At 39.4% G+C, this 72,089-nt stretch overlaps 4 protein-coding genes across 4 annotated transcripts; 3 read left to right on the plus strand and 1 right to left on the minus strand.

Moving 5' to 3' along the window:
• Positions 1–7,324: 7,324 nt before the first annotated feature.
• LOC307264329 (beta-1,3-galactosyl-O-glycosyl-glycoprotein beta-1,6-N-acetylglucosaminyltransferase-like) lies at positions 7,325–9,219 on the plus strand (the record flags this gene model as incomplete). Its single annotated transcript, XM_080045713.1, has 4 exons — positions 7,325–7,808; positions 7,948–8,041; positions 8,195–8,596; positions 8,734–9,219. Exons 1-4 carry the CDS (start codon positions 7,507–7,509, stop codon positions 9,217–9,219), a joined length of 1,284 nt encoding a protein of 427 aa, XP_079901839.1. The 5' UTR covers positions 7,325–7,506.
• A 14,561-nt stretch (positions 9,220–23,780) lies between these two features.
• On the plus strand, positions 23,781–25,451 carry LOC307257204 (natterin-3-like; the record flags this gene model as incomplete). Its single annotated transcript, XM_080036361.1, has 3 exons — positions 23,781–23,847; positions 24,142–24,231; positions 24,367–25,451. 3 exons carry the CDS (start codon positions 23,781–23,783, stop codon positions 25,449–25,451), a joined length of 1,242 nt encoding a protein of 413 aa, XP_079892487.1.
• Positions 25,452–39,656: 14,205 nt separating this feature from the next.
• Positions 39,657–43,566, minus strand: LOC307268461 (beta-1,3-galactosyl-O-glycosyl-glycoprotein beta-1,6-N-acetylglucosaminyltransferase-like; the record flags this gene model as incomplete). Its single annotated transcript, XM_080051099.1, has 4 exons — positions 43,225–43,566; positions 40,838–40,931; positions 40,280–40,684; positions 39,657–40,142 (listed from the first exon to the last, which is right to left on the minus strand). Exons 1-4 carry the CDS (start codon positions 43,524–43,526, stop codon positions 39,657–39,659), a joined length of 1,287 nt encoding a protein of 428 aa, XP_079907225.1. The 5' UTR covers positions 43,527–43,566.
• A 20,938-nt stretch (positions 43,567–64,504) lies between these two features.
• LOC307257210 (natterin-3-like) lies at positions 64,505–66,310 on the plus strand (the record flags this gene model as incomplete). Its single annotated transcript, XM_080036371.1, has 3 exons — positions 64,505–64,598; positions 64,807–65,793; positions 66,249–66,310. 3 exons carry the CDS (start codon positions 64,505–64,507, stop codon positions 66,308–66,310), a joined length of 1,143 nt encoding a protein of 380 aa, XP_079892497.1.
• Positions 66,311–72,089: the final 5,779 nt, after the last annotated feature.

The raw sequence follows: 72,089 nt of genomic DNA on the forward strand, positions 1-72,089 counted from the left end.
CCCCTGCACTTTTTCAAAAGGCCGTTTTGGTCCCCTGCACTTTTTACCGTCCAAAAATAATGTTGCGCTATAGTAAACAGAGACATGTCAAGCACTAGGACCAAGAGGAAAACCGCTCAAGCTGAAGCCTGTTTCCCTGAGTTTAGACCGCCCACAAGCTCCTCGATTGGCTCTGCCGTTTCTTGTGTGATTGGCCGTCCCCGCTGTCACTCCATCTTGCGCGCACACTCAGTACACCCAATACATCCATGATGAGTACACCAGTCTGCTAGTTGTCCAGAGGGGTATACTACGAAGCGAGATTAAGGGCTGAGCGAGGTCTGTTGAGTGAGTCTAAAGCCAGCATTTTCAGTATCACGAAAGGTTTATCAGTATTTTCCGCTGCTCTCAGTGTATAGCTCTTACCCCATGATATGAATATCAGGTTTCATTTACATTAATGTTTGAATCGTGTCCATGTGCGTGCGTGTGTGCGCGCGTGCGTGCGTTTGTGTGTATGTGTTTGGTAATTAGGCGCCGACATGTCTAAAAGAAGAAAAGTGGATATAAGAGACTTCTTTAGAAGTCAAAGTGTAAGTTACTCAAATAAATGCATTACACCCATAGATAGTAATTACACCCATCCTGCAACACCTTCACTGGCTCCCAATAAAGCAGCATATCCACTTCAAGATCCTCCTCATCAATTAGCTACAAAGATCTCAATAACCTTGTCAAGTGTCTTTGAGTTTTATTGAAAGTGCTGATAAATAAAATGCATTATTATCATCATTATTATTATTATTTTAACTGTAGAGCCCCAACAATGCAAATATTTTAAAAAGCTTATATTTAATGCCAAAGAGATACACTTATGTTCATGTACTATTTTATGTTGAAAGGCAGCAAAAATGAAAAAACACCAACAATGAAAGATTAGGGAAATTACAATGAAATAGATTACAAATGTGATTTTATATATCAAAACTCATGATAATTGTGAAATTAGAAGTTTTTTCCTCTATAACCATATCATCAAAATTGATGATTGTTGCACCCCAAATTGTCGCACTGTTCATGTTATGCATCAACATATTTTTGTCAGGTGACAGAAGGAGATACAGGAGGAGAGGCTAGAGGAGGGAGAGCAGGAGAGGCTGGAGGAGATGGAAGACAAGAGGGTGGAGGAGGTAGAGGAGGAGAAGCTGGAGGAGGTAGAGGAGGAGAAGCTGGAGGAGAAGAGGCAGGAGGAGGTAGAGGAGGAGAAGCTGGAGGAGATGGAGGAGAAGAGGCAGGAGGAGGAGAAGAGGCAGGAGGAGGTAGAGGAGGAGAAGCTGGAGGCTCACAGGTGAGGTTGAAAGAATAAACATATGTAAATCATGAGATTAAGCATTGTGACAAATGTTAGGGTGACGATAATCTGTATCAGAGCTTTCAAAGTTCAAACACGTGCATCTATATATTTTGTCAGATGAAAGAAGCAAACTGGACAGGTACAGTTTTATATTGAGGCCAGCGTACTAAAAAGTTGTCTAAATGTATTATGTTATTGGTAAGAAATAGTAGCGACTCAGTAGTGAGTTCATGAGCTGGGTCAGCAACTCACAGTAGGGAGGGAGTGACATAAACTAGTTTATTTGGCAATAATTTTCTACAGTATTGTAATTAATTAAATTATAAGTTGCTCATAGATATTCCACCTTTTGTTATGTTTATCTTAGCTGGATCAGCAGCAGCCAGGGGTCAGTGGATTTTTTCAGGGGTCAGTGAGTTTTATTAAAAATGTGTGTCCCCCCCACTTCTGAAATCAAAATTTCGTCCTTGGCTTCAGCATATAACTAGTGCAAACTTGTAAGTGAATACGGTGCTTAAACAGGCAGATTGCAGATCAGCAAATCATAGAGCTATTAGCACACATAATAATAACATAAATATACATTAGATCAGGTTGAAGTAAATAAAAGATACATAAAATAAAAGAGACTGTGTAGGCCTACTGCCCTGGCAGTGCGTAGTATGGAGCATGACAGCCAGCTAACATTTAAAAGCCCAATAAAGAATAAAAGACACAATGCTTGACTTCTCTTGTTTCTTTGTGAACCTTGTATTGGTAGGTTTTTCTTTGTAAAACTGTAACATAGACATGAAAAAATAAATCAATATACACACAGTACCAGACCTATACAGACATCGCAGCCGAATCGCAGCCGTTAATAACATGCAAACTATATTATAACAGCGATCGGGACTGCATGTACATACTCACACACGGGTGATTCATTTAAACTCAGATAAACACGTTTCCATGTGGAATGATCGCTTACTGTGACTTGCTCACACATCTGACCGAGGGAGAAGAGAAAGGAAACTTACTAAACAGGCTCTCTGGCCGACTGACGTCACGGCCCTAACTGACTGCTATCCACACTGAACAAAACACATCTTAACACACTGTAAGAAATAACAACACTGTAACTTATGAACGTTGGGGCCTTTTCTACAATGGTCGCTACTCGCTACTGTCTGCCGTGGAATCAAAACAAACCCTCTAGTTGCGAATGCGCCATACAGAAGCAGCCGGCAAACAGACAGGTCTGTCGGCCAATCAAATCGTTCGGTCCGAATAATATCATTGGTTGAAGTTTTCACAAAATATTATGAGATTGAAATCATTGTTTGTTTTTACTCCTGGTGGGTCTGTCTTGCATTTTAGAGTGTAATTACCTTATTAATACCATTTTAACCTAATCCAAAAAAAATGCAACAAAGGTAAGGGTAGCTTTAAAGTGGTGTTTTTTTATTATTATTATAGGCCAATAGGCCTTCTGTGATGCGATAACCAATAATTCATTAAAGTGCGTATTGGAAGTTAGATGCTGCAGTGAAGAATCATATAGGACAAACATTCTAGTATACTATTTTAATATTTGGTTTTATAAATCTATACTAGAAGTGGCCTCTGGAGCCGTTTTTGTGATACAATTTTACTACCGCACCTCAAAAACAGTTTTCGAATGTGACGTAGCAAGGGGTCGACGAACATACTAATCCATAGACTAGCTTGGTGCGAAACAATGGTAATAGGAGGGAGATTGAGTTATGGTGAGAGGAAAATCAGTGGAGTTTCGGTCTGGAGAGTGACTGGCATTAGCTAGAGTTAATGTTAGCTTATGACAGAATGCTGTCCATATTTCAACACTTAACAGTCAATCACTTTACAAGTATAAGGTTATGAAGCTGCATGACGTAACTCCACATTACCTCTTGCATCACTACTGGAACGAGCGAGCGAGAGAGAGAGAGAGAGCGAGCGAGCTAAAACAGAAATTACGACATTTACCTCATACACCTTTTGTTTGATAGGTGCCTGTGTGGGAAAGCCAATGAGCTCAGCTGAGCAGAGCATGTGCTGCAGGGACGTGGATACCTTCTGGGCTCTGGTGGAGACGCTAAACCCCAGACCAGACATAACATACTTGACTCAGTATCAGGTTTACTTTTGAGCCCCTTAGTGTTCCAGATAGCATACCTGAGCTTCAGACAGGAGCATGGCCCTCTGCAGGCCAGCATACACGAGTATTTCAATCAGTATAACCCATAACAGAAACTACTTTCTCCAATTAATTATTCCACACCTTGCAGCTAATGTGTCCACAGGAATTGTCCGATTTTTTTCTACAATTAGAATAAAAGCCTGAGGGCCAAAGTGAAGTAAATGAAGTACATCTTGATGCAGAGTATTGATAAATCCGACCAACTTAACATTTAGAAGTCTTCTAAATATTATGTTGGTTGGATTGATCAATTTAAACTTGTGAGCAAGTATTTTAGTAGACCAACATGTGTATGATTGAAAATCAATATTTCTAGATGCAGAACAGCAGAAATGATACATTACAATTGAATTGGAATACTTCTGTTTTTCCATTTTCCATGTGATCACTACTTGTAAATGATATATAGATTATCAGTGGATATTGTGTGCCTGTCCCCAGGCACTTCTGCTATACAGCTTACCTTATATTGTGTCCAGAAGAACCGGGTATATACAAAGCTTCATATTAATCATTTCATTGATAAATTAATCACAACCACAAAGTGTCACACCATATAACATTTTATGCAGTTTAAAACGTATATATTTTGAACACATGCTTTATAAATTATAAGGGTCTTCATGCTGCAAAAGCAAGACTAATAAATGTCATGTACCTATACAAATGTTTAATGTATTTTATATTTATGAATTACAGTTATTACATCAAAGCACGATAAGTAAACATGTAAAGTAAGAGCTTACCAATAAATCACAAATGTATACAGCTTTTTAAAATATATGTTTGGTTTAACGTATATATGGTCAAAATGGAAGATTAACCAATTTAAAATGAGAATGCACTCATAATAGCATACCTCCCAGTATAGCTGTTTAATCCTCATATTTTATTAAGAGAAAATGTTAAATTTTGTATCTGGCTCTAGATAAAACTACCCCCAATCCTCAGGTGTTTCCAGAACAAGACTTTATTACAAAACACAAAACTAAACAAGTAACCGTATCCTTGGTCTGTGGCTCAATTCTTTACCAAATTTAGTCAAAATCTATCTTAGCTTTTTGAGATGTCTAACAAACAAACATGACTGAGTACGTCACCTATTTGACTGTAATCAACAAGATTATGAATTGAGTACTGATCTGACTTTGTCTAGACTTATAATAATCACTATCTGAAAACGGGAAACCAAATTGTGTGCTTGAGTTGTGTGAAGCTGTGACTGCCAGGCGAGTCCCAGGCTGCTCCATCTTCAGAGATCTTCTCACAGGTTCTGGAAAGGCAGCAGGTGCACGGTGCAGTGAAGAACCAGCTCTGCTCTCTCCTAGAGTCTTTAGTTATGTGGAGTCTGTCCCTCTCAGAGAGTCCCCCAGGGCCAAGGTGCTAGGGGACGGACATTATGTAAGAATCCGTTTAGTGATATTATAGTATAAACATGATGGATAATATTTAGGGACTGACTGAAGCTGCTCACTGTAGCTGCGATGGCTTGACAGGGTGGCATTGTCACATTATAGCTTCCTCTCATCTGCCATAATGTTTGAAATGCAGGACAGCCAAGTTGAGTCTGTGGAAAAGCAAATTGTGTAGATCAGAAGTTGAACATATAAGTTATCCCAGACAAGTACATACAGCATGTAAACATTTTAAACCCTAATTTACTGTGTGAAGTGCTGAGACAACGCTGCCATAATGTGGAAGAAAATTAACATTAGCTAATAAAATGCCAGAGTATGAACATACAATACATGTAGGTTTGGGTTGATTCAGATCACAAAGTTAAACACGAATGCAGTATTATAACAGCCATGTATTTAATTCTCTTCATGGGGGTTATCCTCTTGTTAGTCATTTGAAAACGCTTTGTAGATGTTTTTTCGGGCTCAACGAGCAGATATAAATGATTATTAGGCCTACATGATGGAGCTGCTGCACAATTTAACACATGTTTATAACATAGTTTTCTCATCTGCATCATGGGCAGCTTATCTACGGGTCTGTCTTCAGAAACATGTCAACATGTATGTTGCGTGCAGGGGGAATACGTGCTCACATTTATTTATTTGGATCTTGATTAGCCACTATAAAGGCAGCAAATGCTCTATAGGGTCAACACATGCTAACATTACATCCTGATGTAAAACTAGTATGATATGAAGGTGCTAATGTCCCAGCAAAGTAGACATACAGCCACAGCGTGTCTGATTTTTATTTTAGCATCACGAGTAGCCTATATCAATATATTTTGCTGACTCAATGTCCCCGGCTAGCGCCAGTATTGTTTAAACTGATTAACGGAAGGAGTCATTGGTCAGCCTTCGTATTTGAGGTTAACAGTTAATTATAATCATGTAAAATATTGCATTATGCCTTATAAAATGGCCCATCTTACAAAAAAGGATGCCAACCAACATTAGCCGTTTTGACCTGTTAGCTAGTGGGTTAGCTAGTATGCTGCCTAACAATAAATGACCACACGTTGCTTTTCATCATTGAAATTATTATGCCGACTACATGGGAGTTTAAAAACATTCGCTAACAAGACTTACAGTTCATAGTTTCCGTGGGTTTAAATATTTGACGGCCCCGTGTCCTAGTAGGTCCGTGTCCGTGTCCGTGACCATCGGTCCAGCGTCGGCCGCAGCTCCGGACGATGAAGCAGCTCAGCTGTTTATTAAACCACCGCAGGCCCTGGTGTTGTTATCCTGAACTTTACCGTGTCACCCACACATAAGCCTCCTGTCTAAAATGATCGGGAAACCACCGTGTGTTTCGTGAGGGAGGCGGCGGCGCCAGAGATGTAGTTCCGTCTCTTCACGTGTAAACATACCAAGGCTCAAAGCTAGCTAGCTAGCACCGCTTATTTTCTGTCACAGAAACCGTGGACTACATTTATTCTAAGGCTGGAGTACACTATACTTCTCCTTTACTGTAATGTAAAATACAATGCAATGTAAAACTACAGAAAAAATACGAGCACACTAAGTGACACATCTTCAATTCACTACGACCTACTACTGCCTGCACGTAGATGCATTCCCGTTAGGTCAGCGTCCCCTTGCTACGTAATATGACGCGTTTGACGTAGGGGGTTAAAAAAAAGAACTTTGTAGGAGCTTAGCTCAAAACAGCCACTTTGATCTCGGAATCAACATTCTTATGTTTTGAAAAACAAAAAAAATCCTGCATATTATTTTTCAATGGGGATATCCATAATAGATTATGTATACATCTAGGAATATTTTTAACTTCCAATACGCACTTTAATGTTATTATTAGTCTACTTGCTTGATTTCTTTTACAATAGCCTACAGAGACACTTGGAGACACATGTGGACATTTATTTACTGCAAATTGCGGCTTTTCGCGCGGATATGACCATACACAAGCACACATCGTGCTTGCTAGCTCAACGATAATTCTGTTTAAGCTATAAGGTATCTTTAGTCTCTCTTCACTTCACTGCATTGCTTGAGATCAGACCCTGGTCTTCTTGAAGTGTGAAAGTGGGCAATCGCCTATTTTTAGTAGTTGGACCCGGGATGTCATATTTGTGACTATACCATCTTCATCACTTTTTGAACTGAAGGTCACCATTGAATTGTATATCTGGGAATTGTATGTTTCTTTTAACAATTGCAGTGCCCATTATCACTTCTCTTATCTTGTTTTCAGGGGCAATGATCAGTGGAGTGACGTATCTAACTGGATCCATGATAAGAAGAATTGATCTAAACATCAAACAATTGCCGCTCATTTATTGCCATGCCTGTATGCAGTGAAACCAAATGTTGAAGTTACTGGGCCATCAGACGTCATCAGAACTAATTAATAAACAGCTCAGTAGTGTATACCAAGTTGGCTATATCTATTTCTGACACTTAATGTTTCCTAGAGAGAAACAATAATTGAGTGACTCTTTGAAAGAACTCCCACTGTAAGAGCATTTTAGTTGAGGTGCTCCTATCAAATCATGAGGCCAAGAAGCCCACTGCTCCTGGCACTGAAGCTCAGTGTGGTACTTGGATCACTATGGACACTTTTCCTGCTAAGTGGGCCCACAATAGACTTCAATCCCACATACATTCTCAGGTACAGGTGGTTGGAGTATACAGGTGATGATGGTAGCCCGGAGTCAGTGTGCAACTGCACAGCAATCCAGCAGGGAGACGAGGAGACACTGGAGCAGACCAAAATACTGACTATCACTAAAGACTTCCGAAAAAGTATTCAGATCCCAGACGAATATTATATTAATGCAACCCAAGACTGCAGGTGTGTTGCTTTAAACTATAGTAATTGTACAACTATAAGCCATTGTTTTTAAATGAACCTAATTGAATCATTCTGAGGAAAACAAAAATTAAGCAGCATACATTCCCTGTGGTATTTTCTAAATGTTGTGTATTTACAGGAACTTCAAGTTAAGCAGGAAGTACTTAACTTTCCCGTTAAGCCAAGAAGAAGAGGACTTCCCTCTTGCATACTCTATAGTTGTGCATCAAAAGGTATGAAAATTAGAATTAATTAAATTACCTTTTAAAAAACATACTAGGTCTAAACAATTAACTTAATATTTCCTATATGCAGTATCAATATTCTGGTATGATATAAATATCTTATACAAACGGTATTACATTTTTTCTTTTCATATTTTATAGGTGCAGAACTTTGAACGACTGCTACGAGCCATCTATGCACCCCAAAATATTTATTGCATCCATGTGGACAATAAATCAGAGGGCTCAGTCATCTCTGCCATTGAAGCCATTACTTCCTGTTTCCCAAATGTCTTCTTAGTCAGCAAACGTGTGACAGTGGTCTATGCTGCCTGGTCACGTGTTCAGGCTGACCTTAACTGTATGGCTGATCTCTACAATGCCAGCACAAAATGGAAATACTTCATCAACCTTTGTGGCCAGGATTTTCCTCTTAAAACCAACTTGGAGATTGTAAGGGCGTTGCGTTACCTGAGGGGCGGCAACAGCATGGAGTCTAAAAGAATGCCTGAACATAATTATAGGTTTACAAATTCTTTCGAGGTGGTTAATGGGAATCTTAAGGTAAGGTTAAGAGATAGGTATTATGTATTAAATGGTGATATTTATTATTTGTACAGTTAGTTTGACATGGCAAAACCTTCTATTCAGATTGACCGTGGTCAACATTAATCACTAATTCCATATCTCAACTGTCTTAGGTAACGGGAAAACAAAAGACGCCACCTCCTTTTAACCTGCCGATTTTGTCAGGAGGTGCCTACATTGTGGTTAACCGAGGCTACGTCCGCAGCGTTTTGGAGGACCACAGAATACTGACACTGATCGAATGGTCCAAAGACACCTATAGTCCTGATGAGTTTCTCTGGGCAACCATTCAACGGCTCCCTGGTGTTCCTGGCTCAAATTGGCTCGGCGCCAAGCACGACATGTCAGACATTAATGCAATTGCACGGCTGGTGAAGTGGCATTGGCATGAGGGGTCACGGGGTTCACTGGAGGCGGTGTACCCAAAATGCGAAGGCAACCATGTCAGGGCAATATGTGTGTATGGGGTTGGAGACTTGCAGTGGATGCTTGCACAGCATCACCTCTTTGCAAATAAGTTTGACATATACACAGATCCCGTCGCTATCTACTGCTTGGAGAAGTACCTGAGACAAAAGGCACTGGCTGATTTGCATTAGATTTTTCATAGAATTTAGGTTGTTCTTAGTTTTGACTCCAGTACATTTCCAGGGAGCTTGTGAGTACTTGTTACTTTCAGGCTAAGGCTTACTGTCACCTGGTGATTTTTTTTATTTTGTTAAATGCAATTGGCCACACCCGTAGGAGTACCAATACCCGCACTCAGCTGGTTATCAAGTGAATAGCGATATATCATATTACGCTATTCACTGAAATTAATGAATGAAAGATCATTCTTTGTTGACATATTACAAATACACCCATGGTCATATCTCTAGTTAATGTTCCATAGGTCGGAAATGTGAAATTACAGTTTACGTTTCAAATGCATAGACTAGGTTGCTATGTTGAACGCGAACAAACGACATCTCTGCTTTCAAGAACTCTCAGTCCAACCTGAGAATGCACATTGATGTGTATAAACGTTATTTCCTCTCCAGATATATATATTTTTTTAAAGTTGTCATGACATTCATGAAAGGTTATTAAGATGGCATTTTATAACATTATAATACAAGCTCAAAAGTGGCCGCCCTATTCTACTACCTTTGTCATTGGGAGGCAGGATTAATACAATCAAAATGAATGTGCTACCCAAATTTTTGTATGCATTTCAGTGTATTCCTATATTTATATCTAAATCATATTTTTTGTCAATTGACAAATTGATATCTGCATTTATTTGGAACAAGAAAAACCCTCGAATAAGGAAAAGCATGTTACAACGGCATCGTCAGCAAGGGGGATTATCTCTTCCTAATTTTCAGTTTTATTATTGGGCTGCCAACATTAGGACATTGTTATATTGGAAGCTATCCCCATCTAATGATAATGCCCCTGCGTGGTTACAATTGGAGAACTTATCTTGTTCAACTTCCTTGTACTCCCTGCTCTGTTCAAGACTCCCCCTACCAGATCCTATATCCAGATTTTCCTCAAACCCAATTGTGAAACACTCTTTAAAGATCTGGAAACAGTTTAGGAGATTCTTTTCTCTCAAACACTTCTCGATTTGTGCCCCTATTGCGAGAAATCACCTTTTTGTGCCATCAGTTATAGACGGAGCTTTCCATGAATGGGAGAGAAGAGGAGTAAATACAATAGAGGATCTTTTTGTAGATAATACTTTCATATCCTTTGGTCAGTTAATGCTAAAATATAATATTCCCCGCTCACATTTTTTTAGATTTTTACAGCTCCGTAGCTTCATATCGGCATCATACTCTCTTTTTCCATCACAACCACCCAACTCTCTTTTAGAATCCATTCTGAAACTTGACCCATGTTCCAAAGGGACCATTGGGACAGTTTACTCTTTATTAAACTCACAAAATCTGGAACCCTTGACATCAGTAAGGAATCGGTGGGAGGGAGATTTGGGGACAGTGCTTTCTGATGAAGTTTGGAAGAAGGCCATAGATAGGATACATTCTTCTTCTATTTGTTTACGTCACACAGTCATCCAGTTCAAGGTCTTACATCGCCTTCACTGGTCAAAAGTAAAGCTGGCAAAGTTCACACCTATCGATCCCATATGTGACCGATGCAAGCAAGTGCCGGCTACGCTTTCACACATGTTCTGGTCCTGTCCGAAACTTAATAATTTTTGGCAATTGATATTTAAAACCCTCTCAGATGTTTTAGAAGTACATATAGAACCCTCTGCTATCATCGCAGTATTTGGAGTTACTCCACAGGATATACATCTTACGTCCCAAGCAAGAAAAGTTATAGCTTTTGCATCTCTCTTGGCCAGACGACTTATACTCCTCAAGTGGAAAGAGAAGTTCTCCCCAACCTTTAAAATGTGGATTAAAGATATGATGCATCACTTAGTGTTAGAGAAGATTCGTTACTCCACTAGAGGGTGTGCTCAGAAATTTTATGCTATATGGAAACCTTTTTTGACCTATGTGGAGAGGATAGATTATGCTAGTATGGGAGTTTAGTGCTGCTGACCACATTTCCTTCTCTATTGTAGCTGATTTACTGAGGTGTGATTTTAATTTCAATCTGTATTTATTTTTTGTATTTTCCCCTTAGACTGTTATTTAACCGTTTGCATATTTCTGGTTTTGTTTTGATTTTGTCTTTTTACTTATGTGCATTTCAAATGTGATCCCTGAATGCTATTGTTATAGAATGGTACAGTGTTACTGTTAAAGGGGTGGGGCTCTGTTGGAGCAAGTTGGGGTGGGGGTGGGGGGGGAGGGTTATAATTGTATGAATCTAATTGTATCTGCATTGCATTCTGTAAAACGTCAAAAATACCAATAAATAAACCTTGAGAAAAAAAAAAAAAAAAAAAAAAAAAAAAAAAGTGGCCGCCCTACTTGCCATATGTTTCACTGGCTTTATGACACATGGACTGTTGCCAGACTCTATGTTGGCCGTAACTCTTGTGCCTGTCATTAAGAACAAAGTAGGCAATATTGGGAGCATGGACAATTATAGGCCCATTGCACTGGCAAGTGTGATTTCCAAAGTTCTGGAGAGTATTCTTTTCGATTGGGTGATTATATTAATACCAGAGAGAGACAATCAGTTTGGTTTAAAACCGAAGCATGGCACTTATTTTTTTTGTATTTATATAAAAAGAAATAGCAGAAATGTGTAGAGGCATTTGATAGAGTCAATCACCAGAAGCTATTTACAAAATTAAGTTATAGTGCAGTACGCTACCAGTCATACCTTTGGAGACATTCGTATAGGTGCCTTTTATAAGTGGTCGGAATGTTTTTATTCTAAATGATGTGTGTTGTCTATTTTTTGTATTGTATGTCTTTTAAACCTGCAGTGTGTAGAATTTTGGGTTTTATTTCCTGGCAGATTTTGTAGAAAGTAATTATAATATCCATAAGTACATTTAATTTAGTGCATAATAGCTGAAAAAAAAAATTTGAATTTTTTTTCCCCCTTAGAAAGGGTCTCATATATGTCCATATTTCTGCATATTTTGGACCAAGACCTAGTGCCGCCATCTTGAAAGTGTCATAGTTGGAATGTCATCAGGAGCATTGTTTAAAATTTAGAATTGTTCTTGTCCTTGAAGGCCACTGTAGCTTCTGTTATTATTCTAAAGGGTTGGGGTTACCCAGGGAGCGTTGCATTCTAGAACTTTGTAGAACTTTCTTGATGATGTCATATTACACACTGCACCTTTAAATGGACCTTGAGTCTAATAATAAAACTTGATGATGATGATGATCCCCTTATCTTGTGGAACCCTATGTTAATCATTTTCTTATATCTAGAAAAAAATTACACTTTGCACTTTTGAATACTTAAGTTTTTTTCAAAAGAAAATACTGGTTCTTTGACCCTGACCAAAATTTTGATTGGGCCTTCTAGTTGAGTAATATTTGACCAGGATTATCTAAACTTTGAGTTAAGAACAGGGTTTGAATACTCTGTCCACCACTGCCTTTCATACAAGAAATGCAGCTCAAAGCTTCACATGTAAATAGACATAAAATGAATATAGACATGACAATAACAGTAAAAATAAAACAAAATGGGGGAGAAATAGGAAGTGCTTAGCGCTGCAAAGAACACACGGCATTTTTTAAGATACCAACTAAATAGAAAAGCATATGTGGATTCATACAGGTACCTGGGCTTTCACATTAGTAATACAATTGACTCTAGTGGGATGATTAGCGCTTTATATAAAAAAAAGGCCAGAGCAGACTTTATCTGCTTAATAGACTCAGGTCTTGAGGACTTTTTATGACTCTGTTGTAGCATCGGCCATATTCTTTGGTGTAGTGTGCTGGAGTAGCAGCATCTCGGCAATTAAAAAATATACTTTGCTTAAAAACAAGCTTATTAAAAAAGCCAGCGCTGTCCTGGGGGAGACAGGGGGGCCATAGCCAAGCAACCTCCATGTTGGACAGCACATCCCAACCCCTTCATGAGTTAGTTTCATCACTGAGTATGACCTTCAGTGACAGACTGACACATCCGCGGTGTGAGAAAAAGACATACCGCAGATCTTTTCTTCCTGCAGCAGTCAGACTGGACAATCAAAAATGTTTAACTGTCTGTCTACTAAGTGTCTTACTGTCACTTGCTTTTTAAATGTTAACTTGGTTATTATTATATTTTGCATCCATGCTGATGCTTTTGATATTATTATTTGCACTATTCGGTTGCTGCTGCAGTCAATAAAAGAAAGATCCATAAAATAATAAATCAGTGAAAAAAATAGTCATTTAAAAACAGCATTTCTGACTGCATGTTCAGCATGCACATTTGACATGGTGCTGCTGTGAAAGGCACGGTTTTCAAGTGGCGTTTAAAAATGCAAACAGAGCCTGCCTCTCTTACAGTATATCTTTGGGAAGACTGTGTTGTTTTATCCTCATTTACTTTAAGAAAGTTGTTATTCATTCAATTATTCATTGCAGAAAGGCAGGCGATGAGGGAGCTCAAAGTATCTACAACATTCAGCTCAATATGTACGCAACAGACTGTCCTGTACATACAGGATTCATTGGTATTAAATTTGACATTATTAGGTGACCATGAGTGAGTTTTTATTTTTTATAAACTTATCTGGGTCAAAACAACTGTGTTGGCGTTGTTCTTTTGATTACAAGTATCCCATGTGAAACATGTGCGTTGTGGTGTATGAAATAGCATACTTTTTGAAAATATTGTTGAGGAGGAACATATCTTTAATGAAGTAAAACTTTTATTTAACAGCAAATGAAAACATTGCAAGCCACAAACAGATGTATACAAATATAAGAAAAAGCAAATAAAAGTGGATATTCCCCAACATGAACAGTAGGCCTGCTCCATACAGTACCTTCCTAACCATTACTCAACATACATAATTTCTTCCTCACTCCCCAATAATATGTCACACACACACACACACACACACACACACACACACACACACACACACACACACAGATCAGAGCAATCTCAAACTGTATCAACTAAAGGCATGCAGGACTTCTTGCAGCTTCTTGGCTGCCTTACTATGATATGATGTTACACATATGTTCACAGTGATGTGCTGTGTTTATAGAACAGCCCACTTCCAGCTTTTTTTACAATGAGGTGTTGAGTGAGATGTGACTTATAGTGTATAAACTCGCTATTACAAGCCAAACAAGCTTGTGCAGTATGATGCTGCTTTGCATGTGGAGGCCAGGGATCACAGATTTGTGAACAGACAGGATATAATACAGTCTTTGTTTGAATTTATTTGGTTATTAGATGAAAGAGTCATGAGCCTTCAGAGAATCCACACTCATTATCATTGGTTAAAAAAGGTAGACATGGCAACTGACAGCATATTAATACATTGATACATGATACAGCAAGATAGTAATTCTTCCAAAGTGAAGTCAAAGAAAACAAAATCCAATAGGGAACACAATCAAGTGCTGTTTAATGTACAGTAGTTCAGGATCAAACATCTTCCCTTCAGCACAATGAAAGTCTCTGCACTGTAAATACAGTATTACAATCAGCGCCCTCAAGTTGGTACTTTCCGCAATGAACAAACTGCCTGATATGAAGTACCACACCTTCCTCTTTGCCAACCCACTGCTAGTTGTTGGTGTAACAACTAAGCACCGCACACATTATGCTTCAGGCTGGCCTATACTCCGGAATGCTGCTGCATAGTGCAAGGAGAAGCAGTCAGGCATCTTGTAATTGTCTCAAACTATAAGAAGAAAATGGATGAAATGAAGATGGACTACGAAGAGGAGGCCAGAGAAAAAGCCGAAGAATTCAATGACTTCGCAAATACATACAACAAGGACTTCGAAGCGTTGATAGAGAAGCACATGGAGGAAATACATAACTTACAAAGTCTCTCCGAGCAAAATGAAAAAAAAATTTAAAGAAGAAATTGAGAAGATGAAGAAGAAGCACGAACAAGATACAAAGGAACTGGCGGAACTGGAGCACTCGAGGGAAAAGGACAAACAACACACAAAGGAGCTGAAAAAAAAGCATGAAGAACATGTAATGGAATTACAAAAGCTATACAAAGAGAAATGCATCATCCTCTAAATTTCGATCATAATGATGTTAGCAGATGGAACATGATTGGTCTGCTTTGCCTATAATTATATCGCTAGACCATGGAGGTGATGCAGTCAGGAGACTCGATGTTAGTCTCTGACAACTGATATACGATTAAACTGTACATGAGCATGTTCAACAGTGTCTATTGACACCATTAAGAACCATTTAAGATATCTGATCAAATGAATGTCAAAGTCCTTGCCTCACTATATGTCAAGAACAATTTGGAAATTAAGTTAGAAGCTACTTTAAAAACAAACATACTTTCCAATGTTTTAATTTCACTATACAGTATGTATTAATTTATCATACACATTAAGGTTTCATTGTTTGCAATGTGTCAATCGAAACAGGTTACCTCTTTGAGCTGTTTTTATTGATTTAAAGGCCTACTTCACCGGTTTGAATATGAAGGTGTATTGAATTCTGAGATCCTATGTAGTATAAATGTGCGAAAAAAATTTAAATCGGTCCATCCCAGCCTGAGAAAAGGCAGAAAGAGTGTTTATTTTAACCCTACATTTCTCTTTCTCGTGACATCACAGAAAGAGAAATATAGGGTTAAAAAAAACTTACTTTGTAAATATTACTGTGATGTCATAGGATCTCAGAATTCAATACACCTTCATATTCAAACCGGTGAAGTAGGCCTTTAAGGTTCATGTAAAATGACGTAATGATGTATCTTTGTTACCTGATGTGTGTTCATTTAGTAAATTCCAGCTAATCCAGATACTGTTATTGTGTCCATTTCTCTGATAAATTCATGTGTTATTTGTTGTTGGAATTGCCAATTAGAAACTGTCCTGTGTTGAATAACAGATATATTCTTAGAATTACAATATTCAACCACTTTCATAACAGGGCCAGAATGTTGTGTCATTCAGTTGTGTAAAGTGCATAGAGACTTACCCAAGGAGAGACCAAGGTGAAATGTTTCCATAAAGCTTCTACAAAGTTTCTAAATGAGGGTATTAATATGTAAATAAGACTTTTCTGTATATCTTCATTTTTAGAATTTAGCAAATGTTTTTGAAAAATAAATCTATTCTATTCTATTGCTTATTGAAAGTTGATTTATAGGCAAACAAGGCAATTGTATCCATCTTAAATAAGTATGAGTACAACACAATCAAGTGTACAAAAAGTGAAGGGGCCTTCACAGTTGATCTTGGTGTATTTCTTCCTACATGGGAATCCTAATGAAATGCCAGTTATGATAATTGTTTTTTAATAGCACCAGAATTTTGTGTCATCATATTAGATTCCTATTTCTCTAATCATAATTTGTAATTTTTTTTTACTATTATGAGTTAGTATATTGATCAGTGTTTTGAGATTAGTGATTTTCTTTTATTTGTTAGTTATATTAGTGCCCTGCATATTAAAGCTCATGCAGAGATTTTGTACAATATTGTTAATATGCAATGAAACATTTGTTTAACTGTCCACACTCATACACTTCACCTAGAAATACCAAAATACTGGATTGTAAAACTGTGTAACATGTCTATCACCTACAACTTTCGTGAATAAATATTTTGAATATTATACATCAAATATTTGTGCTGACTGACAGCTAACATAACCACACACGGGCACATAGCTGAGATTAATTCATGACCTTGAAAACCTGAGTTGAAAATAATAATAAAAAAAAATGAAGCAAATAAATATTGAAAGGAGCCTTGCCTTCGTAATAAGATAGACCTACAGTCCCCTCCATAAGTATCGGAACAGTGAGGCCAATTCCCTTATTTTTGCTGTAGACTGGAAACATTTGGGTTTGACACCAAAAGATGAATATGAGACAATAGCTCAACATTTCAGCTTTCATTTCCAGGTATCCACATCTGGATCCGATACACAACTGAGAAGATATAATTATTTGTAAAGGAACACCACATTTTTAGGCGAGCAGAAATATTGGAACAGATAGACTTTAAATAAATTAAAGTGAATAAAACTTACTATTTTGTCGCAAAACCTTTGCTTGCAATAACCGCATCAAGCCTGTGACCCATTGACATCACCAAACTTTTGCATTCTTCTTTTGTGATGCTTTTACAGGCTTTCACCGCAGCCTCATTCAGTTGCTGTTTGTGTTAGGGGGTTACTCTCTTAAGTCTCCTCTTTAGCAGGTAAAATGCATGCTCTATAGCGTTTAAGTCTGGAGATTGACTTGGCCAGTCTAAAACCTTCCACTTCTTGCCCCTGATTTGATTTGATTTGATTCAATTTATTTCAGACATATCAAACATACAAAACAAAATGAAAAGCATGGAAATACAATAAACAAATTATGTTTTCACAAAGAAAAAGAAAACAAATTATCTGTATTGCTGAGATATGCCTGAAAAGGAGCAGGAAGAAGTATACACTTATTTAATCCTACCCCTTTTCCATAGTAAAAAAAATTAAAAATAAAATAAAAATATTTATTAAATATTTTTTTTTTAAATATAAAATATTCATTATATTCGCTTCTCTTAATCCATATATTCTCTGTACAATTGGCGATACTATATTATATTTGTCATTTACTAACTATACATACATACATACTACTTAATATACTATGAATGTTTTATATCTTATATATTTATTCATATCATGCATCTATATTTATAAACAATATATCCATATCTATATACATATCAATACAATCAGTAAATATATCCATATAATTATAATTTCCTTCTTACTTCACACCCTCATCCCTGTACCTTTTGAAAATCATTGCTTTGAATCTTATTTTGAACTGGATCATGTTTGGACATTGCTTTAGCTCCATGCTCATCCCATTCCACAGTTTCACACCCCCAATTGAGATGCAATGACATTTTAAAGTCATGCGTACAGCCAGTGTCTTAAAGTTTAACTGTTGCCTCAAATTGTAACCCCCCTCTCGATCAAAAAAAAGTTTTTGTATGTAACCTGGTAGCAGTTTATTTCTAGCTTTGAACATGATTTGTGCAACTTGATATTCAACCAGGTCATTGAACTTTATGATACGGGAATGTAAAAAGAGGAGGTTGGTGTGATCATAATATCCAGCTTCATTGATTAATCTTATGGCTCGTTTTTGTATTGTGACTAAAGGTAGCAGTGAGCTTTTGTAAGTGGTCCCCCAGACCTCCACACAGTAATTTAAATAAGGTAAGATCATTGAGCAGTAACGAATATGCAATGATTTTTGATCCAATATATGCTTTGCTTTACACAGGACTAAGATGCTTCGTGACAATTTAGATTTAACATGTTTAATGTGAGGTTTCCAGCTGAGCTTATGATCTATTGTCACACCAAGGAATTTAGTAACATACACTCTTTCAATATTAACACCGTCAATCTTAACATTTACGTCATTATTTAAATTACAATTTCCAAACCACATGATTTTTGTTTTACTTAGATTCAATGACAATTTATTATTGTCAAACCACTTTTTTAATTTGCTCATTTCAGTTGTAATTAACTCCACAAGCTGCTGCAAGTCCTTTCCCGTACAAAAAATATTGTGTCATCTGCAAATAACACAAATTGTAAAATATTTGATGTTTTACATATGTCATTTATGTAGAGAATAAAAAGAATTGGCCCTAACACTGACCCCTGGGGGACCCCACAAGCAATGTCCAAACAAGCTGACACGTATTCACCCATCTTCACAAACTGTTGCCTGTTCTGTAGATAGCTCCTCAGCCAGTTTAATACAACCCCCCTGATACCATACCGTTCTAATTTATTAATTAGTATATCATGATTTATGGTATCAAATGCTTTTTTGAGATCAATAAAGACACCAGCTGCATATTTCTTTTGGTCCAGGGAATTTGTTATCTTTTTAATTAGCTCAATGACTGCTAATGAAGTGGATCGGTTGGGTCTGAAGCCGTATTGGCTATCAGTTAGTATATTGTGTTTATTGATGAATTTGTTAAGTCTAGCAGCAAATACTTTTTCTAAGATTTTTGAGAATTGAGGAAGCAGTGAAATAGGCCTGTAGTTTGTGAAGTGGTGTTTGTCTCCAGTTTTGTACAGCGGTATGACTTTTGCAATTTTCATTTTTCTTGGGAACTTACCAGTTTTAAATGATAAATTACAGGTGTGCGTTAATGGTTTTGAAATTCCGTGAATTACCTCTTTGACTATTCTCATATCAATGTCACTATAGTCAGTAGAAGTTTTATTTTTGCATTTATGGACAATCTCTATAATTTCACTCTCTTCCACTGCTGTTAGAAACATTGATTTTGGATTAATGTCTATGAAATCATTAATCCTGTCATCAGTGATATCTATGAGAAATTAATGGCTCCATGTTTGACCTCTTATAAACAAACACTTATGACAAATACTCACAGTCTCTATTCAGTTCAGACAGAGGGCACCGCATTAACAATACTGTAAATTTCCCGAAACACAAGAAAGTTTTTAAAGAGATGCTAAATCACACATAAAAAAAAATAGTAAGTAATCAACTGGCAAAGTTTCACGAGTAAAAAATTCACCTTAAATGTTATTTATTATATGTTATTTAGTTTTTATTTATTTAATGTCACTAATCAAGTGGCAAAGTTCCATGATGATATCTATGAGAAATGAATAGCTCTATGTTTGATCTCTTATAAACAAACACTTCTGATAAACACGGAGGTCTCTATTCAGTTCAGACAACAATACAGTCAATGTCAATATTCAGGTGCAAGACTCCAGACGTACTTGAAACTGTTCAATTGTTTACACAATGTCCCATGTTTGAGTTATGACGAAAGGCCTGATTGTCTAATGTAACTGGTATTTATCTGGTGAGGGTGTTTGCCCAACTGAGCTTAATAATACACACTGTTACAAGCTGTTAAACACACTTACAAAGTGCTGAACAAATAAAAGCAAACAGCATAAAACACATGTAATGTACGGACAATAATGAGCCATATGAAAACAAAACAAACAGTATGCTAGTTTAGGCCAAGAAGATTTATTTTCTGAATTTTCAATGCTGCTTTATTTTTATGTTTTAAATTGGGAAATACATTTTCCAAAACGACCAATAACCTCTGTATTTAAAAAGAAATCAAGCAAATAGGCTCAAAATAACCATTAATGAATTATAGGCTATCGCATCACAGTAGGCCTATTGTCCACAATAATCGCACAACAGCCCCCCATCCAAAAAGGAACTTTAAAAAGTTGAATTTGCACTTTGATGTGCATACACATGTTGAGTGTATGGTCCATTATATGTATTTATTGTGTCTGCATGGTATTGCACCAAAACAGTAGAAGTTTTCTTTAATTGTGCTTTGTACTGTCTGCATGTTTGCACAAAATTTGTACCTGCACATAGCAAACAAAATTGCACAACTGTAAGGTCAGTGTCTGTTGTATTTTTGTATTCAAATAAGCAGTTGTTTATTTCTTTACTGTGCATTGGCATCTTTGAGCAAAATACCGCCCAAATTTTCGTCTGCGCGCCTCCCATGACCCTGGGCAGTGACCACCTTGACTAAGACATTTTCTGGGGGAAACACTGCCCTGATTACAAATTGTACCAAGTCAAGTCGAGTGCTGTACAGTACAAAGGGTAAAACTATAGACACAAAGAAGCTGGATTGTCTCTAATGCATTGGGCCTGAAAAAAATCCCATTTGGGTTTCAGAGAGCAAAGTTAATGTGTTATGACACAAGTACTTTTAACCCAATCTTATTCTGCAGTGAGAATGAACTGTTCATTGTTGAGGAGGATTGGAACCAAACACAGCCACACGAGGCAGCATAGGGGTGCACTAAGAAATAAGATTACAGGGCATTGAAAGTCAAGACCATAGCTGTGTCTCAATTAAGGGGCCGCAGCCTCCGAAGGCTGCATTTGAAGACAGATTGCGTCATAGCGGCGCGTCAAGGCTTGTCCCATTTCGAAGGCTCCTTCATATGCGGCCGAGAAATGCAGCCTTCGTTTCACGGTGTTGAAGGGTCCAACAGATGGATCCTTCGCGGCCCAGCATATCCCAAGATTCATTGCGTTTTTTTCAGAGATGGCATAAAATAAAATAAAAATAACAAAACAGCAACGTGTTGCTCCATCTTCTTAAGTTTTATCTTCCTTGCTTCCTTTCTTGTCTTTTCTTTTGTTTTTCTTGTGCTTCTTTCTTCTTGCACTTTTTTTCCTTTCTTTTTTTCCTCCGTTGATGAGGCTGTCTCCGTTGGCTGCAATCAGGGTTGCTAGGCAGCACAGGAGCGGCGAGTCGTCACGCAAGGTAACGGCTTGTTACGTAAACCGGAAATGCTCGTATACGGAGACCTGCGGAGACCGTCTCATTTAACAACGCTCGGTCGGCCTTCGGTTCAGCCTTAACGGGCTATGGCCTTCATAGACCGCGTCGACCGCGTCCTTAGAAGGATGCAGCCCCTTAATTGAGACACAGCTATTGTCTTTCTGCATTTAAAACAAGGTCGATGAAAGTTACAGCTTCAGGCTATAAATCCAGCTATAGTTCCAGGGGTAACGGACCCACGACAAAGGCATTAAGAAAAACTATTATAAAAATAGCATTATTGGAAGTGATGGTCTCGTTTGCTGTTACATGTCATTTATGATCATCAGAGGAATAATTAGACCGTTTCAGAATGATGTGTTTGTATCGGGCTGCTGTCCGATAAGCCTTGGACAAAGTTGATTGGATCAGGGTGTTGTTGTGCAAACACCATCACTAGATAAATACCTAAGAATTATGTCTATAGAATTAGAATTATGCTAGCTCACTGTGGGTCTGACGTAGTTACACTATCAATGAGAATCTCCCGTCCCCCCGCCACATGTCGAAGTGTCCCTGATCAAGACACTGAACCCTAAATTGCTCCCGATAGTTAGCCTGCTGCTATCGGTGTATGAATGTGTGTGTGAATGGTAACGTGGGAATGGGAACAGGTCTCCCTTGAAAAAGAGTCTCCCGACTCAATGGGATGTACCTGTATAAATAAAAAGGTTACCCCATTGGCTCTGCTGATTAACCTGTTTATTGACTCATGATCAAAAACCTCAATATTTACTTTGAATTTTGTTCAGTATGAGCTTCTCCAACTATCATAATAAACCCAGTTCTTTTTGTCCTTGGTGTGGCAACAGCTGCTCAGTGTGTCCACAGAGAAGGATTCAATCATTCATATGCAATAAAACCTATTAAAAATTTACTTTAATGATTAAAAATAGCTTTTTTCATCAGAAGCAATACTATATAATCTCTCATATCAATACAAACTGCTTTTCTACAATATATACATGTTTTATAAGGTTTCTAACTGGTGGGACACTTTGTGTCACCACCGTCAGACAATCCATTAAAATGTAATAAAAACAGGTAAATAAGGGGCAGCTGTCACTATGAAGTCACATTCTACCTCTGCAAAGTACATTAGAGTCAGACAGGCTCTGATAAGTGTTGTAGTTTTAGAATATTTTACATTCCAAATCTTGAAAGTCCTGCGTCACAACCATGATATGTCAACACGACTTACAATTTCTGGATAAGTTATTTGAAATGGTTCGATTATTTTATTTTCCTGAAGCAGTTCGTACTAGCACCTAACATCAACAGAAAGACCAAATGTAAAGGCAAGCTAAAAAGCCCATTTTGATAAGGAATGGCAAGCTAAAAAGCCCATTTTGATAAGGAATGGCAAGGTAAAAAGCCCATCTTGCTAAAAAGGACAAAAGCTGGGAGCTTGTGTCAAAGCATAGCTCAGTAGCTTAGTATATGTTGGATACATACATGTAATTTAATCTGCCAAACATAGGGTTTGTATTTTTTCAACATTGCACCCTGTGTTGTCCCACTTCTCAAGAATCACGGATGTATGTATTGTCAGTAGGATGTGTGTGTTTGTGCTTTGTCAGTGTGTGCGTGGCATCAGTTCCTGCTCCTGTTAAACTATATAAGAGCTGATCTTTGTCTCCACACACATTCTGAAGCTTTTTGGCTTCATAGGACAGAGAGAAGATCCTTCGGCTGCAGGTTTGCTACTCTTTGATCATCCTCTTTTTAAGACACTGCAGGGGAATAGGGGAATATATTTATAGATATGATATCATCATGCAACCTCGCATTATATTTTGTATTACAATTTGTTCAGACCTTTTTTAATCAATTTTGGCAATATCTAACTAATTATGCGTACAATTGAATCTCTTTATAAACCAAAAATGTAGAGTTAAAATCTTTGTTTAATTCTTTCAACATATTAGTGTCCAAAGTTTTGTATTACAAAAAATTAAGTTTAGTTTATGTCCAATAACGATGGTTGTATAGGAAGAATATAAACAGATACAAACAAACAAGGTTTATAATTGTGATATTCTTAAAATTGACCAGTACTTGGAAAAAAACAGAGTTTTGCTGTATGGACTGAATTATTGCCTAATAAAAAAATGTATGAAAATAAATAATTAAAAAGAACTTAACACTTCTGTCTCTCCTAGTGAAAGGTTTTCAGCATCTCCAACATGAAGATACTGGCTGTGTCTCTCTTTGTGGTCGCCATGGCGGCTCTGACCACAGCTGATGATGGGGGTGAGTATTTATTTGCTATACGTCTAAACTAATGCTCCCCATAACACATTTGAGTGTTAACCACTTCATTTCCTGCATTCTGTTGAGGTTTTATGCACCAATTTGTGTCTTTTCTGTATTAATTTATGGTGGAAATGTCTTTATGTAAAAGTAAGACAACATTATTACCCCTCTTAATTATTCACATTTTTGTGCTGTTTATTCATGTTGTGTCTGATGTGCAAAGGCCTTTAGAGCAGAAGTTAACATCCAGCTGACACCAACTCATTGCTTCTGTGCTTTTCTTTTGTTCAGACTCCATGGAGGACCCAGCTCCAGAGGACATGGTTCCTGAAATCCCCTTGAATGAGACGACCGAACGAGATGGATTCCCTCAGTCTAATGGTGAGAAGGAAGACATGACTCATAGCCTCTTCTGTGCTTGTATTTGTGTTGTGTCTTATGTGCAGAGTCTTTTAGAGCAGAAGTTAACATCCAGCTGCCACCAACTCAATTCTTCTGTTCTTTTCTTTTGTTCAGTGTCCATACTGAACCCAGCTCTAGAGGACAGGGTCCCTGAAATCCCCTTGAATGAGACGACCGAACCAGATGGATTCCTTCAGTCTCCTGTGAGACAGAAGAGACAGACCCAAGACGACACCAACCTGAAATGGGTGACATGGGGGGGCAGTCTCCCTGGTGGAGCTGTGGCGATTTACAACAGTGATGTTAAACGCTACGACTACGTCTGCAAATATGGCTGTCACGCTGGTTTTTACACCCCCGGTAAGGGTTCCTACTGCCACATCCCCTATGGAGACAAAGAGCTCAAACGTAACCAGTTTGAGATCCTAGTTAATGAAGGCAACTTAGAGAACCTAGTGTGGAAAGATGGATCACATGGTTCAGTGCCCCAAAACTCAGTCAGAACCTGTTCCGGGTCTGATATATATGTTGGGAAGAACAAGTATGGTCTTGGAAAGGTACATGTTAGGCATAAGGCCTTCTTCCTTCTCAAGGACGGTAAAGAGTATACTTACAAGTCATACCAGGTCTTGACCTACGACACAGTTATATCCAGCGAGCAAATCTCAAATGTCAGGTACAACACTAAGCAGGCGAAAACCTTAGAATATCCTCCTGAGACCTTGAGCAACTCCTCCACCACCAACCTTGCGTGCAAAACAGTTACGAAAACAGTTATGTTCAAAAGAATGCAGCAAGTGGTGAAAACGTGGGACACCAGCATTGCCACCACGCTTGGTGTCAAAACAACCATGACCGCCAAAATCCCAGTAATCGGCAAGTCGGGTGTTGAGTACGGTTTTGAGATAAGAGTGGATTTCGCCTGGGGAACAACTGTGGTGAACAGAACGTCTTACTCTTCATCTGTGCAGGTCACTGTCCCACCAAACCACTCGTGTTCTGTCAGTATGGTTGGATATAGGTATAGTGCAGATATCCCTTTCACGGCTCTTCTCACCCGCAAGTTTCGCAGCGGAAAGCCAAGATCTTGGTACATCACTGGTATGTACAAAGGTGTTGACACATACAAAGTCCGTACTGTTGTTGAGCGCTGTACACCTATACCCAATGCTCCTCATTGCCCCAAAATTAAAAATTGATGAGGCATCTAAAGTTACCTGACCAAATGCAGGTCAAATCTGGGTGAAATTCTAATAATTGTTTTTCGTGATGTGTCTTATTAAGGCGAGACACTGCAGGAAAGAGATCTCTCTCTATTCTGCTTCAATAATATCTGTCTTTCATACTAGTATAAATCAAAGGTCCAAATATACATTTAGGTGTTTAATTGACTAAACCTTGTCAGTTTGCATCTGTATATTTCTCCTATACGACCACCGGAAATTTAAACATTATCTCATCACAACTTAACTTTCCATAATCATACTTACATAATCATACAGAATGATTTGTTCATATGTTGTTACTTGTCTGATTTATGATACATTTTGTTCTTAAAAATATGCCGCAAATGCATTGTTTTAAAAGAACTGTACAAAGTATTTTTTGATTCATCAAATGAAAAGAATGCTGTATCCTAAGTCTGTTCTGTAAACACTTTGGACACTTATATTTTGTGAAAATTAAATAAAGATTTTAACTCTGGCATCATCCAACATCTAGATGTTTGTTTTTTGTTTATTTAATGAAATAATATCATACTGTGGACTTACTATTCCAAAGCTCATGATACAGTTTTCCATTCAATTTTATTTAACAAATGAATGTTTTAGCTCAGAAGTGTTTAACACACCTTTTAACACCCCAGAATGTGCCAGAATGTTTAATTCTATTATGTTTGGCACTACACACATACACTAATAATAGACACATTTTAGGTTTTATTTCTCAGCCACTTTTGACAGGAAGAAATCACCAACAAAGCGCTTTCTCATTCACATTGCTACGGTTAAGTTTAAGCAAGTCTCAAGTCCTCAAATTTGTGTAAAAAATTTGAGTCTGACTCGAGTCAAGTCATGTGACTCGAGTCCCCCATGTCTGCATAATGGTTACATCTCAGGAATGTATATGATAAAAGCATTCATATGAAACTAAAGGATTTTTATCAAATCAATAAATACACTCAAACATAGCACACTTTTTAGAACTACACTTAAGCACATTAAGAAATACAATCAAACATAGCACACTTTTGATAACTCTACTTAAATGCAATTTAAGTGACGCAAACAATAAAGTATACTTTTTAAAAATACATTTATACAACACTTAAATATACTAATAAAAATCATACTTTAACTGTACTTTAGAATAGTGCATTAAAGCACATATAAGCACAACATAATATACTTAAAGTAACTATTAAAAAGTACACAAGGGCATTGTTATATTTGGACACAATTTTAACATACTCATACTTCATACACTTACAATATAGTATAGTTTATATATATAGGCCTATATATTTCAAAATACACTATTTTGTCACTCGGGTTATGTAGGCCTATCAACTTGACATTGCAATTAAACTTTCAAATTTAGTTTGGCTTTCTTTCTTTCTTTTTAAGATTTTTCCCAATAAGATAACATTGTGACAAACAACCCCATATTGTGTGACAACTGATCGGGCCATTGCCTTAATCTTCAATTTAATGTAGAAATTACTATTGAAAGATGTTTTGGTGATGAGCAATTCACACAAGAGTAAAAAGTGTGCCTACCAACCCCATTCTCCCAAACTCCGTGATAACTTGACCCCAGAAAGGGGATTAAGCACCTTTCCCAAAAGTCAAAAGTAAAGGACTTGTAACTTTCCATGACACACTGGTTGTTGCAATTGTCCTTCCAGTTGAAACAGCCCTCCCAACTACAGAGTCAACTTTCTTTGGAAAACCTGGTCCTGGCACACATTTCCAATGTTGTAATTGAACCCTACAAATATTTTGGTTTGTGGGAGAGACCGAATTTCTGAATTCGTTGGAAGACCAGGTTAATCAGTGGAGCCAGTGGGGTAGGGCTTGGGAGTCGTTTGCTTCTGTGAGAAAACATAGTGTCTTATTGTCTCTTGTGGGGCTTATCAGGATTAGCTTATCTGATGGCTGATCTCTATGCCATCCTTTTCCCCTGAGGCTCCTGTGGTGGTGTGTGGGTGTAATACAGCACCTTTGAATCAGAAGGATTATTAGCCAACACATTTTATATCCAAGTAAAAATTGCACCAAGTCAAGTGCTGTACAAAGGGTAAACTATAGACACAAATACTTCATCAATTATCATGTCAAAATTAAGCAATATCACATGAGAGGGAGCATGTTGCGCTGCTGTGATTCGGTCGTAGGTACGAGGCCGCAGGCCGAGTGCCGAAGACAAACACAGTTTTACAACTTCCGCCAACACAAATAGTCCGACAACAGCAGTCAGAGCGGAGTCTTCAGTAACGTGAGCGTGAGTGACTACCGCACACTGTCTCTGTCTGTGTGTGGCAGCGATGCCCTCTCAAAGGGGGAGACTCGCCAGTCAACCTGAGTCACACACACACACAGTTTACACAAGTAGCTCCGGCTCATCAGTGAGCGGAGTGATTTTGTCAGTTTGGTCAGTTTGGTGAACAGTCCCTGAACATTCAGAGTGATGTTGGACGCTCATATCAGCGCTGCTTCAGAACGCATGGAATGTCTCTCGTCCAATCAAATCACTCGGTCAGAACCAACTGCTGTATAAGTAACATTAAAAGTAAACTTTAAGAAATCATTAAATAATAGAACTAGTAGAAGCTGCTGGAATAAATCATTCTCATCAAGAAATGAATGCCAAAGAGGACAGGTGTGTCTTTAACAATGATTTGAGCAAATAATAATATCCTACTCTGAACTACTGTTGCAACCTGTAATTGCCAGTGTTTAAAAATATCCAGGTAACATAACACAGTATTTAGTATTTCAGTGAGACCAATAACTATTTGCAAATACTTCTCGACATACAGTATATTATATCCCCTGCTCAATTCAATTAAATTACTCAATGAATGTAGGTCTCCGTCGTAAGTAACAAAAGAAAGTTGCTACAGTAATTTCAAAGCTTTGTTCGCTTCAGTAAAGGTGCACTATGTAACTTTGGGTGTGTCAGAGAAAGCATTTCCTAAGGTATATTCTTATAACCGAATAGACAAACTTTCCTCACAGGATAATGTGATCCCTGGAACACTGTTTGAAGTTAGAAAGCTTCCTGAAAAGTTACTGTTTCACTGATGTTGTTTACAGCAGCAGGGCCCACAGTTTGGTTTACAAAAATATCAGACAAATATAATAATAGTTTAGGGGTGTACGTGTGTGTGTGTGTGTGTGTGTGTGTGTGTGTGTGTGTGTGTGTGTGTGTGTGCGTGCGTGCGTGCGTGCGTGTGTTTGTGTGTGTGTGTGTGTGTGTTGCCCTGTTTGTATTGTGCAATAATTACCTGCTGAGCAACACACACTCAGGGATCTTTGCCAAGAGCTTGTGTTCTCATGGAAAGGGGTCGGGGACGGGGGGGGGGCTCTTGTGAAAATATATAAGAGCTGATCTTTGCCTCCTCAGTCACTCGCTTCAGAAGATTCTCCTGCTGCAAGTCTGCTACGAATTCTCTGAGCGTCCTCTTTGTAAAGTCCTGGCATTCCTTATCTTCCTGCAGAGGTATGTCTTTAATTTTCTATTTATTTTTAAATGTTTACTTGTGTATACATACTGTATTTATATTTCCATATATATATATTACCTGTAATATATATATATATATATATATATACTAGTGGTGGGCCGTTATCGGCGTTAACGTGCTGCGTTAACGCCAGACTCTTATCGGCGATAAAAAAAAATATCGCCGTTAATCTCTTATTCCACCTCCTGTTCGGCTCAAGGAGCCAGTCATTTGTACAGTTCAGACTCGGCCGTAATGCTGCTGCACACACACACACACACACACACACACACACACACACACACACACACACACACACACACACACACACACACAGACACACACGCTGAGACGAGGGGCGAAGCTTCTCTCACACACCCGCCGCTCTCTCTCTCTCCATCACTTGCCCACGACACAATCGGGTATTGGAACGCAGGGTGGGTGTGTGTGGCCACCGGTCGCCACGTGACTATAAGTTTCCAAGTTTTAAACGCTTCTATCTCTTCAACGTCAACGTCACCGTACCCGAATCCTAAATATCCCCATAGCAGACGCTATATTTCATCGGGGGGAAAACTTTGTTTTGCGCCACAGTTCGACTCGGCCGTAATGCTGCTGCACACACACACACACACAGACACAGACAGGCACACACACACGCTGCATGGCAGAGACGAGGGGCGCTACCAAAAAGACGAGAGAAGCGGTTGGAGCAGTTGGAGAGTTTAGAGACACATGCGCGCACATTTATTTACATAAAATCGCAATCGCAGTCATTTGTGCAGTTATGTAAAATGTTTCACTAAGGAAAATGACAGAAAAAGTAACGCACAGTGACTTTGATGAGTAACTTTAATCTGATTACTGGTTTGGAGATAGTAACGCGTTAGATTACTCGTTACTGAAAAAAGAGGTCCGATGCCGGTAACGCGTTACTAAGTAACATCTTGTTGAACATTATTTATTTTCATCACCAATTATCATAGTAGAACAGCTTCCTCAAGCAGTTTGTGATGCATGTTGGAAACAGGAGATGAGCCCCTGGTCTGATGCGCCACCTGGCTTGAGAAACACGTTCTCAAAGACTTACTTTGAGTCATTATTTAGGAGCACACACATATTATGAATGAATTCAAATGAGCCATTTTAATCTAGATTAATCTAGATTAATTCCAAAATTAATCTAGATTAATCTAGATTAAAAAAAATTAGAGGTGGGCATAGATTAATTTTTTTAATCTAGATTAATCTAGATTAATTTTGGAATTAATCTAGATTAATCTAGATTAAAATGGCTCATTTGAATTCATTCATAACATGTGTGTGCTCCTAAATAATGACTCAAAGTAAGTCTTTGAGAACGTGTTTCTCAAGCCAGGTGGCGCATCAGACCAGGGGCTCATCTCCTGTTTCCAACATGCATCACAAACTGCTTGAGGAAGCTGTTCTACTATGATAATTGGTGATGAAAATAAATAATGTTCAACAAGATGTTACATAGTAACGCGTTACCGGCATCGGACCTCTTTTTTCAGTAACGAGTAATCTAACGCGTTACTATCTCCAAACCAGTAATCAGATTGAAGTTACTCATCAAAGTCACTGTGCGTTACTTTTTCTGTCATTTTCCTTAGTGAAACATTTTACATAACTGCACAAGTGACTGCGATTGCGATTTTATGTAAATAAATGTGCGCGCATGTGTCTCTAAACTCTCCAACTGCTCCAACCGCTCCTCTCGTCTTTTTGGTAGCGCCCCTCGTCTCTGCCATGCAGCGTGTGTGTGTGCCTGTGTCTGTGTCTGTGTGTGTGTGTGCAGCAGCATTACGGCCGAGTCGAACTGTGGCGCAAAACAAAGTTTTCCCACCGATGAAATATAGCGTCTGCTATGGGGATATTTAGGATTCGGGTACGGTGACGTTGACGTTGAAGAGATAGAAGTGTTTAAAACTTGGAAACTTATAGTCACGTGGCGACCGGTGGCCACACACACCCACCCTGCGTTCCAATACCCGATTGTGTGGGCAAGTGATGGAGAGAGAGAGAGCGGCGGGTGTGTGAGAGAAGCTTCGCCCCTCGTCTCTGACATGCAGCGTGTGTGTCTGTGTGTGTGTGTGTGTGAGTGTGTGTGTGTGTGCGTGTGTGTGTGCGTGTGTGTGTGTGTGTGTGCGTGTGCAGCAGCATTACGGCCGAGTCTAAGCTGAACTGTACAAATGACTGGCTCCCTGAGCCGAACAGGAGGTGGAATAAGAGATTAACGGCGATATTTTTTTTATCGCCGATAAGAGTCTTGCGTTAACGCAGCACGTTAACGCCGATAACGGCCCACCACTAGAAATAAGTTAATATCTAACGAACACAAACACACAATCATAATTTAATTTAAAAGTTGAGGTCCTCAGTGTCATTCACCACGTCATACATGTTATTGACATTTATTATTATATGTTAAAGCTATATTTGTCCTTGACTAACTCGATCACTAATGACATTTTTCTAATGTTTACAGCTGAAACTTAAAGCACAGAACAGGTCTAAAGTTACTGTTGAAACACCTATCGCTGATTAAAGTCATAATGATAAAATCACATTATTAAACTCTGCTGAGTTTTATTTACTGTTTTTATCAATATCTATATATGTTCGCAACGTTTCAAAAAGCATAAACAGGAACTGTAAATAACAGTTCATGAAGAGAGCAACAGACTGGAACAGACTAGTTCAGTAGTTAATGTTAGAGCATCACCTGCTGGACAAAAGCCAGAACACACAAAAGGCTCAAAGTGGATCTCTCCTACAGCAAACCATCCATTATGGTGACTGTGATTATACAGGGGATGGACACAATAACAGTTGTTTGCAACATGATGGAGCTTCTGATGCTCATAATGTTATTATTGAGTGATGCTGCAGGGCTTGTTGATGTGGCTTAATGGTCTTGTTGGAGGCTCCAGTGTGTTGCTTGTTTCACAGTCTAACATATGTTACCAGAAATATAAAAGGACAAGTACACTGTAAAAGTGAGAACAACTTAGGTGTGCCTCAAGGGTCAATATTAGGGCCACTGTTATTTAGTATTTATATAAATGATATGCCAAACATCTGTCCATCTAATGTGCAATGCCAACTGTATGCTGATGACGCAGTTATCCATGTTCATGCAAAAAATACAGAGCAAGCCACTCACAAACTGACAGCTGCAATGGACAGTGTTTCAGAATATCTAGAGCGCTCCCAACTGGTTCTTAACCTAACTAAAACAGTCTGCATGTTTTTCTCAAAGAAGGCCTGTGACAAAAATACAGATTCCATGGTATCAATACAGGGCCAAAAACTTACAGTGGTCCAGGAATTCAAGTATTTAGGTGTTGTTATCGATTCACAATTAAATTTTAAGCAACAAGTAAAAAAAACAGTAAACAGAATGACATTTAATTTATCCAACTTCAGATACATTAGAGAAAATATGCCATTTGATTCAGCAAAACTATATTTTAATTCAATGATTATACCTCATATGACATACTGCATGACAAGCTGGGCATTGGCATGCAAGACCACGTTAACATCTGTGGAAACAGTATACAAACAAGCCATTAAGATTTTAGATTAAAAAAAAAAAAACCTATCACCACTGCAATATCTTAAAGAAGCACGATTTACTGAGTTGGCAAAACATGATCAAGTATGCAGACTGCACCCTGGTTTTTAAAATTCTCAACAGACTCGCCCCAGCGCCATTGCAAATGTTTATACAAAAAAATGAAAGTAGATCCACCAGGGCAAATTCTCGAGGTGACTGTATTGTTCCTTTTAGAAAAAGTGCCTATGGACAGGCTGTATTTTCATACCGTGCAACTCATACCTGGAACACACTACCCGCTGCTCTACGTGAGCTTCCCACTCTTGGCTCTTTTAAAAAACGTCTTAAAGTATGGCTGCTGGAATCTCAAAACTGTTCACACAAACTATCATAGATTTTTATTTTATTATATTTTTTATTTTTTAACATTATTTGAATAATTGTTTTTACTCACTTGTTCTGTCGGTTGCATGTTTATTTTTTATTTTTTAGATTGTCTGTTTTTATTTATGAGTACACGCGTATGTTTGTTTTATGTGATTGGTGTCGACCAATCAAGGGACAAAGGATGCAAATTAGCACTTGCTACAATCCTGTATATTTACATGTAAATGTCTATTAATATGCAATGTCCCTTTTAAATAAATAAACTTAACTTAAGTAAACACTTCAGAACAATAGTCCTGTAAAATTAAATGTAATCTTTGTAAAAAAATACATTTCTCATGCTGTAGTTGTATCAGTAGTGTTAACGATAGAATTAAGACAACATACAAACAAGTTAAGTGTTCATCTCAACAAAAACTGAACATTTAGGACTGTCACAGTGTTTCTATGCTGTGGCAGTTCTACCTTTTCTTAAGTAAAAGTTATTATTCTACTGCCACAGATATACTGTCAAAGAGTATTTGTTTAAAGAGTGTTTTAAGCATTCAAAGACTGACTGTAATATAAATACACATTTCCATATGTTAGCTATCGTTGGAACTACAAGCTTAATATACAGTCCCCTCCATAAGTATCGGAACAGTGAGGCCAATTCCTTTATTTTTTTGCTGTAGACTGGAAACATTTGGGTTTGACACCAAAAGATTAATATGAGACAATAGCTCAACATTTCAGCTTTCATTTCCAGGTATTCACATCTGGATCTGATACACAACTGAGAAGATATAATTTTTTGAAAAAGAACACAACATTTTTAGGCAAGCAAAAGTATTGGAACAGATAGACTTTAAATAAATTAAAGTGAATAAACCGTAATATTTTGTCGCAAATACTTTGCTTGCAATAACTGCATCAAGCCTGTGACCCATTGACATCACAAAACGTTTGCATTCTTCTTTTGTGGTGCTTTTCCAGGCTTTCACCGCAGCCTCATTCAGTTGCTGTTTGTTTTGGGGGGTTACTCCCTTCGGTCTCCTCTTTAGCAGGTAAAATGCATGCTCTATAGCGTTTAAGACTGGAGATTGACTTGGCCAGTCTAAAACCTTCCATGTCCTGCCCCTGATTAACTCCTTTGTTGTTTTTGCAGTTTTTTTGGATCCCTATCTTGCTGCATGATGGAGCATCTTCCAATCAGTTTGGTTGCATCTTTCTTTAAATTGTCAGACCGAATGTTTCTGTCGACTTCTAAGTTCATTTTGCTGTTGCCATCATGTGTTACTGTGTTGTTGTCAAGATGAACCTTTACCAAAGTGATGGAAAGGCTAAAGTTTGGAGAAAGAAAGGATCTACTCATGATCCCAAACATACAGGCTCATCTGTGAAACACGGTGGAGGCAATGTCATGGCTTGGGCTTGCATGGCTTCTTCTGGGACGGGCTCATTATTCTTCATTGATGATGTAACACATGATGGCAACAGCAAAATGAACTCAGAAGTTTACAGAAACATTTTGTCTGACAATTTAAGGAAAGATGCAACCAAACTGATTGGAAGATCCTTCATCATGCAGCAAGATAATGACCCAAAACACAACAAAGGAGTTAATCATGCGGTTTCCGCTTCCTGTCTGTGAGTTTGAATTGTCTGTGAATTGTTTGGTACTTGGCTTTTTGACACTTTTCTGGATTATCGACCACTGATTTTGGATTTTGGACATCGGACTGATTGATACACGGTAAAGACCCCTGCCTGGTTTACGACTCTGATTTGGAACAACGGACTGTGGAAACAGTAACAGAGCTAGCGACGACTAGCATCTGGCTGCTAGGCTACCAGCCGACAGTGCTAACAGCTGGCCGGCTGACAGCTGCCAAAAGCAGGAGAAAGGTCGTAACCGGGAAGAATGGGGCCGAAGAAGGCTTTCACGGCCGAAGAAGGCGAGGACATTAAAAGTTCTCTCGACTTCCTTTCTGAAGAAGTATCCAAGATGAGGAAACAACAACGAGACATCCTAGACCTGGCCGGGGAGATCAAAATGTTGCGGTTGCAGAGTGAAGAAAAGGATAAACGAATTATCCACCTTGAAGGCAGAGTGTCTGACCTGGAACAGTACACGAGGATAAACAACGTCATCGTTACCGGGCTCCACGTTAAAACCCGGTCATACACTTGGGCGGTGAGCGATGACAACGGGGGGGAGCCCGGTGAAAGGGATGGCAGCTCAACGGAGCAACAGGTGGCTGCTTTCCTGCAGACGAAGGGGATTGAGCTACACTGCAGTGACATCGAGGCATGCCACCCACTGCCCAGGAGGAAAACCAGCGATATTCCAGCGGTCATCATCAGGTTTGTTAACCGCAAGCACAAGACCGCACTGCTGAAACAGGGGAGGAAGCTGAAAGGAACAAACGTGTTCCTAAACGAGCATCTGACAAAGCAGAACGCCGACATTGCCAGAATGGCTCGCATCTTAAAAAAGCAGGGAAGAATTCAGAACACTTGGACTGCAAATTGCAAAATCTTCATCAAACTAAATGGTTCACCCGAGGAGGCTAAAGTAATGGTCATCAGAGACATTGCGGAGCTGGACAAGTTCCAATGAGTCCGAACTGGAAACATAGTGAGTAATAAACATACACAATCATGACACACTCTGAAGGAAATAATTCATCTACATCTGGACACATTATTTCTTTAACAGAACTAGAATCCTTTGCATATACAGAGCATAACTCACAAGACATAGAAAATGACATTGATCCGGATAACAACTTACTTAACAACTTCAAAAACAGCTGCTGTTATTACACAGATGAGCAATTTAATATACATTTCCAATCAGTAAACACCATGTCACTTATCCACTTTAATAGCAGAAGTCTATATGCCAACTTCCACAGCATAAAAGAATATATAAAACTATTCAAGATTCCATTTAACATTATTGCAATATCAGAGACTTGGATCAGCACTGAGAAAGGTGTGGACTTTGGGATTGATGGCTATGATCTGAATTATACTAACAGAGGCAAAAAAAGTGGAGGAGGTGTGGCTATCTATGTGGACAAAAGACTGAAATACAAGGTGGTGGAAAACATGACAACAGCGGTTGATGATTTATTGGAATGTGTTACAGTAGAAATATGTATGGAAAAGACCAAGAATGTTATTGTCAGTTGTATATACAGAGCTCCCGGATCGAGCATTGAAATATTTAAAGATTGGATGGAAAATATGTTCACAATATCATTGCAAAATAATATGTTCATTTGTGGGGATTATAATATTGACCTTTTGAATCCATAAAAACATAAAATTACAGAGGAATTTATCAATACTATGTACAGTATGGGTCTATATCCTACAATAACAAGACCTAGTAGAATTACTTCTCATTCGGCAACATTAATAGACAATATATTCACAAATACTATGGATAACAATACAGTAAGCGGACTGCTATACAGTGACATCAGTGACCATTTGCCTGTTTTTGTTGTTTATCACTGTAACTATACGAAACCAAAGAACACCAGTCATTTTAAATACAAAAGACTGAGAACCGAAGAAAACATAAATGCATTAAGGAATGACTTACTGAAACAGAATTGGAGGGTAATATATGAGGTAGATGATACTGACGAAGCATATAATGGATTTCTTAACGTTTTTAAATCACTTTATGACAAACACTGTCCTGTGAAACAATACAGTGATGGACATAAACAGACAACTAGTCCGTGGATCAATAAGGGTTTGAAAAATGCCTGCAAAAAGAAAAATACACTGTATAGAAAATGTATGAAAAATCCAACTGCAGAAGCAGAAAATAAGTATAAAAAGTATAGAAATAAATTAACCAATATAATGAGGATATGTAAGAAAGAATACTATAATAAAATACTAGAGAATAACAAAAACAACATGAAAGGTTTATGGAATGTGCTAAATAGTATTATTAGAAATGGATCAAAAAATACAGGTTACCCTGAGTATTTTATGGAGAAAGAAAATACAATAGATAATATGGATGATGTGGTTGATGGTTTTAACAAATTCTTCGTAAATGTGGGACCAAATTTGGCAGAAAAAATTAATGACCCAGGATCTGTGAGATCTGAAGACAATAATTATGATTTAATAGACATTAATCCAAAATCAATGTTTCTAAAAGCAGTGGAAGAGAGTGAAATTATAGAGATTGTTCATAATTGTAAAAACAAGACTTCTACCGACTATAATGACATTGACATGAGAATAGTTAAACATGTCATTGAAGGAATCGCAAAACCACTTACGCACATTTGATCAGATATCTTAAATGGTTCTTAATGGTGTCAATAGACTCTGTTGAACATGCTCATGTACAGTTTAATCGTATATCAGTTGTCAGAGACTAACATCGAGTCTCCTGACTGCATCACCTCCATGGTCTAGCGATATAATTATAGGCAAAGCAGACCAATCATGTTCCATCTGCTAACATCATTATGATCGAAATTTAGAGGATGATGCATTTCTCTTTGTATAGCTTTTGTAATTCCATTACATGTTCTTCATGCTTTTTTTTCAGCTCCTTTGTGTGTTGTTTGTCCTTTTCCCTCGAGTGCTCCAGTTCCGCCAGTTCCTTTGTATCTTGTTCGTGCTTCTTCTTCATCTTCTCAATTTCTTCTTTAAATTTTTTTTCATTTTGCTCGGAGAGACTTTGTAAGTTATGTATTTCCTCCATGTGCTTCTCTATCAACGCTTCGAAGTCCTTGTTGTATGTATTTGCGAAGTCATTGAATTCTTCGGCTTTTTCTCTGGCCTCCTCTTCGTAGTCCATCTTCATTTCATCCATTTTCTTCTTATAGTTTGAGACAATTACAAGATGCCTGACTGCTTCTCCTTGCACTATGCAGCAGCATTCCGGAGTATAGGCCAGCCTGAAGCATAATGTGTGCGGCGCTTAGTTGTTACACCAACAACTAGCAGTGGGTTGGCAAAGAGGAAGGTGTGGTACTTCATATCAGGCAGTTTGTTCATTGCGGAAAGTACCAACTTGAGGGCGCTGATTGTAATACTGTATTTACAGTGCAGAGACTTTCATTGTGCTGAAGGGAAGATGTTTGATCCTGAACTACTGTACATTAAACAGCACTTGATTGTGTTCCCTATCGGATAGCTTTTGTTTTCTTTGACTTCACTTTGGAAGAATTACTATCTTGCTGTATCATGTATCAATGTATTAATATGCTGTCAGTTGCCATGTCTACCTTTTTTAACCAATGATAATGAGTGTGGATTCTCTGAAGGCTCATGACTCTTTCATCTAATAACCAAATACATTCAAACAAAGACTGTATTATATCCTGTCTGTTCACAAATCTGTGTTCCCTGGCCTCCACATGCAAAGCAGCATCATACTGCACAAGCTTGTTTGGCTTGTAATAGCGAGTTTATACACTATAAGTCACATCTCACTCAACACCTCATTGTAAAAAAAGCTGGAAGTGGGCTGTTCTATAAACACAGCACATCACTGTGAACATATGTGTAACATCATATCATAGTAAGGCAGCCAAGAAGCTGCAAGAAGTCCTGCATGCCTTTAGTTGATACAGTTTGAGATTGCTCTGATCTGTGTGTGTGTGTGTGTGTGTGTGTGTGTGTGTGTGTGTGTGTGTGTGTGTGTGTGTGTGTGTGTGTGTGTGTGTGTGTGACATATTATTGGGGAGTGAGGAAGAAATTTTGTATGTTGAGTAATGGTTAGGAAGGTACTGTATGGAGCAGGCCTACTGTTCATGTTGGGGAATATCCACTTTTATTTGCTTTTTCTTATATTTGTATACATCTGTTTGTGGCTTGCAATGTTTTCATTTGCTGTTAAATAAAAGTTTTACTTCATTAAAGATATGTTCCTCCTCAACAATCTTTTCAAAAGGTATGCTATTTCATACACCACAACGCACATGTTTCACATTGGATACTTGTAATGAAAAGAACAACGCCAACACAGTTGTTTTGACCCAGATAAGTTTATAAAAAATAAAAACTCACTCATGGTCACCTAATAATGTCAAATTTAATACCAATGAATCCTGTATGTACAGGACAGTCTGTTGTGTACATATTGAGCTGAATGTTGTAGATACTTTGAGCTCCCTCATCGCCTGCCTTTCTGCAATGAATAATTGAATGAATAACAACTTTCTTAAAGTAAATGAGGATAAAACAACACAGTCTTCCCAAAGATATACTGTAAGAGAGGCAGGCTCTGTTTGCATTTTTAAACGCCACTTGAAAACCGTGCCTTTCACAGCAGCACCATGTCAAATGTGCATGCTGAACATGCAGTCAGAAATGCTGTTTTTAAATGACTATTTTTTTCACTGATTTATTATTTTATGGATCTTTCTTTTATTGACTGCAGCAGCAACCGAATAGTGCAAATAATAATATCAAAAGCATCAGCATGGATGCAAAATATAATAATAACCAAGTTAACATTTAAAAAGCAAGTGACAGTAAGACACTTAGTAGACAGACAGTTAAACATTTTTGATTGTCCAGTCTGACTCCTACGGGTGTGGCCAATTGCATTTAACAAAATAAAAAAAATCACCAGGTGACAGTAAGCCTTAGCCTGAAAGTAACAAGTACTCACAAGCTCCCTGGAAATGTACTGGAGTCAAAACTAAGAACAACCTAAATTCTATGAAAAATCTAATGCAAATCAGCCAGTGCCTTTTGTCTCAGGTACTTCTCCAAGCAGTAGATAGCGACGGGATCTGTGTATATGTCAAACTTATTTGCAAAGAGGTGATGCTGTGTAAGCATCCACTGCAAGTCTCCAACCCCATACACACATATTGCCCTGACATGGTTGCCTTCGCATTTTGGGTACACCGCCTCCAGTGAACCCCGTGACCCCTCATGCCAATGCCACTTCACCAGCCGTGCAATTGCATTAACGTCTGACATGTCGTACTTGGCGTTGAGCCAATTTGAGCCAGGAACACCAGGGACCCGTTGAATGGTTGCCCAGAGAAACTCATCAGGACTATAGGTGTCTTTGGACCATTCGATCAGTGTCAGTATTCTGTGGTCCTCCAAAACGCTGCGGATGTAGCCTCGGTTAACCACAATGTAGGCACCTCCTGACATAATCGGCAGGTTAAAAGGAGGTGGCGTCTTTTGTTTTCCCGCTACCTAAAACAGTTGAGATATGGAATTAGTGATTAATGTTGACCACGGTCAATCTGAATAGAAGGTTTTTTCATGTCAAACTAACTGTGCAAATAATAGATATCACCATTTAATACATAATACCTATCTCTTAACCTTACCTCAAGATTCCCATTAACCACCTCGAAAGAATTTGTAAACCTATACTTCTTATTTTCAGGCATTCTTTCAGACTCCATGCTGTTGCCGCCCCTCAGGTAACGCAACGCCCTTACAATCTCCAAGTTGGTTTTAAGAGGAAAATCCTGGCCACAAAGGTTGATGAAGTATTTCCATTTTGTGCTGGCATTGTAGAGATCAGCCATACAGTTAAGGTCAGCCTGAACACGTGGCCAGGCAGCATAGACCACTGTCACACGTTTGCTGACTAAGAAGACATTTGGGAAACAGGAAGTAATGGCTTCAATGGCAGAGATGACTGAGCCCTCTGATTTATTGTCCACATGGATGCAATAAATATTTTGGGGTGCATAGATGGCTCGTAGCAGTCGTTCAAAGTTCTGCACCTATAAAATATGAAAAGAAAAAATGTAATACCGTTTGTATAAGATATTTATATCATACCAGAATATTGATACTGCATATAGGAAATATTAAGTTAATTGTTTAGACCTAGTATGTTTTTTAAAAGGTAATTTAATTAATTCTAATTTTCATACCTTTTGATGCACAACTATAGAGTATGCAAGAGGGAAGTCCTCTTCTTCTTGGCTTAACGGGAAAGTTAAGTACTTCCTGCTTAACTTGAAGTTCCTGTAAATACACAACATTTAGAAAATACCACAGGGAATGTATGCTGCTTAATTTTTGTTTTCCTCAGAATGATTCAATTAAGTTCATTTAAAAACAATGGCTTATAGTTGTACAATTACTATAGTTTAAAGCAGGGTTTCTCAACGGGGGCGGTACCGCCCCCTGGGGGGCGTTCGTACAACCTAGGGGGGCGCTGGGACCAGGCTGGGACACGAGAGCTTTTTTAATAAATATATTTTAAACTTTCTTAAAAATCTTATAAATATTTTGACTGCAAAAATAGGTTACCTGAAATAAACAGCCTATTTTAACTTTTCATGTTTCTAACCCCTCGACCTCTTTTTAACTATTCTCTACAATGTTCTGCGGTCTGCTGACTGTCACAGCCAGTGGTGTAGTCTACGTGATACGCAGGTATACGCAGTATACCCACTAAGAAAGCTCCAGCATTTCCGTATGCCCACTAAGAAATGCGAAATGATACGTAACAATTTCGATAGTGACAGAACTTAACTGTCATACTTTCATTCATAAATTCAACCTGTGCGCTGTGTCCCTGTGGAAGTCGCAACGGACTTATAATAGATAAGCGGGACCAGGCATTACCCCACGGCCCGTTTCATTGCGGAAAGAAAGGGCGATGTCCAACCCGAAAATACTGGCAGCGCGACACAACATTCAGCTCAGTAGTCCCCTCGGGAGACGCGCACGGTGCTGTCGGAGCACACCAAAAGCGCGCAGGGACTTATTTTCTCCCAGTGAGGAAAAAGTAATATTCTCAGTTTGCATAACCCGTTTGAAATTCATATTAACTTTTGCGAGCACTTCAAGATCGGATCATCAGTGCAGTTTATGTCATGAAAGAAAGACGATAAAAACAAACACAACGGTCAATTATCATAGGCTTAGGTGGCTTGATTGATTCACCACGTCAACTCATGCACTGAGTAGGTAACATGAAAGAAAACCAGAGCGAGAGTTTATTTAAAAAAACATTTGGAAATGGGGCTGCCCTCAGTTGCCCATGCACTGTGTATAGTCTATTCAGCCTCATCTGTGGAAAAAAGATATAGCTGGACAACAGAGTTCTTCTGCTTCATTCCTCTGACTGCATTAAATTGCATTCCTTATATTACAGAGAAATATGTCCCATAAAAGAAAAAGAGCACCAAGCCCATCCCAGAGGACCCTGCATAATATTTTATTTTAAATTAATATTGTTATGGAAAATCCATGTCTTTCTTCAAAAGCTTCTTATTCATCCGACCAGTCATTGTCCTCTCAAAGTGCACCAGATTCATGCATTTCACTTTAAATAGGTAAAAAAAATCTCCCTGGAAGAGTCGGGACTTACTGATTTTTGTGTTTTTCTATTGTAGAGTCATCAGAAGGCGGGAAACAATGTATTTTAATATAAAAAAAAATCTGGGGGAGACCCCCATATCCCCCCAATTTTATTTGGGAATAGAAATCCTAAGCTCTGTGTTTCTAAAGGCAGGCTAAGGTGTCAAATGTTTTTGCCTTTGCTGCACCTAATGCAGAAACAACAAAATTGTAAACTAGCCACGGTGTAAGCCATATGTTTAATGTGTAAATGCTATGCTGCATATTCAAGAAGAGGCTAGGAGGGAATCATCACAGTATACCCACTACAAAAAACTAGACTACACCACTAGTCACAGCCTTAGAAAAGAGAAGGCTCTGCAGACAGCCAATCAGAGGTCTTTGAGTCAGAACAACCAGCCAATCAAAGCCTTAGCGGCAGAGGAATCAGCCAATCACAGACTGGTATAATGACGTTTACTGATATTGCTAATGCTAGCGCAGCGAGATTCAAACTTAAACTAACTATTGTCTCTGAGGTGGAGAAAACACAGAGTAATCAGCCAAAGCATGGAGTTAACTAACACACAAGCAGAACCATGTTAAAGACACATGTTTCTATTGATTAAAAAGAAAAAATAGATTACAACCAATGCTGATAGTGTTTTTTCTTTTTATGCAACCAGCCACCTGACAGTGGGTTAAATCTGCCTATCATAGAACAGGCTCATATTGGGAATTTTTTTAAATAATTCTTATAAGAAACCAAAACAGCACAGAAAATATGTTTTATTGTTGATAGAGGATGTAGCCAAAACATATTCTTAATTGTGTGTGTGTGTGTGTGTTTGTGTTTTTTTTTTGTTTTTGTTTTTTTTTGGGGGGGGGGGGGGGGGCTAGAGTATCTCGGTAAGGTTAGGGGGGCGTTTGCTCCAAAAAGGTTGAGAACCACTGGTTTAAAGCAACACACCTGCAGTCTTGGGTTGCATTAATATAATATTCGTCTGGGATCTGGATACTTTTTCGGAAGTCTTTAGTGATAGTCAGTAATTTGGTCTGCTCCAGTGTCTCCTCGTCTCCCTGCTGGATTGCTGTGCAGTTGCACACTGACTCCGGGCTACCATCATCACCTGTATACTCCAACCACCTGTACCTGAGAATGTATGTGGGATTGAAGTCTATTGTGGGCCCACTTAGCAGGAAAAGTGTCCATAGTGATCCAAGTACCACACTGAGCTTCAGTGCCAGGAGCAGTGGGCTTCTTGGCCTCATGATTTGATAGGAGCACCTCAACTAAAATGCTCTTACAGTGGGAGTTCTTTCAAAGAGTCACTCAATTATTGTTTCTCTCTAGGAAACATTAAGTGTCAGAAATAGATACAGCCAACTTGGTATACACTACTGAGCTGTTTATTAATTAGTTCTGATGACGTCTGATGGCCCAGTAACTTCAACATTTGGTTTCACTGCATACAGGCATGGCAATAAATGAGCGGCAATTGTTTGATGTTTAGATCAATTCTTCTTATCATGGATCCAGTTAGATACGTCACTCCACTGATCATTGCCCCTGAAAACAAGATAAGAGAAGTGATAATGGGCACTGCAATTGTTAAAAGAAACATACAATTCCCAGATATACAATTCAATGGTGACCTTCAGTTCAAAAAGTGATGAAGATGGTATAGTCACAAATATGACATCCCGGGTCCAACTACTAAAAACAGGCGATTGCCCACTTTCACACTTCAAGAAGACCAGGGTCTGATCACAAGCAATGCAGTGAAGTGAAGAGAGACTAAAGATACCTTATAGCTTAAACAGAATTATCGTTGAGCTAGCAAGCACGATGTGTGCTTGTGTATGGTCATATCCGCGCGAAAGGCCGCAATTTGCAGTAAATAAATGTCCACATGTGTCTCCAAGTGTCTCTGTAGGCTATTTTAAAAGAAATCAAGCAAGTAGACTAATAATAACATTAATGAATTATTGGTTATCGCATCACAGAAGGCCTGTTGGCCTATAATAATAATAAAAAAACACCACTTTAAAGCTACCCTTACCTTTGTTGCATTTTTTTTGGATTAGGTTAAAATGGTATTAATAAGGTAATTACACTCTAAAATGCAAGACAGACCCACCAGGAGTAAAAACAAACAATGATTTCAATCTCATAATATTTTGTGAAAACTTCAACCAATGATATTATTCGGACCGAACGATTTGATTGGCCGACAGACCTGTCTGTTTGCCGTCTGCTTCTGTATGGCGCATTCGCAACTAGAGGGTTTGTTTTGATTCCACGGCAGACAGTAGCGAGTAGCGACCATTGTAGAAAAGGCCCCAACGTTCATAAGTTACAGTGTTGTTATTTCTTACAGTGTGTTAAGATGTGTTTTGTTCAGTGTGGATAGCAGTCAGTTAGGGCCGTGACGTCAGTCGGCCAGAGAGCCTGTTTAGTAAGTTTCCTTTCTCTTCTCCCTCGGTCAGATGTGTGAGCAAGTCACAGTAAGCGATCATTCCACATGGAAACGTGTTTATCTGAGTTTAAATGAATCACCCGTGTGTGAGTATGTACATGCAGTCCCGATCGCTGTTATAATATAGTTTGCATGTTATTAACGGCTGCGATACTGTCTGTATAGGTCTGGTACTGTGTGTATATTGATTTATTTTTTCATGTCTATGTTACAGTTTTACAAAGAAAAACCTACCAATACAAGGTTCACGAAGAAACAAGAGAAGTCAAGCATTGTGTCTTTTATTCTTTATTGGGCTTTTAAATGTTAGCTGGCTGTCATGCTCCATACTACGCACTGCCAGGGCAGTAAGCCTACACAGTCTCTTTTATTTTATGTATCTTTTATTTACTTCAACCTGATCTAATGTATATTTATGTTATTATTGTGTGTGCTAATAGCTCTATGATTTGCTGATCTGCAATCTGCCTGTTTAAGCACCGTATTCACTTACAAGTTTGCACTAGTTATATGCTGAAGCTAACATGCCTACAATGTTTAAAAGCTGAGTGCCATTTGCCCTCCTTTTGTGTTTAAGCTGATCTCTTCCTGGTGATTTTTAGCAGCCATTATAACATATATTATATAACATACAATCTCTGGATTGTTAATTTAAGGACTGGAAAGTGCATTTGATTTTAAAGTAGTTCTTATTTCTGTTTTAAGTGTATGTATATATTTTTTGTTTAGTGTCTCAATGCAAATAAAACTGTCTTGACTTATATTGCTTTTGTTAAGGTATTTTCCACATGTAATACTGATATGCTTCATGTTACATCTATAAAGGGGATACTACTGCAGTTAACACTGTTGTGTGTATAATTAAGTGTAATAATATTTACTGAAAAGTCCAAATTGTTTCACTTTGAGGTAAAGTCAATACTTCATGACAGTATAATAAAGGTTTCATGACAGTCAATGTCAAAATTAGACAGTGTAATAACACTTAATGACATGTTAATGAAATGTACAAATTGTTTCACTTTACCTGAGGCCAAAATAATCATTCATGAGCATGTTATAAAGGCATTAGACAGTGTAATAACGCTTCATGACATGTTAATGAACTGTCCAAATTGTTTCACTTTACCTGAGGCCAAAATAATCATTCATGAGCCTGTTATAAAGGCATTAGACTGTGTAATAACGCTTCATGACATGTTAACGAACTGTCCAAATTGTTTCACTTTACTTCAGGCCAACAGAAACATTCATGACAGTATAATAAAGGTCTTATGACAGTCAATATCAAAACCTTCCACATATGACAGTTTAATGTAATCTTACAACATAAATCAAAATAGTTTTTTTACATTTGATTATTAAGCCTACTATTACATGTTTATGACAGGTCATGTTATTGGTTAATGTCAAGTCGACATAACCAAGATATTTTGTCTTCATTAATGTCAGGTTGTCATTACAAAGACACGGACAAGTTATTTTGTCTTAGCTTATGTCAGGTTGTCATTACCAAGTTATTTTGTCTTAGCTTATGTCAGGTTGTCATTACCAAGTTATTTTGTCTTAGCTTATGTCAGGTTGTCATTACCAAGACATCGACAAGTTATTTTGTCTTAGCTTATGTCAGGTTGTCATAAAAAAGACATCTCATTCAATGTCAATGTGTCATTAAACGTGACATAATTTACCGAATGACACTTTATGACAACAGTCATAACCATTCATAATGTTCATGACATGTGTCATGACAGTGTAATGACAGTCTTATGACAGTCTTATGACAGCGTTATGTATACGCCTTCAAATAAAGTGTTACCAAATAAAGATTTATTTTTATTTTAGGAGATATCTAAATACAGAATGCCAGAGAGGCGTACTGCATTATGTTCGCGTCAGCTGGTACCTGAATGTTGTCTTTTCTTTCATAACATTTCCACCATGAATTAGCACAGGAAATAAACAAATTGGTGCATACAAATTCACCAGAAATTAAGCAGGAAATGAAGTGGATAAGTGAAGTAAATACTCACTGTCAGCTGTGGTCAGAGCTGTTATGGTGAACACAGAGAGCCACAGCCAGTATCTTTATGGTGGAGAAGATGCTGAAAACCTTTCATTAGGAGATAAATACATTTTGTTAATTTTAATTTGATTCACTTTTTATGATGCAGTAATTCAGTCCATACAGCAAAATATTCAACAGAAAATCAATAATGATACTAAAGTAACATGGAAATAATAAAGAAGTAAGAAGTAAAACATAAATAAAGAATAAAAAATAAAAATAAAAATCTTTATAGACAAATAAAATAAAAACTAAAATACTTTTATATAAAAGTATTTTAGTTTTTATTTTATTCAGATCAGTTCTTATATATTCTCACAAGAGCAGAAACTGAGGCCTCCGCCCCCTTTCCGTGAGAACACAAGAGCCTCGTTTGAGATGATGTGTATGGGATGCTTCGGGCAAATAAGCATGAAGGTATGAAAACATATTAGGTTATTTTCTGCTGTGTCTGTGCATTATTGATTTAGTGGGTGGCTAATTAACAATGTAGCCTATGCCTGCTTTTTTTTCTTCTGTTGTGTGTGTGTGTGTGTGTGTGTGTGTGTGTGTGTGTGTGTGTGTGTGTGTGTGTGTGTGTGTGTGTGTCTGTGTGTGTGTGTGTGTGTGTGTTTCAATAGTTTTGGCTATGAGTAGGACTAGGCCTACTGTAGGCCAAGCCCCTCAATCAAGCTGGCGTTTTTTCTATTCGATGGTGAATGAGTCGGCCCAGGCTATGTGCACCTGTGGCTATATTCAGGCCTGCCCATACAAATGGCTGGGCCCCTGAAAACCTCCAGTCAATGGGCCCCCCTTACCCATTACTCCTATCAACAATGAGTGTGAGTGCGCTCATCCCTCAATAAACACATACGTGTATTTGTAGAGAGACTAACTATCTTATCAACCAGGGAATTGCAGGGACAGTTGGGAGAGCAAGGGCTCATTATTATTTTAAAACAATAGCACATTTCTGACTTAGCCCAGCATACCTACCAATTTATTCTGATTCCCTTACACTCACACAATGTTTAACAGATCAACAGATCTCTAGAAAATAATCAGTTCACACAGAGACATTGTTCTTCTTTAGTATTCACTAAAGCAATTTGCACATTTTCTATGCTACTAGTTTCTGGTAAGATACAACATTTACACTAATTGACTGCACCAAATATTGCACTTTTTTGTATTTCTGCACATGACATTAAATAATTTGAAATCTTTTGAAGGTATTGTTGAAATAAAAAACAACATCAACAACAAAGTCTTCACACACAAATGAAAAAAGGCGGTTCTCTACATGAATAACCAAACCAACCTACCCTCAAAACTATAAAGTTAGGCTTAGTTTATTCTGCTCTCATCACTGCTCAATCACTGACATCATTACAAAAAAGTTCTTAATCTTTGAACTCATATCCATTCATTCAATTATTTCCAACTTCTTTGTGCCTTGTGTCTTTCCTTGCATGAAGAACTTTTTTAGGTCTATTTTTATTTTTAGAAACAATACAGAAAGTAGGACCTTGGTGGTTAAGGCAAACATTTAAACAGGATGGTGCTGCTCGTCAGCTTCCTTGTGGTAGGACCCGCCTGGTTGGTCAATTGGCCAGGTTTCTGAAAAACTGGTTAGACCTGGCTGAAAAATTATTTTTCACAAAAATGTACGTTATGGGGAGAGATAATTTAAACCTGTTTGTAGACCCAGGATAATTACAGAGTAACTAGCCTGTCCTATTTATAAGAATGTAGAACAACTACAAAAGGTACCCAACCTGTTTTTTCATGGGGTCCAAATACTTTTCACAGCCACACCCAGACACAAGTAGCAGGTACATATGTTTTCCGTGAGCAGGAACTAGGGCTGCAACTAACGATTATTTTAATAATCGATTAATCGATCGATTATTTTTTCGATTGATCGATGAATCAGATTAAAAAAAAAACATTTGTAAATGCCGCATCTTTATTCAAAAACTGAACATTACTTCAAATTCACAGTGCAGACTGAAGTGTCAAAACACCAGGTTATTACTCCAATGTCCCGGAACTATTAAAAGTAATATTAAATGATAAATAAAAAATAAACTTAACTGGGATAACACAAAAAAAACATGCAATGTATGATAAACATTTATACAGTATAAGGGATGTCCATGGTAAACCAGTCAACCGATAAGATTTTTAACCAGTAAATACTAACGGTTAAAAAAATGTAATCATCTTAATTTCTCTCAGACGACAGGAGATGGTTAATATTTTTTATTGATATTGATACCATTTTCGAGACTCCTTAACAATCCAGGTCTTTATTGATATCACTATTGATACTTTTCTATTATTTTGTTGAAACAGAACTTGTATTATTGCTTTAATTGCTGATATGACCATAGCTCAAGATAGGACATTAAAAAGGTCATAATTCCATCTTTACTATCTATTTTATATTGCTGGGAAAACAAGTTTTCGCCAAAATCTCAAATTTCTTTTTTTTTGTGTTGCATTTGGACACATCAATCATATTACTGAGCCGGCCTGAACACATCACATTTGACATGTTTGCTACTTTTTTTTAAACTAGCTAGCTCTATATCCTTCCGATTTTAACATGGATTTAAAAACTGGATTACTATTTTTAGCTGACGGGACTTTCTACACCGTTCGGTTGTGTGAATACTGCCGCTGCTTTGAATGACTGTTGATGCGCCGATGCCGACTCTCCGAGCCTGTCTGCACACCGTCTGCAGCAGCAGCAGCTGACAGTTTTTTTTGGACTAGACGGATACTGATTTGAAGGAGTTTTTTTTAACCCAAAGACAGCAAAGGTACAACACTTTTATATAGGCCTACAGTCCAGTGTTAGATATGACCAAAATACAAGCTGTGGCCGCTCACACTATAGCTTTCTCGCACCGCTTTTATCGATTCGTTGTTGCAGCCCTAGCAGGAACAACTCATGAAATATAATCCAGCCAAAACTGTTTAATATCAAAACCCAATCTTGTCACCATTTAAATGTGTATAAAAAAGTTATTGCAGCAAATCTGCTACAGTTTTCTCCTACATCCGGATTATCAAATACACAAATTCTCAGAGATATAATGAAACTCAGTCCTCGCAACTTTCAAACTATAAGAGGTTGATAAAAACGACATAAGAGGACATTAAGGCAGCACAGAGAAGCAAATCTTACCTTCAAGTAGAAAGCCAGTGGTAATAAAAGCACTGTACCGCAGACCTTTATCTTTCCAGTATGCTGTAGTTTCCGCACTGTCGCATGAGCTATAAACCTTCCCGCTCCCTTTGTCACTGCCCCTTTTGAACCAAAGGTCTTGTGTTGACACTGACTCACCCTTGGGAGGAGGAACCAGAGACCTCATGGTTATTGGGCGGAGGAACCAAGAGACCTCATGGTTACTGGTCGGCCACTCTTTCCTAGTCTAGGCCATCCTACCACCCCAGAATATGTGGTACACTAATGTTCATATCATGCTATTGTCTGATTGTAAGCAAATGTGTTGTCAATGGGGCAATTCATTTTATCAGTAGTAATGCAATCCAAAATCCAAATTGTGAAACTTTTTTTAATCTTTTCGGGCACTCGATGTTAACACGCATGTTAATAACAAGGAGACCTGGGGAAGTTTTCACATGGTATTTTATCAGATACTTTTTATAGATGGGTTGATCCCGTTACCAGACCATAAAAAGGACATCTAAAGTAATACATCGTTATCAGCACATAGCATAGCAATAGGCTACTTGTATGCAGGCCTGCCCACACAAATGGCTGGGCCCCTGAAAACCTCCAGTCAATGGGCCCCCTTTCCCCATTACTCCTATCAACAGTGAGTGTGAGTGCGCTCATCCCTCATTAAACACATATATGTATTTGTAGATAGACTAACTATCTTATCAACCAGGGACTTGCAGGGACAGTTGGGAGAGCAAGGGCTCATTATTATTTTAAAATAGTAGCACATTTCTGACTTAGCCCAGCATACCTACCAATTTATTTTCCCTTACACTCACAATTGTTTAAGAGATCAACAGATCTCTACAAAATAATCAGTTCACACAGAGACATTGTTCTTCCTTAGTATTCACTAAAGCAAACCATTTTTTCACAATTTTCACGTTTTCTATGCTACTAGTTTCTGGTAAGATACATTTATATTGCCCTTTTTTGTATTTCTGCACATGACATTAAATCATTTGAAATCTTTTGGTGGTATTGTTGAATTGAATAACACTTAAAAAACAACATCAACTATAAATTCTTCTCAAACAAATGAAAAAAGGCGGTTCTCTACATGAATAACCAAACCAACCTACCCTCAAAACTATAAAGTTGTTTGGTTGCAACATTTAGGCTTAGTTCATTCTGCTCTCATCACTGCAAAAGCACTGAAATCATTACAAAAAAGTTCTTAATATTTGAATTCAAATATGTTCCTTAAATTATTTCCAACTTCTTTGTGTCTTGTGTCTTTCTTTGCATTAAAGGTGCAGTGTGTAATATGACATCATCAAGAAAGTTCTACAAAGTTCTAGAATGCAACACTCCCTGGGTAACCCCAACCCTTTAGAATAATAACAGAAGCTACATTGGCCTTCAAGGACAAGAACAATTCTAAATTTTAAACAATGCACCTAATGACATTCAAACAACATGGATTCCTCCATAAGACTTGCCTGCTCAATGTACAAAATGTAATATTAATATTTGTAATTCTCCGCTCAGGAGGATAATTCAGATTATTGGCAGAGGTGATTTTACACCAATGAGGACATATTTATAAATGAGGATATTGATTTTAGCTAATAAATTACTTAAAATGTTACACAGTGTCCCTTTAAGAACTTTTTTAGGTCTATTTTTATATTTTTAGAAACAATACAGAAAGCAGGACCTTGGTGCTTAAAGGCCTACTTCACCGGTTTGAATATGAAGGAGTATTGAATTCTGAGATCCTATGTAGTATAAATGTGCGAAAAAAATTGAAATCGGTTCATCCTAGCCTGAGAAAAGGCAGAAAGAGTGTTTTTTTTAACCCTATATTTCTCTTTCTCGTGACATCACAGAAAGAGAAATATAGGGTTAAAAAAAAACTTACTTTGTAAATATTACTGTGATGTCTTTTACTGTGACAACACTCTTTCTGCCTTTTCTCAGGCTAGGATTAACCGATTTCAATTTTTCTTGCACATTTATACTACATAGGATCTCAGAATTCAATACACCTTCATATTCAAACCGGTGAAGTAGGCCTTTAAGGCAAAACAATGAAAACAGGATGATGCTGCTCGTCAGCTTCATTGTGGTAGGACCCGTCTGGTTTGTCAATTGGCCAGGTTTCTGAAAAACTGGTCAGACCTGGCTGGCCGTGTCATCCTGAAGACTTATGTCAAAGCTTTTAGAAGTTATTGTCCCCAAAGGGAAATTCTTTTTCACAAAAATGTACAGGTACATATGTTTTCCATGAGCAGGAACGACTCAGGAAATATAATCCAGCCAAAACTTTTTGATATCAAAAAACCCAATCTTGTCACCATTTGGCACACAAAGGGTTTATAGCAGCGTTACTCATAGCGCGGCTCGCGAGCCGCATGCGGCTCGCCAAGCTTCTATGTGCGGCTCGCATGGCAGTAAAAAAATAATGTGATATGTTCATGCAGTTAATAGAGATATTTCATAAAACCATTAAAAACAAGCAGATCTATAACATTAAAACTATTAAACTAACGTGGCTGCTCTCTTACAAAGTAATAAAAGAATAAGTCAACAACGACATTACAAGGTGGAAATACAGACTAGAAAATATATTTAAACTTGCTCAGCCATACGCTGACTGACAGCTGGGTTGCCAGATTTGCGGTTTTCATGCATTACAAGGGAGAATGTGCTCTTGGATAGATTGGGCTACTGTGGGGGAAAAAAATAACTCACGGTCAATAAAAATATGTAGTGCATGCCGTCTATCACAAGCATGCTCACGAACATGGAATATATTAAATCATTTGCAAAAAAATAGATCTCGTTTTATATCGCTAAATTGGAGGACACTAACAACCTGGCAACCATACGCACGGTACCGCAACAACGCCAGCTTGGATGCGATTTCAACATTTCATGCTGGTTACTGGTGTTATAAGGACTGAAAGTGATTGAACATGTGCTGAAAATTTATAGATTTCTAGTCATAACCAGTTGGGCATCAGGACAGATAAAAAGCTCCACAAACGAGGAAAATTAAGTGTTTTGGCTAACCTGCATTTTGTATGTTCACTGTGATCAGACAGGGTTCCCAATTATTATTCTGAATTATTCCAGAAAAATAATTGGCTGCTAAACAGCTCACATAGGACACAGTTGAATTAGCCTCTTAATTTTCCTCTCATAGTGCATCAGATTGATGCATTTACCTTTGAAAGGTAAAACAAAATGTATTCCAGGGGGGTATTTTATGAACACACCCATGTTGATTGAATATGTCATTCATAATTTTTTTTTTTTACAAATATTTGAATAAAAAGTAGGATACTAATGTATTCTTCAATAGCTTTGATGTTATGTGACTCAGTGTCTCCAAATTATTCCAGATAATAGTACACAGTCAAACAACTCTTAATTTTCCTCCAAAAGTGCACCAGATTGATTCATTCTGGGTTAAACGGTACCAAATTTTCTTCCGGGGGAGCATGCCCCCGGACCCCACTAAGGACTGAGTTCCCTCATTTTCACAAAATTCTGTGGGAAACACTGGTTCAAGAATGACATATTAATAAGCAGGCATGCTTATGTATGACTGGATTTATAGCTTTTGATACTTTGCGGTAAAAATGGCTCTCCTGCTGACTTTGTCCTGTCAGTGCGGCTCTCCTGAAAAAAATAGTGAATACCACTGGTTTATAGGATGGATTATGTTTGAAACAGTTACACTCCGTTGTGTGCTCAATCTGAAACATTTTGAACATTTCTGCTTTTCTACTGCTTTTGAAATGGCCGTAAGCGGAGCTGCGGCTCTGTGTAAACACCCAACTTTGAATAGATATTGACATAAATATCTAAAAATCTAAAAATAAAGTTTAGCTTAGTTAGGTTCTTGGCTTCCAAATACCATGGGCCCCCCAAGTGGCTGGGCCCTAGAAAGCCTTCCCACTTTCTACCCCTTATGGGCGGCCCTGGCTATATTAGGAGATGTGTTGGCAGTGCAGCGCTGTCTGTAGTGGGAGATAAAAAGACATCATTTAGCCTGCTTGTTTTTTGTGGTTTTAAGTAGAACATTTTGCCCTAGTTCCTAATTTTATTTCATAGAATCCTGGCTGAGGGGAGGAGACAGAAGTTACGAGAGAGAGAGAGAGAGAGAGAGAGAGAGATTCTCTCACACTGCAAAATAAAATAATTAGTGAATTTCAAAATTAAATTCCATGCATTGACACTGACAGACATAACATGAAGAACATACATTACACACTACAATGCACTATACAACTTTGGACATGACCAGGCCAGCTGGACATCTAGCTTATTTTGACTGATTTAAGGCTTTTATGGCTTGTGGTACAAAAGAGAATTTGGATCTGTTCTTGGTCATAAGGGGTACGCAGAAACGACGACCAGATAGCAGTAGTTTAAAATGGGATGCCAGGGGGTGTGTACAGTCACATACAATGTTATTGGCCCTTTTCACCAGTCTGTCTTTGTAAATGTGTTCAATGCTCGGTAGTGTGGTCCCAAGTAACTTGCTGGCAGTTGTAACTGTTTTTCTGATTGTCTTTTTCTGTGACTCTGTGGCATTTCCAAACCAGCAGACAATACAGAAGGTTAAAACACTTTCAATGAATGCAGTATAAAACATTTGAAGCATTTTGTTATTGACATTAAAAACAAGCATTTTCTTTAGAACAGCGGTTTTCAAACTGTGGGGCGCGCCCCCCTTGGGGGGCGCGGGGTTATGGCAGGGGGGGCGCGGATGAATATGTAAAAAAAAGAAAAACTAAAAAAAAAAAAAAAAAAAAATTTTTTTTTTTTTTAGTTTTTCTTTTTTATACTAAGATCACGGCATAGCTGGACAAAAGTTCTTCTGCTTCGTTCCCCTCACTGCATTTAAATGCATTCAGTAAATTACAGAGAAATAGGTCTCGTTAAAGAAAAAGAGCACCAAGCCCAACCCAGAGGACTCTGCATACATTTTGTTTATTTTAAATTAATATTTTTATGGAAAATCCATGTGTCCTTCTTCAATAGCTTCTAATTCATCAGACCCAGTGTCTCCAAATTATTTGTTCACACAAAATTTCTCAGATTTAGCCTCTTAATTATCCTCTCAAAGTGCACCAGATTCATGCATTTCACTTTAAAAAGGTGAAAAAAAATCTCCCGGGGGGGCATACCCCCGGACCCCCCTAGGAGGGTCTGGTTCTCCACTGGCTACTATTCTCCTCCAGCAGGACATTGGAGGCACTAGCAAAAAAACACTGGGTGTGTGAATGACATTTAACTAGTCAATAATTTGGGCAAGTCTGTCTGCCTATCTTTCTCACTCCGATGCACACTCAGTATGTCAGTATTATCCATGCTTAAAGGAAGCAGGATTAAAACACTGGATTAAGATGTTAAAATGTATTAAATGTGTTTAAAATCGCACATTTTTTTTTAGAATGTTTCAAAAACGTTTAAATTTGTAAAATAATTTTTATTTATTTTTTTGGGGGGGGGGAATTTGTTCTCTGAGGGGGGGCTCACTCTCTCACACTTTGAAAACCCCTGCTTTAGAAAGTACATCCTTTGCTGTGTCTTAGTGTTCAAAAGGTCAGTCCATGAGTCCCATTTAAACTTGTTGTCCAGTACAATGCCAAGGTATTTGTAGTTTGTAACAACCTGAATAGTATCCCCATTGATAAAAGTGTCAGTGGATTGTTGTGACTTTCTAAAATCTATGGACATTGCTTTGGTCTTTTTAGTGTTTAAAATTAAGTGTGACTTATTGCACCATTCTAGAAAGGAGTCTAAAACTGGCCCATGATCTACCTCCTCATCCCGTAGCAGACTCACTAGGGCTGTGTCATCTGCGTATTTAATAAAGTGCCTGTTTTGTAAAGTGCTAGTGCAGGAATTTGTGTATAAAATAAATAATAAAGGAGATAAAACACATCCTTGTGGGGAGCCTGTGAATGTTGTCATCGCATCAGACAGAAATGAGCCCACTCTGATCCGCTGGACTCTACTCTTAAGAAAGTTCATGATCCAATAAATAATACCTGTATTAAGATTGAATTCATTGGCTAAAATGTCTGCAAGAATGTTAGGTTGCATGGAGTTAAAAGCAGATGTAAAATCCACAAATAAAATCAAAGGGAAGGTAACCAATCACAACGGACTGGGATTTGCAGGAGGGGGGGGGGAGGGGGCTGAGAAGCACAAAGCGAAGTGTGGACAGAGAATGCTGAGCGCGCCCAGATGAGAGGAAGAGTTTCCCGAAAATCTACATGTTTTTTTGTGCTGTGATTCATGTCAGGTTGCTCTATAGGAGTCATTAATGAGAAATTAAGACCAGAAAAGTAGTATAATAGGAGATCTTTAAGAGACAGACGGTCCCAGAATGTCCCATTAGCGTGCACACACACACACACACACACGCGCACGCACGCACGCACACACACACACACACACACACACACACACACACACACAGAGGAAATGACTTTCCACTGAGCAAATTACAGAGTAGAACCCATCCCATCATCCTAAAAACTAAACCACATTTCGCAGCACTCACAAACTTACAGAGAACTTTTGGGTGTTATCCTCACTATCGCTAAATTACGTGCTTTTCCTGTTTCCTGGCGCCGTTCAAAACAACCTGTAGGAAAAGACACTATCAATATATTTAAACCAATTACCACTATCATCACATCCCAGATATATTCCCACAGGATTGGGAAGAGTTACATAAACTTGTCTCTTACGTAAACCATTCGAGGGCTGTCAGGCCTTTTGCAGTAAAAAAACAAAACAACAATTTTTTCAAGCACTGGTCAATTTTGAGATTTTTTTCTTCTTTCATACTAGTATAATATAAATCAAATAATTTTTTTTTAATACAGCAATTATTTAAAAATACCCAAAGAAGTCTGGTTTCATGAAGTACTGTAGATCGGACTGTAGATGGTGTATGGGTCATTTGTTTTTTAAGTTTCAAATTGATGCAAATGTTTGGTTTTCACTTCTAAATAGAATCCTGACCTCAACCCGTTAGAACGCCTTTGGTGTGGAACGTGGTATGTGTGGAGATGGCATTATAGTGGGGGTTGTGTGTAATTTGTTGTTTTCATTTTAATTTGATGCGAAAGTTTTGTTTTCACTTCTAAATAGAAGTTCAGGCTCTATAGAATAATGTTTGTTCTACTGTCAAGAAGCCAGACCGAATAAAAAACTTGAACAGGAAGTGAAAAGTGGGAAATCCCAATCAGGGCGTTTATCAACACCGTCACAATAAGACTTTTACTTTAAGACAAAAATATGTCATTCAAAGATAATTATAGTTTGTGTGTGTGTGTGTGTGTGTGTGTGTGTCTGGGGGGGGGAGGTTCTTGTGAGAATATATCAGAGCTGATCTTTGTCTCCTCAGTCACTCGCTTCAGAAGATCCTTCTGCTGCAAGTTTGCTACAAATTCTCTGAGAAAGTCCTGGCAGTCGTTATCTTCCTGCAGAGGTATGACTTTAAATTTTTACTTTTCATTTTTTGTATACATATGTATATTTGCATATACATATATATATATATATATATATATATATATATATATATATGTATATTTTATTTTATTATCCTTGTTTTACTTCTTTACTATTTTCATGTAACTTTAGTATTATTATTAATTTTCTCTACTTGATTTACCCAAACGCAAGGAGATCAAGTTCTATGTTTTCATGTCTTGCTTTGCACTGGGTTGGGTTCGCAGGACAGCAAACACCAACATTGTCGGTGTTTGGAAAAATATTTTGCTGTATAGACTGAATTATTGCATTAAAAAAAATATATAAAAAAAAATAAAAAAAAGTAACATGTCTGTCTCTCCTACTGAAAGGTTCTCAGCATCTTCACCATGAAGATACTGGCTGTAGCTCTCTTTGTGGTCGCCATGGCGGCTCTGACCACAGCTGATGATGAGGGTGAGTATTTACTTACTATTTGTCTAGACTAATGTTCCCCCATTACATTTGAGAGTGTTAACCACTTAATTTCCGGCATTCTGGTGAAGTTGTATGCACCAATTTGTGACTTTTCTGTATTAATTAATGGTGGAAATGTCTTTAAAAATGTATATAAGTAAAAGAAGACAACATTCAGGTACACTGCTGGTATATAATGGAATATGCATCTCAGACATTCTGCATTGCTTTCAAATATTTATTCTCCTGTATTGTTCAAAATGAAAAGGGTTGGCTATCAGCTGCTGGCTAATGTTAGCTTGTTAGCTTAACAGTAACTTTAGGCAAAAGTGAGAAACCAGCTTGTATTCCTTCTTAGACACTTGACAGAATATATTTCAGAAACACTGAAGATGAGAAAGTGACTTGTGTTAGACTCAGAAACTTACATCACTACACTGTCTGCATTGCATTGTGGAAGTCTAAAGGTGGCAACACACTGCACTCGCCGGCGGCGGCGGTTGGCCGCGTGAACGCGAGTGGCTCGCCGCTTGATCATATTGGGCCATATATTCCTGACACCGACGCCGTTTCTGAGATCAGACCCATCACACTTACGGTGCAACAACAACAAGGTCCAGCTGTGCCAATAAAGACAGATGTAGGTACACTGTGTAACCAGCAGCAGTGGTGTCACAAATAGCATTAAAACAGCATGAAGACGCACCCCGATCGCAAATACACACACATTAACAGCAATTCAGCAACATACTAAACACATTAACACCAGCAGTGTGTGCTCAGCGGCAAAAATAAAGGCAGACATCAGCCTACCTGAAAGTGAAAGTGTCAGACCCAAACAAGGCGAGGACCACAATAGCGTCACGTTCAACAGTTTATTAAAGGATTGGGGGAAAGGGAGTGTATGAGCATGTTCAGAGAACAAGAAGAGCGGGTCCGGTATTGCAGATAGGAGTCAGAAGCGTAAGGAAACAGGCAGAGTAACTGGTGCTGGTTAGCAGACGATCCGACAAGGAGTGACTGAAAGCCAGGGTTTATATACAGAGGGTAATGAGCAGGGAATGCAGTGCAGCTGGCAGGTTAATTAGGGCAGGAGTGGATACAGGTGTGGCTGAGCAGAGTGGAGCGGCAGCAATTAGTGCTGTTAACAGGGCAGAGGGAGAAGCTCCTGACAGAACCCCCCCCTTAAGGGACGGCCCCAGAAGTCCCCAAAAAACGTCAAACAGGGCGGGCGGAGGGTCAGAACTCCTCTGAGCGGTCAGATTCCCTGGCCTCATCCTCCGAGGGGGCCTGAGAGGGACCATCAGGGGCCAGGGCAGGGTCAGGAACTGGGCAGGAGGAGCGACGGGACCCCTTAGGACGACCCCGACGGATGGCAGGCTGGTCCGGGTGCAGACGGTGGAAGTCGGCGATAAGAGTCCGGTCCACAATTCGACTGGACGGCACCCAGATTCTCTCTTCAGGCCCATAGCCCTCCCAGTCGACGAGATACTGGAGGCCCCTACCCCTCCGTCTGGACTGAAGCAGGCGTCGAACGGTGTACACCAGCCCACCGTCAATGAGGCGAGGAGGAGGGGCCGCTGGGACCAGTGGGCTTACATGCACTGGTTTGACTTTTGAAACATGGAAAGTGGGGTGCACCTTCATGGAAGCTGGCAACTGGAGCCGGACTGCGGTAGGACTGATGATCCTCTGGATAGGGAATGGGCCGAGGAACCGAGGTGCTAGCTTACGTGATTCCACCCTCAGCGGCAGGTCCTTGGCTGACAGCCACACCTTCTGGCCAACACAGTAAGTGGGTGCTGGTGTCCTCCGACGGTTAGCCCCAGTGGCATAGCTGGTTACTGACTTGAGTAGTGTGGCACGGGCTTGTGACCAGGTGCGGCGGCACCGGCGAGCATGGGCGAGGGCAGACGGGCAGGAAACCTTTCCTTCCTGACTGGGGAACAGAGGGGGCTGGTAGCCATATACACACTGGAATGGAGACATACCGGTGGCAGAACAGGTGAGGGAGTTGTGGGCGTACTCTACCCATGTCAATTGTTGCGCCCAAGTCTGGGGCTTACGGGAAGCCATGCAACGGAGCGCCTTCTCCAGTTCCTGGTTCGCCCGCTCTGACTGACCATTGGACTGGGGATGAAACCCAGATGTGAGACTTACTGTGGCCCCTAGAAGATGGCAGAACTCCTTCCAGAATGTAGAGGTGAATTGTGGGCCTCGGTCTGAGACCACGTCCTTGGGCAGCCCGTGTAGACGGAAGACATGATCTACAACACTCTGGGCTGTCTCTCTAGCAGATGGCAGTTTCGGGAGGGGAATGAAGTGCGCCATCTTGCTGAACCGGTCAACCACAGTGAGAATGACAGTCATACCATCCGATGGGGGCAGGCCTGTTACAAAGTCCAGGGAAACGTGGGACCAGGGTCGTGAGGGCACCGGCAGAGGCTGGAGTAATCCAGCGGGTGGCTGATTGGAGGATTTGTTCTGGTTGCAGGTGGGGCAAGCACGGACAAATTCTCTGACGTCCCTTCTCAAGGAGGGCCACCAAAAGCGCTGGGCAAGGAGATGGCAAGTGCGGGCTGAACCCGGATGGCAGGCAAGGCGGGAGTTGTGTCCCCACTGTATGACCCGGGATCTTAAGTTCTCAGGGACGAAGAGACGGTCATCAGGGCATGCACTGGGGCCGGGATGGTCACGGATTGCCTCTTGAACCTCTTCCTCGACATCCCAAGTCAAAGCAGCTATGATACAGGGATCAGGCAGGATGGGGGCAGGTTCCTGGGAAAGGGCGTCCTCCTTCTGGAACTGGCGGGAAAGAGCATCCGGCTTGGTATTACGTGAACCTGGGCGGTATGACAGGGTGAAGTTGAACCTGGTGAAAAACAAGGCCCAGCGGGATTGTCTGGAGTTGACGCGCTTGGCAGTGCGGATGTATTCGAGGTTTTTGTGATCTGTCTAGACCAGGAACGGCACCGTGGACCCCTCCAGCCAGTGACGCCACTCCTCCAGGGCAAGCTTGACGGCCAAAAGCTCACGGTTTCCAATGTCATAATTGCGCTCTGTAGGCGAAAGCCGGCGGGAAAAGAATGCACAGGGGTGCACTTTGTTGTCCTCCTCTGCCCGTTGAGAAAGTATGGCCCCGACTCCCATGTCCGAGGCATCCACCTCGACGATGAACTGTCGGTCTGCATCCGGCATCAGGAGGATGGGTGCCGTGGTGAAGCGGGCCTTGAGGGTCTGGAAGGTTTTGTTAGCCTCTGGGGTCCAGACAAAGGGATGTTTGGTACTGGTCAGAGTGGTGAGGGGAGCGGCGACGGTGCTGTAGTTCCGGATGAATTTCCTGTAGAAATTGGCAAAGCCAAGGAATTGTTGCAACTTCTTCCTATTCTCCGGAACTGGCCAGGAAGAAACTGCCGAGACCTTTGCGGGGTCCATCTGGATATTTCCCTCAGCCACGATGTATCCCAGGAATGACACAGACTGAACATGGAATTCGCACTTCTCAGCTTTGACATAGAGGGAGTTCTCCAGGAGACGACGGAGGACCAGTTGGACATGACGAGTGTGTTCAGACAGGGTTCTGGAGAAAATCAAGATGTCGTCCAGGTACACAAAGACGAATTTATTCAGCATGTCCCGCAACACATCATTCACCAAAGCCTGGAATACCGCTGGTGCGTTGGTGAGGCCAAATGGCATGACCAGATACTCGTAGTGGCCGGTGTGGGTGTTGAATGCTGTTTTCCACTCGTCGCCTTCTCGTATGCGCACTAGGTGGTACGCATTACGAAGGTCCAGCTTGGTGAAAATTGTGGATCCCTGAAGCAGCTCAAAAGCAGAGGTGAGTAAGGGCAGAGGATACCGGTTCTTCACAGTGATGTCGTTCAGACCTCGGTAATCAATGCAGGGCCGAAGAGAACCGTCTTTCTTTCCCACGAAGAAGAACCCGGCACCAGCAGGAGAAGAAGACGGGCGGATGATACCAGCTGCTAAGGAGTCCCTGATGTAATCCTCCATGGCCTTTCTTTCTGGAGGAGACAGTGAGTAGAGGTGACCCTTAGGTGGAGTAGATCCAGGAAGAAGGTCAATGGCGCAGTCGTACGGACGGTGTGGGGGCAGAGATGTGGCTTTGGTCTTATTGAACACTTGCCGGAGACCATGGTAGCATTCAGGAAGGTTAGAAATGTCAGGGGCAGTGCTGGGGGGTATAGAGTTGGTGGGCAGCGAGGCAGCACGCAAACAGGTCAGGTGGCAGTCCTCTCCCCACTCTTTGACAGTTCCGGAGGCCCAGTCGAGGTGAGGATTGTGGAGACGGAGCCATGGGTGACCCAGGATTAAGGGTTGGCCCGGCGAGCAGAGTAGGTGGAAGCGGATGGTCTCTTGGTGGTTGCCTGACACCAACATTGAGATGGGGGCTGTGATGCTGGTAACTGTGCCAAGTATGTGACCGTCCAGGGCCCGGGCTGGCACGGGAGCGGACAAGCGGTGGCTTCCCAAGCCCAGCTGACGAGCAAGTTCTGTGTCCATAATGTTTGCTTCTGCACCAGAGTCCACCAGGGCTGCCAGAGTGTGGGTTGTATCAGACAGGTAAAGACAGACTTGGATCAGGGTTTTACTATCGGTGGAGGACCGAATGTTCGATGAGCCCAGCCGGATTCCTCCTACATCCGGTGAGCTCCGGCTTTTTACTGGACAGGTGGCGGCTCGATGCCCATCACCGCCACAGTACAGACACAGGTTAGAGGTGATGCGTCGCTGTCGCTCTGCAGGGGTTAGTGAGGCGCGGCCGATTTCCATCGGTTCAGGCTGGTCTGGCTGGTAAGATGGTGTGGCAGAGGAAGACGGGAGAGCGGTCGAGCTGCTCCGTGTGCTGGTGGATGGACTGCTGCGCCCCCCCTCTCGACGACGGGCCTGGATCCTGCGGTCGATGCGGACAGCCAGAGCCATGGCTTCATCGAGGGTGGAGGGTTGATCATGGGAAACTAACTCATCCTTTATGTAGTCCGCTAGGCTGTGGAGGAACGCAACCACCAACGCCTCCATGTTCCAGGGGCTCCGACTTGCCACTGTACGAAAATCGATGGAGTAATCCGCCACGGTCCTTCTGCCTTGGCGAATACTCATCAGGGTCTGTGATGCCTCAGCTGCTGTGGATCCCAAGTCGAAGACCTTAAGCATCTCCTTGGCGAACAGGTTGAAGGCAGCACATGCAGGGGTCTGGCGCTCGAACTCAGCCGTTCCCCACAGTCGAGCCCGTCCCGTCAGGTGAGTGATCACATAACCTACTTTAGCCCCCTCAGTGGCAAAGGTTCGGGGTTGCAGGCTAAACTGGACACGGCAGCTCGTCAGGAATGCTCGTACCTGAGTTGGGTCACCATTGAACCGCTCAGGATTGCCAATCTTGGGTTCGGGGAAGGCAACAACTGCGGCGGCAGTGACCGGGGCAGAGGACACGGGAGCTGGGCCGGTGGGCAGACTGGCTGAAGCTGACGGAGGAGTAAGGTTGGTGAGAAGTTGGATAACCATGGCAAGTTGTTGTTGCTGCTGCTGAATCTGTTGTTGCTGCTGCTGGCTGACCTGGAGCAGAGAGGCGACGTCATCTGTCATGCGGTAAACCTTACTCTCTGTATGTTCCAGGCGCTGCATGGCGGCGGGTTGTCCAGGGTTGTCGAGTTCCATGCTGGGTGAGACGTGCACTGGGTCCATGTTTGGTCGGATCGTTCTGTCAGACCCAAACAAGGCGAGGACCACAATAGCGTCACGTTCAACAGTTTATTAAAGGATTGGGGGAAAGGGAGTGTATGAGCATGTTCAGAGAACGAGAAGAGCGGGTCCGGTATTGCAGATAGGAGTCAGAAGCGTAAGGAAACAGGCAGAGTAACTGGTGCTGGTTAGCAGACGATCCGACAAGGAGTGACTGAAAGCCAGGGTTTATATACAGAGGGTAATGAGCAGGGAATGCAGTGCAGCTGGCAGGTTAATTAGGGCAGGAGTGGATACAGGTGTGGCTGAGCAGAGTGGAGCGGCAGCAATTAGTGCTGTTAACAGGGCAGAGGGAGAAGCTCCTGACAGAAAGTGTGCCAGGTCTGGTGGAGGACAACACCGGTGCTTCGCTGTACTATATTGGAATTCCACACGGACACTGCTGTAAAGTTTGGGTTCATATTATCCTCCGGAACAGCACACAGCTGGGTGAGTTTCACTATGCTAACCGGCGCTACCTTGGCTAAAGTACAACCAACAGCTAAACAGATGCAAAATACAAATATTTGCAGAATGTATCAGGAAGCCCAATGTCCTCACTCTCCACACGCCCACCTCGTCTTGCAGACCACCGTGCAATCTCAACGCTGATTGGCTATCGCGGCGCATGGAAGCCAAAAAGTTCAATATTTTCATCTTCTGCGTTCGCTGCATAGGTTTGCCGCGCTGCAAATGACGCGCCTTTGATGACGAGAAACGCTGCCGTTTGACGCCGATTCACAGGTCGATGCGCCCCCACGTGCTTGTACACTGACTTCATATTTAATCTTGACGCGCGATGAGTGCAGTGTGTCCTCACCTTAATGAGAAGCTCCGATCGGCTCCTCCTCTGGCTCTCGGCAAGGTTAAGATGGAACGGTCCACTATAGGGGGTCTGAAATTGTCTGGAAATATATAACACCAATTTGTTTGTCCTACATAAATGTTGCATTGGCCTTTTAAAATTCCCCTCTTAATTATTCACAGCTTTGTGCTGTTTATTCACATTGTGTCTGATGTGCAAAGGCCTTTAGAGCAGAAGTTAACATCCAGCAGACCCATGAAACCAACTCATTGCTTCTGTGTCTTTCTCTTGTTCAGTCTCCATTCAGACCCCAGCTCCAGAGGACAGGGTTCCTAGAATCATCTTGAATAAGACGACCGAACCAGATGGATTCCTTCAGTCTGCTGTGAGACAGAAGAGACAGACCCAAGCCTCCACCAACCTGAAATGGGTGACATGGCCGGGCGATATCCCTGATGGATCTGTGGTGATTTGGAACAGTTATGTTAAACGCTACGACTACGTCTGTAAATCTGGCTGTAGCGCCGGTTTTTACAGCCCCAGTAAGGGTCCCTACTGCCACTACGCCTATGGAGACAAAGAGATCAGAGTTAGCCAGTTTGAGATCCTAGTGAATGAAGGCAACTTAGAGAACCTCTTGTGGAAATACGGATCCTATGGTTCAGTGCCCCAAAACTCAGTCAAAACCTGTTCCGGGTCGGATGTATATGTTGGGAGGAACAAGTATGGTCTTGGAAAGGTACATACTACACATGAGGCCTTCTTCCTTCCTTGGAAAGGTAACGAGTATTGGTACAAGAAATACGAGGTCTTGACCTATGAATCAGGTGTATACAGCGAGCGAATCTCAAATGTCAGGTACAACACTTATCAGGAGAAAATCTTAGAATATCCTCCAGAGACCTTGAGCAAGTCCTCCACCACCAACCATGCGTGCAGAACAGTTACGAAAACAGTTACGCTCCAAAAAACGCATCAGGTGGAGAAAAGGTGGGACACCAGCATTGCCATCACGGCCGGTGTCAGTACAAGTATCACCACCGGAATCCCAGGTGTCAGCTCTGGGAGTATTGACTACAGTCTTGAGACAACAATTCAATTCTCTTATGGACAAACTGTGACTGAATCAAAGTCCCACTCTTTCTCTGCCGAGGTCCCTGTCCCACCAAACCACTCGTGTACTGTCCGTATGGTGGGGAAAAAGTGTAGTGCAGAGATCCCTTTCACAGCACTGCTTACCCGCACGTATGACTTCGGGGTAACAAAATCTGCGCACATCACTGGTACGTACAAAGGTGTTGACATTGTAGATGTCCAAACTGTTGTTGATCGCTGTACACCTATACCCAATGCTCGTCCTTGCCTCGTGATTGAAAATGGACGAGGCATCTAAACATGACCATATGCATGTCAAATCCGGGTGAAATTCTAATACATTTGTTCTTGAAGTGTCTTATTAAGGCGAGACACTGCACACTGCAGAAGATAGATTTTTCTCAATTTTGCTTCAATAACATGTCTTCTTCAGAGTTTCCTCCAGCGCTTTATGGCTAAGGTGGGCGGCCGGCCAAAAATTAAAATTAAAATTAAAATTAAAAATTAATTTAATTTTAGTGCTGCACAATTTATGTACTAGCAAGCGCGATTTGTGCTTGCGCATGGTCATAACTGCGCGAAAGGCCGCGATTTGCGGTAAATACATGTGCGCATGTATCTCCAAGCGCTTCTCTCTGCTCAGACTATCAGCTGCTCTGTGTCGGCGACCGTGCCGTGTGTGAATACATGTATGCAGGAGGGTAAACGATTAGAAGCAAGCCGATATCGAACTGGTGGCGAAAATAAACGCAGCGCAGTTCTATGCGGATACTTAGCTGAACAAAAAGAAGTGCTGTGCAAAGCTAGAACAGATTAAGACTCCACAACACTATGGCAACACAACCTATCTATCAGCTCAGACAGCACAGAGAAAAGTTTGAAGAATGCATGAGAGTGATGATGGCACCTTTCAGTAAGTTTACAGAAGTGTCACACTGTTACTGTCTTTGAAATGCATTTAGTAATTTTAAGGGGAAAACACATTGTATTATTTCAACTATTGAGTTATTTGTAAAACAGCATGCTAGTGTAGGCCAAGAAGATTTATTTTCTGAATTTTCAATGATGCTTTATTTTTATGTTTTAAATTGGGAATTGTTCCAAAACGACCAGTAACCTCTGTATTTAAAAATAGATCAAGCAAGTAGGCTAATAATAACTAATAATGAATTATAGGCTATCAGAGTGGGCCTATTGTCCACAATAATTGCACAACAGCCCCCCATCCAAAAAGGAACTTTAAAAAGTTCAATTTGCACTTTGATGTGCATACACACATGTTAAAGGTGAAGTGAGCGGTTTATTTGTGTTAATATATGTGTTCTATCACTCCATATTCCTACAGCAATCACTTCAACAGAGTGCGGACGTCATATCACAGGTCTCCAAGTCATTCTGATTTGCAGTAAAAGCCCAATTAAAATGTTGTAGTATCCCGATTTTTTATCCAATTCTTTATCGTCTCACTCATATATACTATATACACTCTATGGTCTCTCTGCCGGTGCACGCCAGAGCAACAGATGGGTGAATGTGTATGCGCCTACAATGGCGGAGCGGGTAAAAATTCTTCCCAATGTCTGTTTTGATGGTTTTTATCATGTTTTATCCGGTTTTATCACACTTATGGATCTGAGATGATGCTAGATAACTTGCTGCTTGAAGACCGCAATGCATTAATGTGGTGACGTAGGGACGAGCGAGGGGACTGCTAACTGCAGTAACTGACAGGAAGTTAGCTAAAAGAATCATTCCGCTTATTAAACCTTTAAGTGTATAGACCATTATTTGTATGTAGTGTGTCTGCATGGTATTGCACCAAAACTGTAGAATTTTTCTTTAATTGTATTTTGTACTGTCTGCATGTTTGCACACAATTTGTACCTGTACATAGCAAACAATATTGCACAACTGTAAGGTCAGTGTCTGTTGTATTTTTGTATTCAAACAGACAGTTATTTATTTCTTTAGTGCACATTGGCGTCTTTGAGCAAAATACCCCCTACATTTTTGAACAATTTCACCAAAGCACTGTTTCACCTATGTGGGCTGGCAGGATGTCTTGGAAAGAGGGGCCGACCAGTAACCATGAGGTCTCTGGTTGGATCCCCGGCAACGGACAGGAGGGTGTTAGTAGTAAAACTAGTGGTGGCTGCTATTACATCTACGGTGCTCACCCTCTCTACCATTGTGTCCTTGAGCAAGACACTTAACCCCAAACTGCTACAGGGGCGCTGCACTGCGGCAGAACCTGCAGGATGACCCCCTTCTGAAGAACTGCATGTGTGTGTTAGAGATATAGTAGGGGATAGCAAAAACTTAATTCCGATAACCTTGTGTGACTATGCATGTGTTAATTGAAAAAAATTAAGACTTAACTTAACATAACCTAGCTAAAGTAACAGAAATGCTGTGTCATTTACATTAATCAACATTCATGTTTTTCTTGTTCATGGAAGATAGGATAAGGAGTCAAAATATAATCTAAAAAAACTAATATTCTGATAAAAAACAACATACACAACACTCAAAAAAGCTCTAAAAGGATGTATTGTGAAGATGGCACACCTGATTTTAGACGATTTAAAACGTCATCAGGTCAAGGAGATAAAACGGTGCTGGAGAACTATAGGTTGGGATTAAGTCTTATCAATATAACACTATGGTGAAAGCAGTGAATTATTAGTTTTACCATAAGGCTAATATAGTAGCAGTAGGCCTTGTAATAGTAGTATAGCATATAATATATCTGTCATTTTACAGAAGAAACGGCTAATTTTGGAACATTGGTATGACTTCAAATGTATAAAAACTTAACTTTAAAAAAAGTATTTGTTAAGCCTCTGTCTTCATGAATCTATATTAGACCTTAATGGGCTTTATTATTATAATATTTTCTTCTGCATTAACTTAAATTACATGTAGGTTTACCATGGGGAGCAGAGTAAAACCAGTGAAAATGTTTATGAAATTGTCCATTTACTGAAATAATTTTTTTTTTTTTAATCCTAATTCTATTTATTATGTTTATAACAATATTTCATTAATTGTACTTTATTGTGTTTGTATAGTATATGTAAACTTTAGACTCAGTGTTCGGGGAGATATCTGACATCACACACAGTTACATAACTCTTAATTACAGCCTTTTCAAACGGCAGCGTTGTGGTTTAAATGCATAGTATTATTTTTCAAGTTTGTCTGTCGCCATCTAGTGGCCACTTCTGAGACTGTCACTGGGTTATAAAAGGTTAATTAAAGGTGCACTAAGCAACTTTGATTGTGTCAGAGAAGTGAACATTTTCTAAGGTATATTCTCATAACTGAATAAATGAACTTTCCTCACAGGAAAATGTGATCCCTGGAACACTGTTTGAAGTTGGAAAGCTTCCTGAAAAGTTACTGTTTCACTGTTGTTGTTTACAGCAGCAGGGCCCACCGTTTGGTTTACACTTATATTCTAGTCTTACAATACATTAATGTGATCAAAACATTTTCATAAATGCCTCATGTATCGAATATGATCAAAAAAGTATTTGTTTTTGTATAAACTGTGCATTCAGACGAAAAACCTTTAATTAAAACATATATCATTTTCTATAATTAATTTGACTTTTTTATAGGAAAATTAAAAGTAAAAAAAAACACTATCTTAACCTCAAGTTTATTAAATGATTTGCAGGGCCATATTAGTGACCAAATGTTTATTTATTTATTTTTTCATCATAGGTGCTATTAACACACAAGATGACTGGCTGCTGTTGAATCAACCCTGGACAAAATTTATATAATATTGCTTATTTCCTTCTCCGATTTTTTTGTGTGTGGGAAATTTGTGATATAAGGTCAGGGCATAGTTGGGCAAACACCCTCACTAGATAAATACCAGTTACATTAGACAATCAGGCCTTTCTTCATAACTCAAAAATGGGACATTGTGTAAATAATTGAATAGTTTCAAGTATGTCTGGAGTCTTGCACCTGATGTGGTGTTTAATATTGTGTTTCGGGAAATTGACAGTATTGCTAATGTGGTGCCCTCTGTCTGAACTAAATTGTGACTGTCAGTATTTGTCACAAGTGTTTGTTTATAAGAGGTCAAACATGGAGCCATTCATTTCTCATAGATATCATCATGAAACTTTGCCACTTGATTACTGACATTGAATCAATTATTCAACATCAAGAAATGTTTTCAATAAAATGCAAATTTGGCAATATCTATAACTAATTATGTGTTAATTTGCATCTCTTTAAAAAACAAAAATCAACATGTTAAATTAAGTAAAGTAAAAATCTTTATTTAATTTTTTTAAAACATATTAGTGTCCAAAGTTTCTACAGATTATGTTTTGTGTGTGTGTGTGTGTGTGTGTGTGTGTGTGTGTGTGTGTGTGTGTGTGTGTGTGTGTGTGTGTGTGTGCGTGTGTGTGCATTCTTTAAATATCAAATACAGCAACATTGAAATAACAATTAATTAAGTAGTATAGGGATACTTTATTTTTTGACTGATGAAACTTTGCCAGTTTATTACTTAGAACTAATTATTTATTTTATTTTATGCGTGATTTTACATCCATTTAAAAACGTTCTTGTGTTTCGGGAGATTGTACGGTATTGTGAATGCAGTGCCCTCTGTCTGAACTGAATAGTGCCGTCAGTGTTTAGTTTAGTTTATTTATTTAGCACACATTAACAATTAATGGTGCAAGGAGGGAACAAAGCCCAAATGGGCTTGTACAGAGTTCCACCCCTGTCAATAATCACAATGAAATCATATTCAGGCTAACAAATAAACTCTAGAAATGAAGGAGACAAGGTACATAAATACTCAAAATAATCAAAAATAGATGGAAAAAAAATTGAAAAATACATGTCAAAGATAATGAAAAAATTAGAAAGAAAAAGAAAAAAGCTATGGAGAGGACAGGAGGTGATTAGAAGATTCACAAAAAGATAAGATGTTTTTTAAGCTGTTTTTTAAAGAGTGAGAGGGATGATATGGATCTTAAAAGGGGAGGTAAAACATTCCATAAAGCCGGGCCTCTATAATATATCCTAAATTGATGATGTGATGTGCGGGAAAAGGGTAAAGATAAGTTGTCATTGTTGCTCTGTCTAGTGCGATGTGAATGTACAAAAAAAGTGTTTGTTCATAAGAGGTCAAACACAGAGTTATAGTCTGAATGAACCCTAAGAAGAGGTTAACATAAGGTGAGACACTGCAGGAGAATAGGTTTAAAAAAAGAATCACATATAAATATCATCATGAAACTTGGCCAGTTGATTTCTGACATTTAAGCAATTATTTTTTTTTTAAGAGAAAAATAAAGAGGGACATTTGAAACAGTATCTCTTTAAAAACAAAAACCTACATGTTGAATGGAGTCAGAGTTAAAATATTTATTTTATCTTTTCAACATATTAGTGTCCAAAGTTTTTATTTCACATCATTTTTAGTATTGAATAATCCGATCATCATAAATCATACTTTAGGAAATGTTCACTTCTCTGACACACCCAAAGTTATATAGTGCACCTTAAATTATGATTAAAAAAAATAATTATTACAACTAACTTTTTACACTATTGTCTCTTTAATCTTTTAAAGGCATAATAGGTAATTCTGGACAATGTTTGTTGTATATTCGCACATAATTAGTTTTCAGCGCTCACACACACACAGTACGTACAGGTAGCGGATCATGAGGGGATATTCACTGATTTTGACAAAATTTGTGAACAAACATTCTCCAGAATGACCAAGTATGCCTTTAAATTATCTTATGTGTTCCCCTTTCTTTTGTCTATTGCATTGTTGGAGAAGCCGGAGATTTACGAAATACATTGCGAACAATTTCATGTGTATTTGTACAAATGATGAATTAAGAAACTTGAAACTTGAACTGTAGGTGAACTGTGGGAAAAGTGGGAAATTCCCATCCGACATTGTTTGTCTAACACTAATACCGTTAAAATAGATGTGTTCCTTTATTTGTAAAGGTTGCATTATATTTGCAGTGTGTGTGTGTGTGTGTGTGTGTGTATGTGTGTGTGTCTGAGTGTGTAGGTGTATGTAGGTGTGTGTGTGTGTGTCTGTCTGTGTGTCTCTGTGTCTCTGTGTGTGTGTGTGTGTGTGTGTGTGTGTGTGTGTGTGTGTGTGTGTGTGTGTGTGTGTGTGTGGTCTATACTGAATATATACAGTAAGAGCTGATCTTTGTTTCCACACTCAAAGGCAGAAGATTGACTGAGTGAAGATCGTTCTACTGCAGGTAAACTATGAATTCTCTGAACTATTGTCTTCTGTAATAACCTCCAGAATAGTGCTGAGAATGATTATGGAAAGTTTAGTTGTTGTAAGCGCTATAGAAGTGGATATTTTTGGTTCAGAGTATTGAATAAATAACAATGCTGAGATAATGGCCGTTAAACATGGTTGTACAGACACAAGGTTTAAAATACTTAGTTATTCAGTACATTTACT

The sequence above is a fragment of the Ammodytes marinus genome (genome assembly GCF_949987685.1).
Source record: "Ammodytes marinus genome assembly, chromosome: 2".
Lineage (NCBI taxonomy): Eukaryota > Metazoa > Chordata > Actinopteri > Uranoscopiformes > Ammodytidae > Ammodytes > Ammodytes marinus.